The sequence below is a fragment of the Phyllopteryx taeniolatus genome, chromosome 3, assembly GCF_024500385.1.
Source record: "Phyllopteryx taeniolatus isolate TA_2022b chromosome 3, UOR_Ptae_1.2, whole genome shotgun sequence".
Lineage (NCBI taxonomy): Eukaryota > Metazoa > Chordata > Actinopteri > Syngnathiformes > Syngnathidae > Phyllopteryx > Phyllopteryx taeniolatus.
The window spans coordinates 6,825,234-6,897,322 of NC_084504.1; the positions used below are offsets into that span (position 1 = coordinate 6,825,234).

The window sequence follows — 72,089 nt, forward strand, 5'->3', positions numbered from 1 at the left end:
TTTTTTCCAACTTTAACTTTTCCCAAAAGAGGGCAATTAAATATATTAAAAAGTTGAGTGAATGATACATTTGTACTTTTTTAAAAAAAAATCCATGATAATGTCAACACACTGCACTATTTGAGGGGATAATAAAACCCCTGTGGCACGGTGGAAGACTGGTTCACACAACTGCGTCATAGTTCTGAGGACCCGGGTTCAAATCTGGCCTCGCCTGTGTGGCGTTTGCATGTTCTCCCTGTGCCTGCATGGGCTTTCTCCCACATCCCCAAAACATGCATGGTAGGTTAATTGAATACTCTAAATTGCCCATAGGTGTGAATGATTGTTTGTGTATATGTACCCTGCAATTGGGCTGGCAACCAGTTCAGGGTGTACCCCACCTCTCGCCCAGCGTTAGCTGAGATAAGCGCTAGCATGCCCGTGACCCTAGTGAGGATAAGTGGTTCAGAAAATGGATGGATGAAATAAAACATCTACCTGTGTATTTGTGTTTAAAATGTTACCATTCATTCATTGATTTTCCATACTGCTTATACTCACGAGGGTCGCGGGGCGTGCTGAAGCCATTCCCAGCTAACTTCGGGCGAGAGGCGGGGTACACCCTAAACTGGTCGCCAGCCAATGGCAGATAATGTTATCATTCATTCTTTATTTGTATCACATACAGTACATCCGTTTTATAGTCAAAGATTTATTCCTTCCTTTTTTTTTATTTCTCTGTTGTCTGTTGTTATACTTAAAACAAACTTTTCTACCTAATTTATAACTTGAAAAATAAAACAATACATTGGTACAGTGCAATTTAGTAATATATGGATTTGACATACTATCACAATGCATAAGAGCATCATCATCAGCAAATCCAGTAATATACCATAGTCATCGTAGTGCATCAGGGGCTGATTATTATTCAAAGAGAAGAAGAACACGAGTCTGTCCAGAACTGACCAGGTCAAAGACCCAGCAAACAAAAGGCTTTTTTTCCTGGGAAATGCAGCAGAAATACAAAGGCCATAGTCAGCATTCCGATCACCATGTTTTCCCATAATTGTCTAATTGTCATCCATGGGTAGTTGACTGGCATCCGCATGACAGTCTGAGCTCTCTCAAAAACAAAAGAACTGTTTTCCCCTCTAAAAGCCTGCGTTATTCCAAAAACTCCTGCTTTGTCATAGGCTAAAACGTCGAGCTTTACCACTTGTTGACTCAACAACATTTTACCATTGTGGGACACAGTGGTTCACTGTTGAATCAACAGAACAAGTGGGCCTGTTTTAACTTGTTTCATATTTGGGTAAATTCCTCTTTTATCTTGCTTGGTATTGTCTTTGTCATCTTGTTGGGAAATTCTGGGCTTTGACATTATGATATCATGGAGCAGGTCATTTACATAGTTTAAAAGTTTTTTCCCCAAGATCCATAATGAATAGGAACAAAAAAAACATAAATAAAAAATAATAATAATAATAATAAATCACTGTTAAAAAATTGATCAAAGATAGAACATCCAAGCAAAGATGATGATTTTCAGTAAACAATAAGATTTGAATAATCGATCTCAGTTTGCAAATAGATGAGTTCACTGTTTTGGCATGTTGGCAACCAGTTGAGGTGGGCCGGATTTCTTGTACAACAACCTTTTCCACCACATCACTTATTAAAAAAAAAAAAAAAAAAAAAAAAAAAACCTTCCCATACATATGAAAACACCCGTTCTAAAATATGTGGCATAGACAGCCTTTTCTGTGCTCTAAACAAATATGAGGATTTATTAATGATTACAACTCTGGACAGTGAGAAAATATTCCCCTCACATTTCCTTCCCGGTTCCTGGTTGGTCATCTGAGGCTCAGTGATAAGTGTCGTCAGTTGGACTCTGTCTCCATCTTGTGTCTTGTAAAATCTTAACAATAATAACCAGTAGTAATTTAAATCATTTCTTGTACAGAACAAGATAACTTGCTCTTGATTGGTTTGGAATGAATACAATAACTATTAGGCTAAGCATTAATAGCAAATTAGGTTAAGAAAAAAACATACCAGATAGAATTTGACAGCTTTTATACCATTTCCTATTGTTATAAAAGATTAACATACATTTAAAATAGACAGCATGGTTGAGTGCTTAGTCACTGTCTCACATCCTGTAGGTCCTGGGTTCCAATCTCCTGTGTGGAGTTTACATGTTCTCCCTGTGCTTACCTGGATTTCCCCCAGATACTCCCAACTTCCTCCCACATTCCCAAAACATGTTCAGTTAAGTGAAGACTCCAAATTGTCCGGAGATGTGAATGTGAGTGTAAATGGTTGGTTGTCTATATGTGGCCGGCTATTGGCTGGTGACCAGTCCAGGGTGTACGCTGTCTCTCGCCCCAAAGTCAGCTTGGATAGACTTCAGTTTACCCATCTCTCATGAGGACAAGCAATATAGAAAATGGATGGATTAACCTGAATTGTCCATTTGTGAAATTCCAAAATAAATCATAGATGTGATGTAAAAAAGCAGTGAAGGAAAAACCACTGCCTCTGACTGTGAGGAACACGTCATTAACTGCAATGTTTCACAAATTCAAAGTGAGGAACAAACAGTACAAATGTTGCTCTGCTTGGTGATGACGTACAATCACGTTACCTTCCCTGAATGTACTGTACTTACTGTAATAGTAATAACTGCAGAAGTCCCTGACCTGACAGATGTCTCTTGGAGTAACTGCTGAAAGACAATCATTCACAATCCAGAATTGCTATTTTAACAAAAAGGTATTCAATTCGAGTGTGTCCAAATGTTTTCATTATTCTTCTTCTTCTGCTTTATAGCAGTGCTGTTGCTCAACAGATATAAACTCAATTAACCCTCTGTCCACTTCCTTATTCTCACTCACTCTCATTTTGGACAACAGAGCAATTTTATGTAATATTCTTTTCTTCTTTTTCTACTGCACTCCATTGGAGCAAATTAATTATGGAATTTTGTGACCAAATGAGGATAAGCGGTATAGAAAATGGATGAAAATACAAGAAAATCCTTAGTCGGCAATAGTAATCCAGGGGTTATATACTGTACATTGACTTGGCTTTTACCTTACAATCGGCGACACCATTTAAACAGTGACAGTGCTGGGACCGGAGACCATGGAGAGCCAAATTGGTTTACACTAGAGGTGCAACAACAATTACTGAACAACTAATCCACTATCAAACTAATTGATCATTTTTGATAATCAATGAATTCCTTTAGACCTCAACTTAAAATGGTCCAAATCCTCATAATGTCAGCCTCTCAACAGTAAATAATAATTATGCGTAACAAACTAAAGCAGACTGATTATCTTTGTATTCCATCAAAATAAGACAATTGCAAACATCTTTTACTTTGGAAAACAATGATCAACATTTTTGACGATTTTCTGACGGATGTTACGGACCAAACCAGTAACTCAATTATCATCAATTTATGGTTATGCATTTTCTGCACTATCAATTTGAAATGTCCTTTTTTTTTGGGGGGGGGGGGGGGGCGGTAGAAATGCAAAAACTTGTTTTTAATACCCGACTTGATTAATCAAAAATAATTGACAAATAAATCAAGTATTCAAATCGTTATCTGCAGCCCTAGTTTAAATTGAGTTAGAAAATGAACCAGACCTGTACTAGCTGTGAAAATCAGCACTGACTTTGTTTGAATGCAAAAGCAGTAAAAGAGTTTGAGCTGTATTGATTAGCTCCATGTTAGTGGTTGGTTGTAAATGAAAACACAACATCAAAGAGATTACACGAGAAGTAAATTTATTTCATGCAAGAACACTTAAACCCATACACCATACAAGTAATTCTGAGTTGGAAAAAGCTGGATCACAGGTTAGCTGATCAAGGTTCAAGAGGTTATTATGACAGTAAGAGCGCTGTCTCAAGCCTTACACGGTTTGAGGTAAAAATATAATGGAAATACCACAAAATCACAGTAGAACATGTAAAGCGTAAAATATTTTTCTAAAGCATATGAGATTTTTGTTCTCAAAATAAATGTGACGTGTTCCCTAATTGTTTCAGCTCACAATTGATTTAAAATAAAAGCCTACAAACATAATGCATTCAATAGCCCTAAATCACAGAATATCATTAACATAAAGGTAAAAGACAGTCACACTGTACACACATAAATGGGAAAATCTCTATTATATACAGTTAAAGAGAATTAAATTGACCTTCAAGATAACGGTGCAGTGGTGTGTCAGGCTTCAATCGCTACACTTGCACATTCATGTAATACCTCTAGCAAATCATCTTATTATAAGCAGTTAAGATAAAGGGATATTGGCTTAACATAAGAAGAGCAAGAGGAGCCACAAAATCTTAATGCTCGACCCTGCTGGTTCACCTATTGACACACTGAACCAAGTTTGGGGTTCTTATGCCTCGCAATGGTGAAGTTTGCATCTGTTAGTGAAAAGACGCTGCTTTGCTGTGGTTACAAGGCAAAAAAAAAACAAAGCAGAAATGCTGCTGTGAGGGGAGAGGTGGAGTGCAAAAGCAACAAGAATGAGGACACAAAAAGGCTGGTGACACTGCAAAGCGTCAAAACGCAAGCTACGATTCTGTGTACACTAAAATGAATACATTCTTTCAGAAAAGTAACAAGTTAAGACAGTTAAACACTGATGTGATTTTTCAATCACAAACTTGTTACACCATGAAGTTAGTTTTGAAATAAAAACATTGTTATATGCTCTATTATATTTGTTAGACAACTCGAATGGATGTGTAAATGTAATTACTACCTTGTCTGGCTTCAAAACCAAGACAAATGATAACATTTTGGTGACACCTAAAATACATTTCAGCCTGTCTTTACAGTGACCTGTAGTAAAATGAGATCCATACATTCAACGTAACGTAACATCCCTTAGGACAGCAAAGGACTACACATTGATATTTCTATCTATACACATAATGAGTGAAGCTCATTCAGGCCTGAATAATTTGGATGCTAAACCTGTTTAACCCCATCCATCATCCTTTGACAACAGTGCAAGGGTTACATGAGCTGAACAGTCAACAAAGTTACCAACACCAAATCATGAAAAAACAACTAAATCTGAAAGTCACTGTTATGGACTCAACAGACAACAGCAATTTGCTTAACATGTCCTATTTTTTAACCGTGCAACAGGAATGTTCTCAATGATCAAATTAAGTCTATGTACAATTACTTCATGTTTGTGTTTTCATGGGCTAGGGCCCGTTGTGGGTGAGACAATGGGAGGCACAGGGGCACTGACGGGGATGACACCAGTGGCCAGTAGGATAATAATGAGCACGATGATGAGGACGATGACCACGATGACCACAATGAGCTTGACATTCTTCCACCAGTATGTGCGAGCCACTTTATGGGATGTTTGCTTGAAGTGCTTAGCCTGGGCAGAGGAGGAGAGGACACGCGTCAGCCGAAGGAACGTCTTATGCTGTGACACTGTCACCGAACTAGGGTAGACAATTGATGATGGTAAGTTTAACCGGTAGCATTGTGGATCAACACACCCATAATCACCTTTGAAGGGCAATGGGCATTATTTGGATGTCATGAAAGAAGAAGCACAAAGCTACAAGTTCATAAAACAATGGACTGGGCGTGGGCACATAGCATGCGTAGCACCGTAGCAGCATTTTCACATTAGTGGGGGAATTACTGGACAATGTTTAGAAATCACTTCCTGCATTCTCATTTGGATGTCAAAACAGTCAATTTGTTGTCTTTAGAAAATAGATGAATGGATGAGTATTGCTAATAAACAGCCTGTTGGAAGTCTAACAAGTCTAATTACTCAATCCCTACACCGCTGTCCGGTGCCTCAAGTCAGCTGATCACCTGCTTCTTGAGGGACCAAGGTCAGGCTTAAACTCAGAGGGGATACGGACGGCCTTTTCCGCTGCTGGTCCCGCACTGTGGAATGACCTCTCTCTGCACCAGACCCTGGCTGTTCATTTTTAAGACCCCACTTAAAACCTTTTTTTATTCTTTGGTTTTCAACTCGGCTTAAGACTCAGCACCTGTTTTAGAGTTTTAATTGTATTTTTTGTTTTTGTGTTTTAAATTGTTTAACTTAAATAGTTTTTATTTCTTTATTTTGATTCTTACCTGTGTACATCACTTTGTTTTCAGCTGTGGTTGTATTTAAAATGCTTTATAAATTGAGGTGTTTAATTACTTCAAATTGATCTACATATTTTACATACAAGTATGGCTACATAGTTTGTGTAATTGAATTGTCTTTGCTACATCAGAGTTCTCAAACCTAACTCGTTCAGAATCTCTGTTCGTGAACCGAAGCAACGTTGACCACTGAAATGAATGGAAATACATTTAAAATAATCTATTCCAACCCAAGAACAAAGGTATGATTACCTTGTTTTTTATCAATGTATAGTGGGGGGAAAAATAAACAATATAAAAATAAGTGAAAACACGCTTTATTATTATAAAAAAAAATAACTTGCTGCTGCTGTGTTTGCCAGCAAACCACCACAGAAAAATGTTAGTCTTCGAATTACAGATGATATGTAAAGAGAGCGAACAAATTTTGGGGGGGAGGCTGGAACGGATTAATGGCATTTTCATACATTTCAATAGGAAACGACTATTTCAGATACGAGTGTTTTGAGTTACGTGTTTGGTCACAGAACAAACTTAACACTTACCTCAAGGCACCACTGTTCATGTTTTGATACGTTCTATTAGGTACTGTCATTTTACTTGTGTTCCCCCAGTTTCATTATAGCTGACTAGGTTTCTCATTTGTTCTGTGACTGCCGTGGCACATTTTTTGGCAAGTTTAAAAAAAATTAAAATCTCGCCGGGCAAGGCAACCCACATACTCAGCTCTGCTGCTTATCCAACAAATACATGTTCTGTAAAAAATGGTACCCTCTAAAAGGGAAATAAACAGGCTTTCTAACAGAATAAGACTTGTTAGGAAGCATTGTTACAACAAAGAAATAATCAACCAAACACATATTTCCTTATTTTTTCTGTAATCCTTAGACAGCTATTGTGTAACACCAACACTATCACCATCTAGCTCTTTTTCATTTATCCACACCAACAATCAATTTCCGACATCTTCTATAATATGAAGTCTTTGTCAGAACAGTCACTCCTTTATCCACATCTACTGCCTTTTTTGCCACTTTGCTCCTAACGTTCGTGTAAGAGAGTGAAGAGCCAAAAGGATGGCATAATAGAGGGGAGTGTTGTTGTGTTAATCGGTTGAACGTTGACCCTCATTCTCTAGGCATGACAAGTTATGCTGCATCCATATATATATATATATATATATATATATATATATATAATAAAAGGAGTGTGGTTCTTCACCAGCGTATGTGTAAAATGCCTTGAGATAACTTCTGATGTGAATAGGTGCTAACGAATATAATTGACTTGACCTTATGTTGGCATCATCAATTAACTACGAATAGCTAATACAAATCTGTTGGAAGGTTTCTTTTCTGGTGACAAACCTAATAGAACGAAATTCAGAACTCATCGTTCATCGCATCTTAAACTGTATGAAAACAGACTCAAACTTTGGCATGGTCCAGATGCCAAACTACAATACAGGGGGAGAAAGGTAATCCTAGCCAGATCCGTACATACGGCATCGAAATTAGAGCTTGAATAAAGACACTTTCTATAGTTTTAGTTTGTAAACTGTACATCACCTGCCATAAAACCAAATGTTTACACAAATACAGTTATTTGCAGGACGATTTACTTGTTAGTCAGGTTTTGCTGATGAGAATCATTGACGTCATTGACCTCTGTTTGTGAAAAAACAGTCCACAAACCAAATCACATTTATTTATCAAATAAATAAATCAATTAAATAAAACTGACCCCATCGTGCAGATCCTCCGATTTGCCAATGAGATTATCCAATCTCTCCTCTCGGGCCAGGATTCGTTCCACATTCTGTGTCATGATGTTTCTCACGCCAGCTACATCACTACTTAAGGACTTCATTTTATCCAGGGGCTCTGGTGTTTCAGCTGCACCCCCTCGCTCCTAGAGCAAGCAAGAGAGAGAGAACAAAAAAGACAAAAAAAAATAATAATTGGAATGTTGACCCATCATGTTTTGAGTGAATCCTATAATTACATTCTAATGCTCTAACTATCACCGCAACATTATCGACCAATCAGGTCACAATTACTCTGCTTTATTGTCCAATTTATTGTCCATCACACTAAATTTTCATTTAAGAGAATTATAAAAAAGCAACTCAGAAATTCCAATAGAAATTGATAGAACCTCATACATATAAAACAGGGGCCAATATAGCCACCCTTCTTTTCCATAATGGTGATAAGCCTTCCATCCATGGATTCTGAAACCAGAAACCACAGCCTCCCAGACATGGTTCTGAGAGGTGTACTGTTTTCCTTCACTGTATATCTTCCATTTAAGAACTAGTTCAGGTCAGATGAAGAAGGGGGCCATGTCATCAGTTTTTCATCTTTCAAGCTTTTACTGGCCAGCCGCGCAGACACATGCAAACAGGCAATATGCCAAAATAATATTTTTTTCACCTATGTGATAAATGAGTTCTAGTAACAATATTTGATCGTTACTTCTACTTTCTTTGTTACTGCAAGTGTGTATTTCATTACGTGCACCACACTGCCCCTAAGAGGTTAAGATGTGTACAGCAGGAACAGTGATCCCATGCAAGGCACACAGAGACATTGTCAATAAACTAAACCTCAGTTGCCGCACGTGTGGAGAAGGAAATGCTGTTCCCACCATGTGCTGAATTGTTATTTTGCACTTTAAAAGGTATTTTTGCTACTAATTATTGAGGTTATTTTTCAGGGTTTTCTATTTTATTAAATATATATTTTTGTTATTGTTTGATTTTTCCAGGATTTTCTTATATATTTTTTATTTTACTCAGTTGTGATACATTCTTAAAGTTACTTCATGTAACCGATTGGTTAATAATAAATGGGTCAGTTTTTCTCATACATACTGTTGGTGATTGTTCTCTGAGTGATATCCCTTATCAAGCCTTTTCTAAACATTCCATACTACAGAATAAGTTGCGTATGAATGATTATTGCTGATATCGGATCGGACTGGTATCGGCTAAAGCTCAAGGTTGCAATATCGGTATCGGATCGGAAGTGAAAATGTTGGATCTGGACATCCCTATTTGTACTACATAGAATGATGGGTTACTGGGTTATTTGTTCTCTGTATTATCTATATCTAAATAACGAGAAACAATTAATGGCACAGTTGGACCAAAGAAAACAATATTTTTTGTCCAATATTTGCTATGTGATACATTATTTTGAATTACAAAACAGGTCCACAGGCAATGTGGAACGGATTAGCCTTGACCTTCGAGGGTCATATTTGTCTTTGTAATTCCTACATAACACCAGGCTCGTGTACACAAGTTGTGCTCAAGCAACTACCCTTTTGCCCTTTACAAACATTATTTTTTTTTTTTGCTGGAGCCCATTTTTTCTTCATTCAAATATTAATGTATCTTTTAAATTGCACTCTCTTTCATCAATTCCACCCAATGTGTTTAAATATTTGAGGGACATTTATCAGGGTCCTTGGGAGAATTGTACATATGCTCCCACCTTAATTTACTTGGGGTTAATTAGAGGCACTTTAAATGGTGGCAGGTGTGTGCTGAACCCCATATAACAAGAGTTTGAATGTTTTGCTGCTTAATTCTGAACACATCCAAATCCCCATTTATGAGGGTGTGTGCATTTGTGAAACCATGTTATCTCAGTTTTTTATTTTTACTTCGCCTCTCAAATTGTTTTTTTACATCTCGTTACATCTGCGTAGCCTAGCCTTCCCGCGATGCAGGAGCCAATCTTGTTGAAGCGGGGCGGGTCTTGCCGAGAAAGGGCGTGGGATTTCTAAGAATGTCTGTGAAATGGGACGTTTGCTTTCCAGGTTTTCTCAATTGTAATTTATTGCGTCTTTTGTAAATGTGTTTTCTGAAATGTAAAAGTGTTTAGGCTTTTGTTCATTCGTTTTCCGAACTGTAAAAGTGTTTTGGCTTTTGTTAATTTGTTTTTTGGCTTTGCACGATCAGGATTTTTAGGGCCGATCACCGATCAGCAAGTTTAAAAAAAACGATAACTGATCACCAATCTGATCACAAGAAGGAGCAATGTATCTATTTACATGACATGTTCATTTATTGTATATACTTGTGTACTGTATAGTGTATTCATCCATCCATCCATTTTCTGTCCAGGTTATCCTCACAAGGGTTGCGGGCGTGCTGGAGCTCGTACCAGCTCAAATTATTCTCTAGCACTTTCGACAAAAGTTAAAAACACCAATGACCTCTAGGTGGCATTCAAGGATTGGCCACTGACATAAGTTCAGTTCAAATCAACATTACATGACAGAAATAATGGGTGCTAACTTACTGTAATTAAATTACTTTAATAAACACTGTTAATGACATGCTTACGCTAACTTTCTCACTGTCCCAGCTATATGGACGGGTGTTGTCCCGAGTTGGAGTCCGTTTGACTCCCACCATGCTGCTTTGCTTGAACGCGGCATGCTCCTTGTGTATATTCTTCAGATGCTCAATCAAATTTGCTGTGTTGAAGCATTTACATGACGTTCCCCACAAGATTGAAAAAAATGTATTGGCCGTCAGATAGTTACAGTACTTTGCAACAAGACACGTGACAAGGCTAAAAATACACTAGCTTTTGGATTCATACGCGACGAAGATGCCGAGTTAAATGTATCGTGCGGAGCCGATCGATGACGTCGTTGATCGGATCGGCGATTTATGACATGAAAGACAGCATAAAATGCTAATTATTGCCCGATACCGATGACGCCGATGATATCGGCGTAAAGTCTAATATATACTGCTGTTTATTCTTAATAGTATAAAAGATTTTGGCGATGGGTGCCATTTTTTTTTTTTTTTTTAGCTTGAGCACATGCCCCTCAAAATGTAATTTATGCATGTCTTCACATTTTATTGGGCATGTTTATTTCTTGTTTTGACTGTGTCTGTTTGACATAAATAAATAAATAAAGCCTTCAAAATTAACTATCTGGCATATAGACAACATGCGTTTTATCATCTGTTGTCTCAGAGGAATTTCAGTAAGTAAGTACAGTGACCTCACACAGAGTATACATACTAGTATCAAGTCTCATGTTTCTCCACTAGACTGTAAACATATCTGTCAGAAACAGGTTTTGCTGCATCATTTAGGGTCCTCTATAGCTTCCCCCCCTCCTTTTCAATGATTCTATCACTTGCATTGTTTTCTCATCCTTTCATTTATTAGTCGGGGAAGCAACATCTTTTTCCTCTATAATCTTAACTGAGAACCATTCTCTACGTTCACAAGTTCCTCATTATGTGATACTGGACATTGACTGTAACTGATTTCCACTGAAGCGTCAAAGGAGAAGAACAAATCTTTTATTTGTCTATGAAAAATTTCGTCTAACATCGGCTACACCCCTTACAAAAGGTTAGGGATATTCATCTTCCAGGTGAAATTTCAGGATGAATGGCAACATTCACAACAGGTTTGATCTATGAATCGACCAATAAATTTCAAAGAACATCCACTTCTATGCCTTCAAGTGACTCTACCAGTCAATCTGTATAGTGAGCATAAAATGTCTACACAGCCCTGTTCAAATTTCAGATTATCGTGATATTAAAAAACGAGACGAAGATCAAAAATCAATCATATTTATATAGCACTTTTCATATATACAAAAATGCAACCCAGCAGATAATTCCATCCATCATTAAATTTTCTTCCACTTGTCCGAGGTCGGGTTGCAGGGGCAGTAGCTTTAGCAGGGAGTCCCAGACTTCCCTCTCCCCAGCCACTTCCTCCAGCTCTTCCGAGGGGATCCCGAGGCGTTTCCAGGCCAGCCGAGAGACGTAGTCTCTCCAGCGTGTCCTGGGTCCCCTCTCGGTGGGACGTGCCCGGAACACCTCATCAGGGAGGCGTCCAGGAGGCATCCCAATCAGATGCCCAAGCCACCTCATTTGGCTACTCTCAAAGTGGAGGAGAAGGGCCTCTACTCTTGAGTCGTTCCTGGATGACCGAGCTTCTCACCCTATCTTTAAGGGAGAGCCCGGACACCCTCCGGAGGAAACTCATTTGGGCCGCTTGTATCCGGGATCTTGTTCTTTTGGTCACGACCCACAGCTTGTGACCATAAGTGAGGGTAGGAACATAGATTAACCGGTAAATTGAGAGCTTTGCCTTTCGGCTTAGCTGCTCCATCACCACAACGGACCGATACAAAGTCTGCATCACTGCAGATGCTGCACCGATCCGCCTGTCGATCTCCCGTTCCATTCTTCCCTCACTCGTGAGCAAGACCCCAAGATACTTGAACTCCTCCACTTGGGGCAGGATCTCATCTCTGACCCGGAGAGGGACTCCACCCTTTTCTGACTGAGGACCATGGTCTCAGATTTGGAGGTGGTGATTCTCATCCCAGCCGCTTCACACTCTGCTGTGAACCGCTCCAGTGAGAGTTGGCGATCACGGCTTGATGAAGCCAACAGAACTACCCTCCCGGCCTTTGGTCTTCATCAGCACATGAGCAGCTGAGTTCTGAAGTACAACTCCAATTCCAATAAATATATATACAATATCACGAATGTGTGTTTGAATGTATAAAAATTGTACAACTACATACAGTATATGTCATACATATACAGTCATTAACGAATCATCCTTGTGTCGTCACTTTCGTGTTTATTTTAATGCCTGGTCCCACTAAATGGATTTTACCTGAACAATACATATGCTTATTTGTATTATTAAATAATTGGTTATCAAGAAAACCATTGAAAATTGCTAGAGCTTGATATCAGCTCTTTTATTAAACTCTTATGACCTATTTTCATTGTCATCATCATATTTGTAAAAAAAAAAAAATGAAGAAACTAACAATGGGTCTAATATTTTTCCATGACGTTATTATTTGTATTACATTTAATTTAATTTACTCATACGTAATACTGTATAAGGCTTTAGTGCGCAGTATTCTTGTATTTGACTGCATTTGATTTCTCCCATTATAAACAATACATATGCACTTGGCTTTACACGATCAGGATTTTTGGGACCGATCACCGATCAGCAAGTTTAAAAAAAATTATAACCGATCGCTGATCCGATCACAAGCTGGAGCAATGTGTCTATTTACATCACTTGTTCATTTATTGTATATACTTCCATCCATTTTCTGTCCAGCTTATCCTCACAAGGGTTGCGGGCGTGCTGGAGCCCATCTCAAATTATTCTCTAGCATTTTAGACATAAGTTAAAGCACCAATGACCTCTAAGGGGCATTCAAGGATTGGCCACTGACATAAGTTTAGGTCAAATCACCATTACAATATGACAGAAATAATGGCCGCTAACTTACTGTAATTAAATTATTTTATTGCAATTAAATTACTTTTATAAATACTGTTAATGACATGCTTACTCTAACTTTCTCACTGTCCCAGCTGTATGGACGGGTGTTGTCCAGAGTTTGAGTCAGTTTGACTCCCCCCACGCTGCGTTGCTTGAATGCGGCATGCTCCCCGTGTACATTCTTCAGGTGCTCGGTCAAATTTGTGTTGAAGCATTTAGATGACGTTCCCAACGACGTACTTCAGTTGTGCACAGACTGCAAATAACTTACGTGTTGCTTGTCTGAGCCGCCGCAAAATAGTCCCACACCGACGACGTGTTTTTTCCCCAACAAGATTGAAAAAACTTTACTGGCCGTCAGATAGTTACAGTACCGCGCAACAAGGCACTTGACAAGGCTAAAAATAAACTAGCTTTTGGATTCATACACGATGAAGACGCGGAGTTAAATATCTTTTGCGGAGCCGATTGATGACGTCATTGATCGGATCAGCGAATTATGAGATGAAAGCTGATCAGCATAAAATGCTAATTATCAGCAGATACCGATAACGTAAAGTCTAATATGCACCCACTGAGGAGCCAGCCAGTGTTGTTTTTCATTGCGTTCGGGCCTCAACACTCGAAAAGTGGACCTTTTGGTTCTACTTGGATAGTAAGGGGTTTTCCTTTTGCATTCGGGTGGATTTGTATTCTTCTCGAACTCCCCTATTTCCGGACGGTATAGCCTGTATCCAGTTTGGAGTGCTCCAAACTGGGCTTCCGTGGGGGGCGCACCCATGCTAAGCCGTTCCAGGCTATCGATCTCCTGCTGGTAACAACCGAGAGTGACTGTGTGCATCGAATGCTGAGTTTCCTTAACAACACAGGAAAATCCACTGCTTATAACACAGACTTTGCTCACAGAGCCTCATGAGGTGCAGATTCTGAGGTTACGTCCCAGTGGCTAACACGTCCGCAAGAGGAAGGAGCCAGTCGGCAGTTTGAAGCCATTTCATTCTCCCACACAGTCGCGCACGCACACACACAATCCTCGTCCCTCACCCCACACTTAAAGGCCTTTTCAAACTTTTCAGGAGACAGGAAGTCATTGGCTGAATCTTGGCTTTTTGTGTACTATCCTTTAAGACACTGAGTTTTTTTCCTTTTTTTTTTTTTTTTTTTTACCGGTACCGGCGAACAAAAGTGTCTCTTAACTTTGTTAAAATTAATGACCAGTTATATTGTGCAAAGGAAGCTTTCATGATGTGTAGCATCGGACGCATTCCAAGCCTCAGCCTATACCGCGCGGAGCTTCAGTGAAGATAACTCTCAGTGAATTGGGTGAGTGAAACAATAAAATAGGTCAATGCCAACATTGAAACAGCTAAACGGTTGGTTGCACTTTTGCACTGATGGTTTTTAGCGTTTCTTTTAGTCTTCAAACCAAGATAAGAGCCGATTACAGGAAAAAAAGCTTAACATTGAGCTAAAACTTCACTGCAGCAACTTTACATCACAATCAATTGGGACAAAACTCACATAAACGTCTCACAGTATCAAAAACACTAACCTTGTGCCTCATCGGTGGGTAAGGAACGGAATCAACGTTTTATAGCATTTTGTTCCATCGATAAAAACAAAACAATAAATTCAAATTTTAAAAATATCCACCGGTGCCATGTCAAGTTACTTTTCGTGCCAAAAATGGTGCGTACCCTTCAAAATAAAAGGCTACAAGCTTAAAACAGAATGTTCAAACTTGCACATATAAACCATTTGACATGATAAAACAGTTCCAAATGACTAATAATGCTATATTTAACTTTTATCTGAAACAATTAATAAATACTAAGTCAATTGGGTTAGTTACACACACTTTGCCTTTTAGGTCATAGGTTTGCTATTGATACTGGTTAAAGAACCCCGAGTCAAATGTTCATTTTAGTCTATGCTGTAGGCTGCTAAGAAAATGGATGGTCATATTTGGACACCCTTTATTTAAACCATGTAAACTTTTTTGACCCAGCCCCCTAGAAGAAGCAGAATTGAGAATCGTTTTGAACTGGAATCGAAATGAGGAACCGGGATACCAATATACAACAAAATGCTAAATATCGGCCCGTTTGATAATTGGTCTATCACTATAGGTGACTGAGGTGAGTCAATTGATATGAAAGCAATTGTCTTTTCATGCATCCAATCAATAAAAAAATTAAATAAAATAAACAAATCTGCAAAAGGAAACAAAACAATACATACACAATAGCACATACTCTACACAGGACAGTGCCATTCCACATCTTGTCTTGCTTAGTCGGTCTTTTCCTGACAGTGCTATTATAATCTGAAGGATTATTTCAGATTTTGTGAATCTGAACGGAATGTGTTCGTGTAGCAATGACATATACACAAGTTGGTAAAGGCAGTTTAAATTTAAAAATACATCATATTTCTCTGTGAATGTATATCTCTGTGCTCCAGTGTCCAACATGATACTCATTTTTGTCATGGGACACATTGTAGCTACGCCATCCCTCAGAGGGTTGTTTTAACTGTGAAACCATATAAATGTTTGATCGCCTCATCATATTACATATAAACAACAAATTGATGGATAACTAGTTTTGAAATCATAAGTAAAGGATACAATACTATGTTAGTTAGTTTGCTGTCAAATGACAGCATTAACTATGTTTCATCATGATTAGTGATCCCCATTGGCCAAATGCAACAAAACAAAACGTTGACAGAGTGACCACTTTAAAGGGATGGAAAAATTATTTGATCTCCCTTGTTCCTTCAAATTTTTGTTCATTTTAAAGTATGGTACCACACTAAAGGTATATTACCCGAAGAATACAATGAACACAACAAAAATGCAACTGCTTCCATAATACTTTACAACCTATTTCACATGCGTAAGCTTAATTATATTTCCAATGATTTTGGTTATTATAAAGAACCATGGAAAACGGCTAGCTCTCTTATGAGCCGTTTTTGTTGTCATCATTACATTTGTCCAAACTCGTGTATCTTTAGTTGTACCACGCATTAAAAATGTAAAAGGAATTGAAACAAGCTTGGTGTAATATGTTTTCCCCCATGAACGTACGTATATATTTTGTAGTTTATTAGTTTAACTGATAGAAAACAATGCGACAACGCGTTGGTAGTGAAGCGACCTGAGGCCCACCTGCATATGTACAGTACGGGCCACAAACAAATGATTCAAAACGACAAACCACAATGAAATATAACCACGTTATATGTCACAATCATTAATGAAGATGAGAAATTAAGCCCAGGATACAGTGCTTGGTACTTACAACAGTCCAGAACACGAATGTCGTGTCAGTTTAGCAAGATAAGATGGCTTGTTTCAACACAAGGAAATGAAGCCATAACGTTCAACAGGCGCTACCGGAGTTATTTTGTTGAGCTTTCTCTTGAACGTAAAAGACCACATCTGACCCTTGTAACATGTTTTAAACAAACCATAAAACATGATTAGCCCGCAGAAAACTCATTTTATTTGTTGATACACACACCGAATTGACGTGAAAGCACCAAAAGTCAACTTATTAGCGTCCAACTATTATTTCTTACCGGGTCGTAGTCCATCTTGTGAGAAACACAGCCGGCAGTTTTAACAAAACCCAACCAGTCGACTTTCTTCAAAGTTGACACCGTTCGTCCTAGTCTAAATTCTTAACCAGGATAACTTGATACTAAGCGAAAGACCAATACGCGTCGTCTTTGTTCTACTTCCTGGTTGTGCCCGCCCGCCTCAAACTTCATTCCTTCTTTCCGGGCGTGAAGTCAACTACATTCGTCATTGACTGACACGCGGTGCTTGTGTGTTCGCTGTTCGTAAAGGAACATAAGCATCAAAGTCCGCTTTAATGTAAGTGCTCCCCAATCAAAGAAATCATCAATATAGTGATTGTTCATCTGGTTGTAAAATGCAGTTTTTTCTTGGTATTTACTAAGTAGCTCCTTCCTGTCATCGGACAAAAAACACATTTCTAAGATCTGATTGATTACTTTTACATAACAAGGGTTTTCGATTTTTTAAATACATTTACCCAACCCACATTTAAGTACAACGATTTTATTATTATTATTTATTTTGAAGGCCTTGTTTTTCCTTTTTGACATCGGTCGAACAATGACGTCACACACAAGCGTTTTCCAAAAGTCTCGCACGCACACACGTACACACAGAAACAGTTCACAATTGTATTTAATTTTGCTTACAGCTAAAGAAAACCCCAAAATCTCCGTCACATTTTGAAAAAATATTGGAGAAAAACTATATATATATATATATATATATATATATATATATATATATATAAATATCTTAAATATAGAAAATAGGAAGGAATTAGCCTTTTGAAAAGTATTTTCCTTTGTTCAGCAAATCTGGATAATATACCATGTTTCACTTTTTGAATTGAACTACTGAACTAATTTTACTTTTCTTCAATGCAACGTACCTGCATTCTAATTAATTGAGAGGAACATGTATTTTCCTTATTTTGACATTAGAACAAATAAAAGCAGAGAATCAGCCAGATGGGTCAGTGGTTGAAGGGCAAAATGCAAAACCCCATCACATCACGCATAAAATAGCATAAAACTGCTAACAGTGAGTGACCTAATAAAAACCTTTCATGAACTTTGAGTGTAGATTTTATTGTTGAAACATTTGCCAAACCAGATTACACCAACATATTCCGTGACATTCTTTTGAGGGGTCAAATAATGTGTGTGAGGTCTTCGGTCACATTATTCTCGGCAGTTGTTAAGACCTTGACTGCCGCTTTATGGCCCTAAAGGTTATGATTTGTTCCTGTGTCTTTTTAACCGAAAACAACTTCAAGTGGTACACGTTTTGACTCGGAAGTAGCAAATTTTAATCAAATAAAAAAATTACCCAACACCAGGTTCTGTTGTCCCCCACAATATTTTTGTCTTGTTGAATGTTTGACATTCATTAAAGGCAAAGATTGCTTCTTGGGACTTACTGTAAATGTACAAACATGACGTAATTCACCTGCCCAGACAAACCGGTTCCACCTATTTGGGAAGGTGCAGGTGGAGCTTCAATACTGATAAATTGCTTTACTGGCTGCTACAGGCTGCCCTGCAATGCAAGAACCTAAAAGCAGCCATAATTATAGACGACAAAAAAACTTGTTTTCATCATTTTCCACTAGGTACAAATATTTTCTGTTGACGAACCACCTAGTTCTGATGATGGTGTTAAAGATGACATGTAATGCTTTCGGCCCATAATTAAAAACAGTATTCAGATGTTTGTTGACACGCTTTGTCAAAATACCCAAAGGAGCAAAACTTTAAGTACACTTTTAACACCCTGGTTGAAATTACTCACTTTTGAGGGTGGGGTCCATCTCATGCAAATGTGCCACTGCTCCCCCTGCTCCCACAGCAGGGCCAATGAAGATTCATTACTATGACAACTGATGATAATCTGTGCATCCAACAAAACACACCGCAGCTCTGCTTACCTTTTAGCGCTGACAGTTTGCCAGACACTGTAATTCACAATTGCTTGGAAGTGGCAGCTTCACCCAGTCTAGCTAACAAGTTGTGTGGAGAAACTCAGTGTGATGCAATATGTAAATTAGACCCACAACTACTTACAACCTGGCAAAAATCACAATTGGTTGCTCACAGACACGTTTTTGGAAATAGGCAGTTCACAAATCAAAAGTGTGTCCGAGCGGATCTGCACGCGCGTATATGTATGCTTGTCAATGTACCTATGCAACTACTGTACATATTGAGTCATACTTTTGTGTTCCAATCATCCATTTTCTATACTGCTTATTCTCACTAGGGTCGCGGGTATGTTGGAGCCTATGTTCTCATCTAGAATATTACAAGTGCTAGGATTCCTTTAGAACTTGCCGTACAAATGATCCTGGAAGAGGAAGAGCCTATCATGGGGTTTGGCATCGCAGATGAAGAGGACCCAATAGAGGATGCAGACTATTGTCCATCTACTCAGGCAATCTAGAAATGCAGGCTCACATAGAAATCACCCCCCCGATAAACAATATCAGTTGGACACAGAAGAATCTTCTGATGAGGCCTCCAAAGAGGAATAGGAAATGGAAGATGAGGAAGAGGATAAGCCTTTTGTATCCAACTGAATGACCTCCAGGAACAACAAGCCACAATATTGTTAGAAGCTGGTCAGGCCCAGCACCCAGGCATACCACTGAGCGTGTCACCAATAGATCCATGGAGGCTGTTTATTACTGATAACAGACATGCAAACACCAAAGGCATGAAAAAGGTGACAGACCAAAAAAACATTGTAGGGGTTTCTGGGGGGGATCCCCGGGCTACCGCAGAGAATTCTTTTGGATTTTAACATAAATTAAGTAATCTGGAACACTTCAAGCAGAAAAAACATTTATTTAAACAGCTCAAGTACATGTTGATATACATATTTAAGATTCAAATTAAATTTGCCTAATTTCTTTGCTTTTTTTTGTTTTGGCCTCCAACTTGAGCCAGGCCCATCTCCACCTACACCTGATGCCTGCTTCAAGCTGTGCCACATGAATAGCATCCTTGTCTTTAAGTACTCTCATTCTGGAAAAGAATTGACTAAAATCATTGTCTGTTTCACGTCATTTTTCACTATTACCAACTTCAAAGGGTAATCCCAAATGCAGCCTCCAGGAAAATATTAATTAAAGTATTTTTTGTTTTTTGGGGCCATTTCTGAATTTGAAGTTAGTTCATTCTGTGTTGGGACATCACCCCTAACATCGCTCTGTCGCTTAAGACATTTAAGATTAACATCCGTAAACTAATTAGATAATTGTAGGCACGTTTCCTAATTAATACAAAATGTACGAGTGAATCAGCTTTTGTCGCCGATGTTACGTGTGCTTTGCGGTTCCACTGGGACCACAACCTCAACACGAAAATACAAAAGACCAGTGCAACAAATACGACACTGGCTGATCTGATGAGCAAAAATGTTGCTTAAACGTAAGAGTAGCAATAGAGGATGTCCGCTGCAGAGGTGGGTAGAGTATCCAAATATTGTACTCAAGTAAGAGTACTGTTACATACATACAATACACCTATTTTGGTATTTTCACAAGAAACATGAAGTTGACATACATACATGATTTGCTTTCACGGGCCACATAAAATGATGTAGCTGGCCGGATCTGGCCCCTGGGCCACCAGTTTGACACCTGTGATCTAAGGAGCACTAAAAGAGTGAAGCTTTTTAAAATAACATGGAATTTTTTTTTTGCCACAACGGTCTTAAAATTAAATACATTTTTCATAGTCTACTCTGTAAGGTAACTAAAGAGTTAATTTAAGGGGTGTTGTACCTCTTCTGACTGCATGTCATACTCAGTTGTTTGCAATGCTTCAAGTACTGTAAATCAGGCACTTTCAAAACTTTGATTGTCTGGGGACGTGGAGACTGTGTGCAATCGTGGCTGCTTGGCTGTTTCATTGATGAACAGTAGTAAAATGTCAATAGTGGTTATGGTGGATTGGTGAAACAGTCATTAAACAGCGCCACAGGCAGAGGTCTGTCTTACGAATCAAAACAAACCGATCATGCAAGCAACAGATGTCAGTGTGTGGAATATAGTTCAATGTAACAGAGTAAAAGTAGCTTTTCTTCTTAACAAAAATACTCAAGTAAAAAGTATGTTGCATTAAAACTACTCTGACACGTGCAATTGAATTAAAAATATTTCAAAAAACCGTAGTAAAATAAATAAATAAATACTGCTCTGACGCAGTACAGTATAAGTGGTATAGAAAATGGATGGGGGTGCAGCTGTGCTTCCAATGGTCCACAATAAAAGGCCACTTTTAGAAATAGCACATTAAGATTAAGAAACACCATTACACAGCTGCATAAAAATGCAGGAACTTCCACGTTAAAGCCAAAGTATTTAATACTGTACATAATCAGTAGGTGACATGTCATATGAAGGTACAAGCCATGTTAGAATGTAAATGTTTTTAGCTTCCGCAAATTGTTTGGATCCTTGCAACATGGAATGATGTTGGCGGTTAAATGGCAGTAAATTGGCTTGGTATGCAATCCATAGCTAATGCCTGCCCTTATCATAACAAACTAAACAACGCAGTAGGTATACCATTCAATCCAGTCAATAGTGTAACCCAGGTTTTGTCTGAAGAAAACAAAAGTGCAACATGCCATCCAATCTGATTACATATTTGTCTGTAATCTACAGAAACCAACAACACTGCTGCCGAAAGACATTATATACACATTAAACAGAGATACTCAAATTAAATTTATTTATAGGGCACTTGAAAATAACCACTGCTGCACACAAAGTGCTGTACATTACATAAGAATAGAACATAAAAACAGTTCAACATAGGGAAAAATTAAAACAAAAGATTAAAAGCTATGTTAAAAACAATACAAGCAATACAACACTAAAACAGCAGTCTCATGCTGAGTTGAAAGTAAAAGAACAAAAGTGGGTTTTAAGACGAGTTATAAAAGAAGATCATATACAAATGCCATACTCTAATTCTCTTTCTATACGTTAATACTTTTCTCCTCAATGGCCTTGCCTGATGATGATGTCTGACATGTCATCAATATTCACCAACTCCAAATTCTATAAAGACAGAACATAGCGAAAAAGATGAATATTTTTGCAACATGGGAGCACTATAGAAAAGTCACAACAAAACAGGCTAGTAGCATTATTCATGAGAAAGTGGCTTTGTGGACTGAGAAAAGCACTGTCCAACTTTTTTGAACCGTTTTTGGATTGGATTTATAAAACAAACATTTCTGACAGAAAAGCACCATCAGATAGATATACACTCTCTACATATTAAGGGGGTAAAATAACCATCTTGAAATAGCTCAAAACATCTGAAAACTGTTGAAACCTTCTGAAGACTAGCCCATTAGTATCTGTGTATTGTTGAGACCATTATTATTTTTATACTGTAGACAAGGGGACTGGACGATATTTTGTTTGCGCATCGTCACCATAAAGTACATATGCGCAACCCTGCGATGTTGGTGCACTGTAATATACAGACCCTTTCCAAAATATTTGAATATCATGGAAAAGTTTATTTATTTCCATAATTCCATTGAAAAAGTAAAACTTTCATAGATTATAGATTCAGGGCCCACAATTTAAACAATTTCAAGTATTGATTTGTTTATTTTTACAGCTGGGATAGGCTGCAGCAGCCCGCGACCCTAGTGAGGATAAGCGGTAAAAAAAAAAAAAAAAAGATGGATGGATAATTTGGGCTTCCAGCTCATAAAACCCAAGAAATCAGGAATTTAAAAAATTTGAATACTGTGAAGCAATCACCATTTACTTCTAATTAATGGGAGTTACAGAAGCCCGGATTTCCTTGATGCTTGCTGTCAGTTCTTCTTTGTTTTTGGGTCTGGTGCCCCTCATTTTCCTCTTGATAATAGCCCATAGATTCTCAATCATCATCCCCACTATACACGGTGTTGATAGTGCACTGCTTCCCCCTCCTGAGACGCTGGATGATGGAACAGAATTTCATCGAAGTTGTCCTGAAGTCATTCTCCATGGCCTCAACGAACTCCTCCCACGCCTGACTTTTTACCTCAGTGACCACCAAAGCTATATCCCGCTTGGCCAGCCGGTACCCATCAGCTGCCCCAGGAGTCCCACAGACCAAAAAGGCCTGATAGGACTCCTTATTCAGATTGACGGCATCTCTCACTGCTGGTTGCTGCCACGACAGGCACAGACCACCTTACGGCCACTGCTCCGGTCAGCCGCCTCAGCAATGGAGGCGCAGAACATGGTCCACTTGGACTCAATGTCCCCCGACTCCCACAGGATGTGGGTGAAGTTCTTCCGGAGGTGGGAGTTAAAACTCCTTCTGACAGGGGATTCTGCCAGACGTTCCCAGCAGACACTCACAATTTGGGCCTGCCGGGTCGGACCAGCACCTTCCCCTGCCATTGGCGCCAACACACCAAAAGGTGGTGATCAGTTGACAGCTCCACCCCTCTCTTCACCCAAGGCACGAGGCCACAAGTCCGATGACACGACCACAAAGTCGATCATCGAACTGCGGCCGAGAGTGTCTTGGTGCCAAGTGCACGTATGGACACCCTTATGCTTGAACATGGTGTTTGTTATGGACAATCCATGATAAGCACAGAAGTTCAATAACAGAACACCGCTCGGGTTCTGACCAGGGGGGCAGTTCCTCCCAATCACGCCCTTCCAGGTCCCACTGTTATTGCCCACATGAGCATTGAACTCCCCCAGGACAATGATGGAGTCTCCAGTGGGAACGCACTGAACTGCTGTTTGATGCATAGGCACAAACTGTTTGATGCATAGGCACAAACAACAGTCAGGGCCCGTCCCCCCCACCCGAAGGCAGAGGGAGGCTACCCTCTCGTCCACTGGGGTGAACCCCAGTGCCGAGCCGTGCGGCAATAAGTATGCCCAAACTTGCTCGGCATCTCTCACTGTGGGCAACTCCAGTGTGGAAGAGAGTCCAAGCTGTGTGTGGAGGTGAGCCCGGCTATATCTAGTCCAAACTTCTCGACCTCACACACCAGCTCAGGGTACTTCCCTCCAAGAGAGGTGACGTTCCATGTCCCTAGAGCCAGCTTCTCTAGGCGGCGATTCGATCGCAAAGGTCCCTAACTTTGGCCACCGCCCAGCTCACACTGCACCCAACCCCTATGGCCCCTCCCACAGGTGGTGAGCCCACGGGAAGGGGGTTCAATGTTACCCTTTCAGGCTGTGCGCGGCCCAAGGTCCCATGGGTGCAGGCCTGGCCACCATACACTCGCCTTCGAGCCCCACCTCCAGGCGTGGGTCCAGAGGGGGGGCCCGGTGAGCCATGTCCGGGCAAGGGAAAACGTCCTCCAATATTTGTATACGTCATAGGGGTCTTTTAAGCCGTGCTTTGTCTGGTCCCTCACCTAGGAAGCAGTTTGCCATGGTTGACCCTGCCCAGGGAATCTTTAAAGCCCCAGACAACTTAGCTCCTAGGATCAAATGGAACACACAAACCCTTCCACCACGATAAGGTGACGACTTAATTACAAAAAAAAAGCCCCTCCGGCTTTTGTAATACAGTACATAATTGAAAAAATGTATTACTAGGAGAATTCTTATTTTATCAGAAAAATTAACAGAATGGTTTAGTTAAAACACTGTACGATCAGACTGTGATAATATGTATTTTATTTTGTTTTGTAATATAAGAATAGATAAATTATTTTGTTAATATAGTCAGCCAGAGCTGTGAGGAATGCAAAGTTATCAATGTCCTTTACCATCGTTCCTGTCATACTCTGTTGCGTATTTTGTTTCTTCTTTTAATTCCTCATTTAAAAAAAAAACGTTTTTCCTCATGTTTTTGCGATAGCTGGCTACTAGTGTGGACTGAATGGGTGGTAACAATGAGGAAATTAAATGCCAGTATTTTGAGGGTAATAGCCCGGAAGCAACATATTGAGGGTGGGGTGGGGAGATGAACTAGTTAGTTTTTGGACCGGTGAACTTAGTTCAAAATTTTAAATTATCAACCATGAACTGAACTAGCAAATTTTTGGAACAATGAACTGAACTTCGAAGTAGTTGATGTAGAAAATGAACTTTCCTAACACTGATCCTATATTATTTCACATCACATATATTGCAAGTAAATAAATAATAATTAAAAAAATAAAATAAAATAACATCGCAATGTAATTTTTCACCCAAATATTGTGCAGCCCTACTGTAGACTATGGGGAAAAGTGTCATGAGACAATCCTTTTTCTGAGGCATGGAAAAAAATACCGTGCGGGAAACGGGACATGTGGTCTTTAATGCAGCAACATGATTGTCTCCCCACAAAGTACAGCAAAAGGGTCTCAGGAATGATACAAAATTAAGAGCATATCAGTAAAACAGAAGTCATGGCGAGGTTATAGTTTCATTAAGTAACTCACCTTTTCATTTGCAAGATGAAGCAGAGCAACAAACGCCAAAGGTACTGAAAGGTTCTGAGCCATTGTGTTGGGAAGTCTAGAAGAGCAGAGTTTCAATATGGAGTATTTAAATTTTGCCAATATAAGTTTAACAAGGGCAGACTGCTTATCAGTGTGTCATGTGTATCATTGTCTATTCTTCAATACAATACAAAAAATAAACAAAGAAAATAACAGTTTGTGAAGTGCTAGTCAGTTATTATTGTTCTCTAAGGCAGGTAAGCTTTGTAATATTGTAGGTCTGTTACCTTTGAAGTAATGTCTTCGTGGTCTGGCTAAAGACTTTGTCACCACAAACCTCAGGTTTTTCTGTAACCTCCACCTCCTAGAATGAAAATTATTTAAACAATCAGTTACACAGACATGCAAAACATTAATGAAAAGCATTTTCCATTACAAATCCAAGGTTGTGTACACACACACACACACACACACTGTGGGTACGGGAAGTATTCAGACCCACTTAAATTTTTCATTTTGTTATATTGCGGCCATTTTCTAAAATAATTTAAGTTCATTTCCCCCCTCATTAATGTACACACAGCACCCCATATTGACAGAAAAAAATTAATGATTGAAATTTTTGCAGATTTATTAAAAGAGAAAAACTGAAATATCACAGTCATAAGTATTCAGACCTTTTGCTCAGTATTGAGTAGAAACACCCTTTTGAGCTAATACAGCCATGAGTCTTTTTTGGGACTGATGCAACAAGTTAGGGTCATTGTCTTGTTGGAAGGTGAACCTTCGGCCCAGTCTGAGGTCCTGAGCACTGGAGAAGCTTTTCACCCAGGATATCCCTGTACTTGGCCGGATTCATCTTTCCTTCGATTGCAACCAGTCGTCCTGTCCCTGCAGCTGAAAAACGCCCCCACAGCATGAAGCTGCCACCACCATGCTTCACTGTTAGGACTGTAGTGGACAGGTGATGAGCAGTGCCTGTTTTCGCCACACACACCGCTTCGAATTAAGGGCAAAAGTTCTTTCTTGGTTTCATCAGACCAGAGAATCTTATTTCTCACTATCTTGGAGTCCTTCAGATGTTTTTTTTGTTTTAGCAAACTAGATGCAGGCTTTCATGTGTCTTGCATTGAGGAGAGGCTTCTGTCGGGCCACTCTGCCATAAAGCCCCAACTGGTGGAGGGCTGCAGTGATAGTTGACTTTCTAGAACTTTCTCCCATCTCCGACTGCATCTCTGGAGCTCAGCCACAGTGAACTTTGGGGTCTTCTTTAGCTCTCTCACCAAGGCTCTTCTCCCCCATTGCTCAGTTTGGCCGGACGGTCAGCTCTAGGAAGGGTTATGGTGGTCCCAAATGTCTTCCATTTAAGGATTATGGAGGCCAATGTGCTCTTAGGAACCCTAGGTCCAGCATAATGTTTTTTTTGGTATCCTTGGCCAGATCTGTGCCTCGCCACAATTCTGTCTCTGAGCTCTTCAGGCAGTTCCTTTGACCTCATGATTTTCATTTGCTGTGACATGCACTGTGAGCTGTAAGGTTTTATATAGACAGGTGTGTGCCTTTCCTAATCAAGTCCAATCAGTATAATGAAACACAGCTGGACTCCAATGAAGGTATAGGACCATCTCAAGCATGATCAGAAGAAATCGACAGCACTTGAGTTAAATATGAGTGTCACACCAAAGGGTCTGAATACTTATGGCTGTGTGATATTTCAGCTTTTCTTTTTTAATAAATCTGCAAAAATTTCAACAATTCTGATTTTTTCGGTCAATATGGGGTGCTGCGTTGCGTGTACATTAATGAGGAAAAAAATGAACTTAAATGATTTTAGCAAATGGCTGCAATATAAAAAAGAGTGAAAAATGTAAGGGGGTCTGAATACTTTCCATACCTACTGTATATAAAAATATAAAATGAATGAAGACAAATTCTACATAAAAAGGTGAACAATAGGCAATCTGTCGGAATAAGTTACCCGTGTAGGTTTTTCTGGGCTTTCCATTAGAAGAGTCCACATGCTGCTCTTGAGTCTCTTCATGTCCATTTTCTTGGCCGTCTTAGCATAGTTGATCTCTATCTTATTGACCTTCATACACATGTAAAACAAATGATTAACATACTGTGTGTTGTTACAGTGTCATTATTTTCACCTGACAGTTGCCTATCATTGTCTATTGGAAAAAACATTGTAAGCAGTTGCCAATTTAGACTGATTCATGCATCTTCACAGGTACGTCTCATTAAATTAGAATATTGTAGAAAAGTGAATTTATTTTAGTGGTTCAAATAAAAAAAGTGAAACTCATTTACAGCAGCTGAAATTAGTATTGAACACGTCACAATTTTTCTCACTAAATATATTTTCAAAGGTGCTATTGACATGCAAATTTCACCCGATGTTGGGAACAACAAAAAGGCATGGATAGCCAAGACAACACCTAAATTCTATCAATAATCAAACAGCAATCCAGCCCCTTGTTAGTGCAAATAAATATCAGCTGCTTCAGTCCTAATTGATGGCCTACAAAAAGGTCTCATTGCCAAGGTGTGAGTCAAGACACATCTTATGATCGGTAATGCAAAAAGCTGCCTCAAGACCATCACAAAGTAATTGTTGCAAAACATAACGATGGAATTGGTTACAGGCGCATATCTAAGTTTCTGAACGTTCCAGTGAGCACGGTTGGGGCCATAATACGTAAGTGGAAAGCCAATCATACCACCATAGTTTTGCCTCCATCAGGTGCTCCTCGCATGATTTCTGACAGAGGAGTGCATAATCAGAAGAGTTGTCCAAGACCCAAGGACCACCTGTGGAGAGCTTCAAGAAAGACCTGGAAGTAGCAGGTACTGTTGTCACAAGGAAAACAGTGAGTAATGTACTCCGCCGCCATGGCCTGCATGCACGCTCACCACGCAAGACCCCATTGCTGCCAAAGTTTGCTGAACACCATTTGGACAAGCCAGTTAAATACTGGGAGAATATAGTCTAGTCTGATGAGAGCAAAATTGAACTCTTTGGATGCCATAATGCACACCACGTTTGGAGGAAAAATGGCAGTGTATGTCATCCTAAAAACACCATACCAACAGTGAAGTTCGGAGGTGGGAACAAGATGGTGTGGAGCTGCTTCTCAGAAAATGTTACTGCTAAATTTCACATTATTGAAAGAAGGATGAATGCGCAAATGTACAGAGACATTCTTGACAAAAATCTGCTGCAATCTACGAGGATGATGAAAATGTTACGAGGGTGGACATTTCAGCAGGATAATGATCCAAAACATACTGCCAAGGAAACTCTCAATTGGTTTCAAAGAAAAAAAATAAAGCTACGAGAATGGCCCAGCCAATCACCTGACTTGAATCCAATTGAAAATCTATGGAAAGAACTGAAACTCGAGGTCCTTAAAAGAATCCCATGATACCTTCAAGATTTGAAGACTGCTTGTGTGGAGGAATGGGCCAAAGTCACACCAGAGCAATGCATGCGACTTTTCCATAAAGGAGGCAGGCGTCTTGAGCCTATCATTGCAAACTAAGGCTTTTGGACAAAGTATTAAATAAATACCAGTTGGAGTGTTCAATACTTTTTCCCTGTGTCATTTCATATTATTACACATAACTTAATTTCTGATTTTATTTGTTCTACGGCGGCCGACTGGTTAGAGCGTCAGCCTCACAGTTCTGAGGACCCGGGTTCAATCCCCGGCCCCGCCTGTGTGGAGTTTGCATGTTCTCCCCGTGCCTGCGTGGGTTTTCTCCGGGCACTCCGGTTTCCTCCCACATCCCAAAAACATGCATTAATTGGAGACTCTAAATTGCCCGTAGGCATGACTGTGAGCGTGAATGGTTGTTTGTTTCTATGTGCCCTGCGATTGGCTGGCAACCAGTTCATGGTGTACCCCACCTCCTGCCCGATGACAGCTGGGATAGGCTCCAGCACGCCCGCGACCCTAGTGAGGAGAAGCGGCTCAGAAAATGGATGGATGGATATTTGTTCTACTTTCTTTGTATGTATGGATGACTTGGGTTGTTCCCAACATCTGGTGAAATGTCAATAGGACCTTTGGAAATATATTTAGTGAGAAAAATGGTGACGTGTTAAAAACTTATTTCAGCTGCTGTAGATTCATTAACATTGCACCCAAGTCATTTATGTGTGTTGTTTCTAAATACATTAAATACGTTTGACGGTAAGAGCTGAAACTGTGTGCAAAGACAGAACAATTTAGTACTGAATTGTTGAGATATAAAGTGCTGTGAAAAAGTATTGGGCCCCCTTCTCAATTTCTTTTATTTTTGCATAGTTCCCCCAATTTAATGTTGAAGATCATCAAACAAATGTAAATATCAGGGAACTTTAACCCAAGTGAAGTTAAAATGCTGTTTTTAAATGGTAAATTCCTTTATTAAGGAAAAAACAACAACTATTCAGTTACCTGGCCTTGTGTGAAAAATAATAACCCCCCTTGTTAAATCATAAATTAATTGTGGCTTCACACAATTTTTGGTAGATTTTCACTAATCACACCCAAGCATGATTACACCCCAGACCTGTTCAATCAAAAAATCACTTAAACTGAATTTTTCCCAACAAAAGCAAGTAGGACAAAAGATACAAAAAAGGTGCAACAAAATGACACGATCCAAACAAACTCAAGAACAGTCAAGAAATAAAGTAATTGACTAAACTTAATCTATCAGTCTGGAAAAGGGTTACAAAAGCCATTTGTAAATCTTTAGAATTCCAGTGTGCCATAGGGAGGGCCATTAACCTCAAATGGAAAAATTATGGAACAGGGAAGAACCTTCCCAGGAGTGGCCGGTCTACAAAGATTACCCCAAGAGAACAGAGGCTACAAAGGAACTCAGGTCAACTTTTAAACTGCAGGCCTCCCTTGCCTCAGTTAAGGTCAGTGTTCATGACAAAACAATAAAGAAGAGACTGGACAAAAATGGCATCCATGCCAGACTTCCAAGGCAAAAACCATTGCTGACCCAAACGAAAATATAAAGGCTCGTCTTACTTTTGGAAAAAAAAAAAAAACATCTGAATGATTCCCAAGACCTTTGGGAGAATATTATATGGGCTGACGAGATTAAATTAGAACTTTTTAGAAGGTATGCGTCTCATTATATCTGGCGTAAATGTAGCATGGCATTGTCATCAAGTATTGGTACTTGGTATCGGAAAGTGACGAGCTGCAAGTACTATTATTTGTACCCGGTCTGAAAAAAAGTGGGATAAGTCCATCCCTAATGTAGCGGACACGCCATGAAAAGATGACACCCAGCACCCCTGTCTCTGGCGAGACTTGCTCTTCCCACCGAGATAGACGGCCACGGAGTGGCGAGACGTAACTTCAAATACAGACGCTAAATGAATCAACAGCCATAATCAACAGAAGCAAGACAGACATTTGCTTTGGCATGCCGACGATAAGTGAATTACTAGCACCCGGTGTTTCAAAGCGGAGACGAAACATAGCAAGTTAATTAACTTAGCTCCCGCCAGCCCGGAGGATTTCACCAACAAAGGCGCCTCCACTCTGCTGGGTACCGCGCCACCTGGGAGTTTGAACAGGCAACAGTGACACCCACAGGCGACGGAATGGAACTATCGACACGGGTTCAGGAAACAGTCTGTACCGGACTTGGCTGGGAGTTAATATTTTAAGAATTTTACATGAATGCCACTAGTGACTGTATTGCTGCAAACTTGAAAGTCTGATGTCGAATCTGTTGTCAACAGAACCAGATGAAATGTTTCACTCCACACCACACAAATGCCACATTGAAAATAGTAGTGTTCTCAACAACCACATAACATTTGGAACATTGATTACAGGTATTAAAGAGGATGAGCGTGGGACAATGCAAAGCAGGAAAATGGTCTCGTTATCTTAAATCCAATCATTAATATTTTATTCCACTGGTTTTAAACCACAAAATAATACCATAATGGGAAATTAACACTCAAGAGGCGGTCCAGCTCCCCTTCTGGCTCGCTCCGGCCATAAAAAGGCCGGAGCTATGCTCTCTGGGCAGTTATTTTCTCACCCGACCGACTTGCCGACGACTGGCCCAGGCAGGACGCCCACCTCACCACGAGGTGACAAAGACACATCGGATCATCCCCGGCTGCAGAGCATCCCTTTTTGGGTGCCTGAGCTTATACCGAGGGAACGGAAGCGGGAACAACGCGCCCGTTCCGAATGTCTTGCGAGCCGAGACACACCGCCGTCCTGCCTGGAAACTTTTTTTGGGGCTCCTTTCCCCCCCCCTTTTCTAATTCCTTTGTGCCAAATCCACCTGTTCCGGTGCGGACCAAATCCACCTGTTCCTGGTGCGGACCGGGCCGGCCGAACACTTGGAAGCTTGACCCGCCTACCTCAAATGTGTTCAAGACACATAAGTCCAACATTGCACACATTGGTTTACTAAAAGTACAGATTAGTGCATATTTGGGTTTAAATTAACAAGGACAGGAATCCCCAGCTATATGCTTTCACTACACGCTCATTCTACCAATCTCACATCACAAGTCAGTTTCCTTTGCCAATGTTCATCTGTACTTTGTTTGTTTTGTGTTTTTCTGTGTTCTGTAGATCCCCCATGTTAGGCCATTAAATTTTCCATAAAATTCACTACCTGCATTGTTGTGTGTGTTTGGATTCGAGAAAAAAAAACTCTGGACGTCTAGAACTCTTATCAGAGTTTTCTAAAGTGTCGCAACCTTCAGATTATGAGACTGATAAAAAAGGTTTCTCGTCGTTTTTCCCAAATTTATCCACATAAAAAGCGACGTGGTGCCCCTCCTATGCATAAAATAGCTTGATTAATAACGCTATAATTTAAAATTACGATAAACCGGAAGTGACGCAGGCGTCCCTTCCAACCCCTTCTTTTCTCCCAAATTAATTACATTTTTATTTAACCCATATACGCTACACTAATTTCTACTAAACGTATGCAAAAATTTTTTTTTGTTCCCTATGCCATATCCAAATGCTGCATATCGCTCCATCTATACAGATAAGCTTGTGTTCTCAAAAGGAAGGCACAAACAGAACGAGTGCACCCAAAATTGTACACCAAATGATAGTCTTAGTAATTTTAGGTACATTTTGTGGGGTCTTGTAGAGATAAACATTTATTTTGGTTCTGGAAAAAAAAAGTGCACAGAATTGCTGATTTTATACTTTTTTGTATTCAAAATAAAGATGTATTTTTGGTGGAGATATCATGATACTGATAACAGATAATGTTGTTTCCTATAATCTCGATATAAACCTTTAATACCGTTTCATCTCTATAAAGACAAACTTTAGGTCAAAAAAGAAACCTTGGTGGTAAAGGCTACTGTGAGAAAACAATTGACAACATACCCTGTGTGGTTCAGGTACAAGATCTTCATCGCCGTAGGTCGAGACGCCTTCTTGTGAGGGTGGTGGAAAATTCTTGCCTGAAGGTTGCGTATCGTCAGAGTAAGGAAACACTTCCACGTCATCGTCACTGTCAGCAGCCTGAAGAGGATGATGGGTAAAGACTGTAAACACTGGGGTTCATTTGTTGTAATAAGTCAAACTGTGTGTACAAAATGGTATCTTGCTCGTGGGGGGGAGTTTTTGAAGCCGATCTATAAAGTACATTTATATACAGTAGTACAGCTCCATAATCTGGGATTGGAAGGACAGTCATTTTCATGAGAAGAAATCTAGCACAATGTGTTAAGGATTTATTTTGGTAGAGAACCTAATCTGCTTTTAACTTTCGAGAGAAGAGTGTTGATTTGTGTTTCAAATGTAAATTAACTGTCAAGTCAGATACCCAGGTATTTGTAGCAAATGACACAATAAACAGCAGATCCATTACGAAACAGAACATTGCTGGGGTGCTTGATTCGTGGGAGTTTTCTGTTGAAGATCATAAATTTAATTATGCTTATTTTCAGTGATAACTAGACAGGAAAGATCATTTTGAATGTTAGTAAAACTCCTCTGAAGAATAGACACGAGACAGGAAGTGCGGAGGAAGGAGCGAGAAGTATAAATGTGTTGTCTGTGTACAGATGGGCAAGAGAGTTACCAAGAGCATGGGTTATATTGTTAATGTAAATATGGAAAAGTGTTAGACCAAGTATAGAACCCTGCCAGACACCTTTGAGAAGTGGTAACGGTTCTGAGAGAGAAGTTGCATCTTACAGTCCTATCTTTAGAGAGAAGCAGCAGCTAACTCAAAATGGGACTTCATACCTGAAGACTTGGACAAAAGTTGGCCGTATCATTGGCATTGTTGTAGTCATAGTCGCCAATCCCTTCTCCAAGCTCTCCAGACAGCCTCTTCTGCGCTTCTTGACATAACTGGAGCACAAAAAAAAAAAAATAATAATAATAATATTTTCAGGTACATCTATTAATGATTAAATTCCATGACAGAGATGGTTTGAATACGGTTGAATAATGCTCATAATGAATTAGAATGATATTATGCCTGGCAAAAGACTACCGGTAGTTTTTTTTGTAATGTGATTCCTGAGTCAAACAGTAAGACGTCAGAATAAAAATAAAGGAATCTGACGTAAAAATCCACACAGTACACGCACTCATTGAATGTAATCAGATGTCTGTGTTGGCTGACACAGGCTGTGTGGCCTCACCAACATGGAAGGTTTAAGGCTGAGCTGGGATAGCGTCTCTGGTGGAAACTGGAAGTCTGCAGGGAGAGTTGTTTTCTTATTACTGGAACTGAGGGCAGACTTGCTGATAGTGGTGGCAGCCTACAAAGTGAAGATGACATTCACTTAATACTACCCACAACAAAAACAATTTGCAATATTAACGTGTTGCGAAAGCCAGGTACACAATGACATCTGCGCCAAATTTGAACATTTAATTCTCTTGCAATTAAAGTCAGCAAAGGCCTGATTGTCAGCTGCGTCTGAAAGATTATCTTGACCGATTATCCCGTGGTGTGAGTTATGCTAAAAGTGATTATTCCTCCCAGATCTTCTCCGAAAACAGTCAGGACCGACAATGTATTTGCATGACTATTGCGAATACCCTTAATGCACTTCCATGCGACGCTTTTGGAATTACCAGGATTACTGAATTAATTTGCCATAAAATGTTATCTGATCTTCATCTAGGTCACAAATATAGACAACAAACACAGTCCGCTTAAAAATCACACTCTTGTAAAAACTATACACTAATTGATAAAAAACACAATTTGTTACCATATCAAACAAGTTTCATATGACATAATTTAGTTTGAACCAGTTACACACTGCTGTTGCTAAATTAAAACACTTTTCGCAATTCTCCTTCTCAGTGATTAGAGTACTGTTAATTAAGTACAAAGATTAGACGAGACAAATGCTGCAGACGGATGAAAATACTTATTTCTCTCTCGTCAACATGGAGAATCACAACAAAACATGTCCCACAATATGTCAAGCTACTACATTAGTGTGCATAACGCTGCAAGCTCAGCAAATAAACAAAAATAAAATACTGTATCGAGCACAGGTTACAATTACAGTAAAAAGAAAACAAAATCTGAAAAAAATCCCTGAAAATACAGTGCAGAAAACAGACATTATGTGTTCGCCAAGCTGGATCTGGCCAGAAAATGTAAATCTTTATCATATTTATGATTAGGGTTGGGCTTCATTTGAATGTGAGCGATTCCTCATTTTGATTCCAGTTCAAAAAGATTATTTTAGGGGGCTGGGTCAAAAAAGGTTGCATGGTTTAAATAAAGGTGTCCAAATTATGAACATCCATTTTCTTAGCAGCCCGCAGCATAGACTAAAATGAACATTTGACTCGGGGTCCTTTATAACCAGCATCAATATCAAACCTATGAACTAAAAGGCAACGTGTGTAGAACTAACCCAATTGACTTAATATTCATTAATTAATGTTTCAGCCCAAAGTTAAATATAACATCGTTAACCCTCTGGTGCATAGTGATCCTTTGGTCCTGTAGCCTACTGGTTTGGACATGTCTGTAACTTCATGAAAAAAAAAAATCATATTTTGGGGAGAAGAATTAAAAACACTTCAGAAAAAAAGTCTTGACCAAGGCTTTCATAATTCATAATCAAATTGTTATTTGGGACTGTTTTATCACATCAAATGGTTTATATGGGAGGCACAGTGACGACTGGTTAGCAGTTCTGAGGACCGGGGTACAAATCCCGCTCTCACCTGTGTGGAGTTTGCATGTTCTCCCCATGCATGCGTGGGTCTTCTCCTGGTACTCCGTTTTCCTCCCACATCCCAAAAACATGCCTGGTAGGTTGATTGAATACTCTAAATTGCCCATAGGTGTGAATGTGAGCGTGAATAGTTGTTTGTTTTATAGGTGCCCTGCGATTGGCTGGCGACCACTTCAGGGTGTACCCTCTCGCCCGAAGATAGCTGCCAATCAGCGCCTTCGTTTTTTATCACGTGACAGGGAGTCTCCGGGAAGTCAAATCTTCTAACCTGCGACAGTATTTTAACCTTTATACCACCTTTCCTTAACCTTTGTGGAATGCATCATACGGTCAGAAAGAGAAAAAGGTGTTTCCTTTCGAACATAGGAAACGACATATCACACCGAAGTGACTAAGTCATTTTTCCGGTTCTTTTCCAACACTAAGTCGTCCAGGCATTGCTTAGGCTTAACTGACACCTAAGGGTAGAAACAGCACATCTTGATGCAGACAGCACTGTTTCAAATGAATTTAGGGGTTTACGTGAATGAATTGGAGTCCACCCCTTATGCAGCAGTTGTCCATTTTTTTTGGACACTTTTGGACTTTGATGTATTCCACTAAAGACAAAACAGTTAAAAGTCAAAGGTCAGAGGGGTGAAATTTGGCCTTACTTAAACTTAAAAAACCACGACGCATTTTCCAAGTTATTAGAAATAGGAGATAAACATTGACAATACACTATTATTTAATTCTATGGCACTATTAATTCCCATTATAAATCAGATTTTTTCAATGTACTGTAAACATGATGTGTTATCATGCTTTTCATATAAATACTGGATGAATCCAAGCATTGGGGTGTGTTTGGCGTGTATTTCCACCTCTAAACCACCCAATAGAACCGGAGACCAAAGCATTATTTTTTTTTGCAAATCCAAGCTGCTTATTTCCTGCTAATGTCCAAAAGAAAATGGACAACGGCTGCAAAATGGCTGGACTCCAATTTATTCATGTAATCCCCTAAACTCATTTGAAACAGTGCTGTCTGTATTGAGATGTGCTGTGTGCTGTTTCTACCTCTAGGTGTCAGTAAAGCATAATGCATGGTGTTCAATGCCTGGATGACGTTATGTTGGAAAAGAACCGGAAAGACAAATTAGTCACGTCGGTGTGATGTCTCGCTTTCTTACCGTATGATGCATTTCACAAAGGTTAAGGAAAGATGGTATAAAGCTTAAAATACTGTCGGCGGTTAGAAAATTTGACTTCCCGGAGAATCCCTATGTCACGTGATTAAAAAAAAAAGACGCTGATTGGCCAAAGAACAGATCTGTGTATTGCCAATCGATTGCTATTCCTTACAGTTCCTGGGTATCTGTCACAGCTAATTTGAAACTGAATTTGTCGAACTGAATCTGAAATGATCAAACTGAATGTGAAAATATATAATTAGAATTTTCATTGCGGATAAAAAAAAAATTCTTACATTCAACTTTCAGCGTTATTGGACTTCAGTTAATACAAATTAAAATTCCATGTTTTTCCATATATTTTCCTGCTACCATGCAAATAATTACCTTCCCATTTACATATACGTAATATTTGCGTAGGATTAGAAAACTGTGTCTATTGAGGAAGTTAAAATCAGATTTTATGACAAATTTATGCAGAAATCCAGGACATGCCATTGGGTTCACACGTCATACTTCTTACATTATGTGATCAGCTCAGCAATGTAATTTGCATTTTATAAATGATAATAGGGTTAACTTAATCCATAGCATTTGAGCATATGGCATTTTTTTTGTTAACTACTGGTTGGAAGAGATAAATAGTAACTTTTGACAGTAAATGTAATGAATACATATAAGATATAGATATATATATATATATATATATATATATATATATATAAAAGATATCTTATATAAGATATATATATATCTTATATATATAAATAAGATATATATAAGATATATATATATATATATATAAGAAGATATGTAAATTGCAATGACGATATATAATGTAAATTGTAATGAAGATATAAAAAAAAGTTACTCTTGTGGTACGGAAGTAGGTGTCAAAGTCGACATCAGCATTGAAGTCTATTTCAAAGGTCTTTTTGGGCTTCTTTTTTCGTGTCTCCTTGTCAGCCAAATGGTCCACTGATGGGAAGAATAAAATAAAGAAGCACTGTAATCAAAACTTGGCATTCCTAAAAATAAACTTTTAACTCATAATAATGAGATGATCATGGAAATTATGAACATCATACAATCTTGTTGACAAGCATGCAAAAATAAGATGGTTTTATATTGTCATTCTATTATTTATCGATGCTTGGTATGACATTTGCGCAAATGTACAGTTGCAATCCACCAGTATGAACAGATTGCAGTCAACCACGCCATTCTATCTTCCAGCCATCCATTTTCTACAACACTTATCCTCACAAGGGTCAAAGGCGTACTGGCGCCTATACCAGCTGAGTGGCAAGAGGCAGGGATACACACTGAACTGGTCGCCAGTCAATCGTAGGGCACATAAACAAACAACCATTCTCACTCACATTCACAACTACAGACAATTTAGAGTTTTCAATCAACCTACTATGCATGTTTTTGGAATGTGGGAGGAAACCGGAGTACCTGGCGAAAACCCAGGCAGACACGGGGAGAACATGCAAACTCCACACAGGAAGGCCGGCAATCTGGGATCTCAGAACTATGAGGTGGATGTGCTAACCAGTTGGCCACCATGCTGCCCCGATTCTATCTTAAAGGACAAATTTACAACAATACCCCAACAAGCAAATTTTACACCAAAGATAGATTTTTTTTAATTTTATTTTTTAAATCAGAGATTTATTAAGTGTGTGCATGTCGGAGATTATGTGGAGAATTTTTTTCCATTTCAATTTACTTACACTTGTGCTTTGGCTTGAACTGCCAGTAGCCTGGTCCGGCCCACGTAGCCATCGTCCTTGGGCTAAAGTATGAATACTCTCTGGGCTGAGAGGACAGCTGCAGACACATAGTGGCGATATCTCCCTCTCCAATGGGTATCACATCACTAGCAAATCATAGAAAGCGCAAGAGAACTTTTTGTTAGAGGCAAATTGTGTGGTGAAATTATCTTTTTACAGCTGGTGGCATATACTCCGGAAACATTAATATTACTTTGAGTAGAAGACAAAAATGTAGGGCTGCGGAAAAAAAAAATAAAAATCTCGGATAAGTCTACTTCAAAAATAGGTCGACACATATCTCTGCCTTGAAGCTCCGCCGGCACCACCCATGCCACCTACCATACAGACATCTACATCTAACTCCATTCTACTGTATTCAAATTCCTAAGTCCCAAGGTACTCGTACCCTAGAATTGCTAGTTGCAATGTACCGGTACTTTAAAATGTGGAAAGTTGGAAATAAAATGTGTTAAAATGCAAGAATAACATCAACAACATCAGCTGCCCGAGATGCGCGCTCTGGCAAGTGATGGATGTATTGCTTTTATTGTGGGCCGTCGGCTCACTCATACCCGCCAGAGGTGCACTCTTTGTGGGTGATGCCCACAACAGACCGAGTCTTCGACTTAGGTCTCGTGGATCTTCTTTTCCCCTCGGTTAGTTGACAAAATATCTACAGGACAATCGATTCTAAAAAAATTCGACAGTGACAGCCCTACAAAAATGTTTCCATTTGTTTGTCTCACCGTCCTTTTCCAGAGCTCGAGGCCTCACACCCGTCTCGATGTTCCTTTAGCCCCTCCTGACAGTCACCCAGACCCTCCTCGTAGTCTGCATCAAATTCAGGGTAATCCTCTTCTTCACCATCGGGTTCAGGTTCAGCATTGACGTCAAAAACATGTTCACCCTGCTTCATTTTCTCCAAAAGTTGGTTCATTGTCTGAAAGAGGACGTATGCCAGTGGCACATCAAGAATCAAGTCTACAGGTTGGATGTGTAAACTTGTACGAGTACCAGTAGTGGTACACAGGCTCCCTCTAGTTGTACGTGAAGGAATCACTGAATTAAATGTTCAAACTGGGCATAATTTTACACTGGCTTAAATGTTTTTTGAATTTTTTTCGTTTTTTTTTTTTACATTTGTTAATTACAGTTCAGTTGTATGTAACATTTAAGTTTAATACATTGCGATTGAATCTTTTAGACGTTTGTTTAAAAAAATGTATTTAACACTTGTGTACTACATTTTAATTGAATCCTAATTTAAGCAGTTTTATTCTCCTATTTTTAAGCCCAGTATTAATGCTAAAACTAAACTATAAATAATATTACAATGGCTTACAATATTAAATATACTTTTTAGGAATAAAACATCTGCCTCATTTTTGATTAACCCTACTACTCTACTGTATTTTAATGTTGATAATCATGGTGGTACTTAGAGAGCCAAGTCCTTTTACTTTTTTTGGTACCTTATGTAAAAGGTTTGAGCACGACTGAGAAAGTTCTCCAAAAGAGAATATTAATTTGAGCACTGTGAGCATTGCTACCTACTACAGGTGTACGACTGTGTACACAGTAAAACTGTAGTCCTAAAGCAGCAGCGGTAGCATTTTGTTTATACGGTACATGACCCACTCAATGCAATGCTTGTGTGTATGTTAATGTGTATGTCAATGTGTAGGCTTGCGACACACAATTTTAACTTGATTTCTGTTTTAAACTATACTAACCATAAAAATAACCATGTGAAATGTCAGTGATTATTAGGGTTCCATCAGGGAATCAAGGAACATAGGGACAAGATGTGTGACTGACTTGCGGTCTTGCTATATGTCTTTCCTCTATACAAACAAAATTCTCGGGTCGGATCGGGTAGACTGGTAGCCAAATGTGTGTTTAATTTAAAAAAAAGTGTGTTTGATTAAAAAAAAGAAAAGAAAAGCAGCCTCTCCGGGGCTCATGTGATGGAGCAGATGCACACTGTTCAAACTTACTGCTGCATTTGTCAGCATCCTTCATTGCCCAAAAAAGTCAAACTATTTATGTTACACTTTCGTAAAATGAAAATATTTAAGATGGTGATGCTTCATTTTAAATGCCATTAAAATCTGCCCATTTACACAGAAGATACACAGTTTGTTTTCCATTTTGTTCCCTAACTGTACAGAATGTAAACCGAACCACCATGAACTTAATCAAGGTACATACCAAACTGTGATTTTTGGCATACAGTTATATCCCTAACGATTATACATTTATGTGGTTTTGTTATAACTGCCACCTGAGGGCAACCATACCTATGATGTGGCCTACGACGAAAACAAATTTGACACACTTGATATAGAATAAGAGTGGCACATCTTGACTTGGCAACATATCCCCACTTTTCATTGAAAATTGTGTGAGAATCATGTATACAACTCTCTTTCAGGTGACCCAAAATTTTTTATAATAATAATAAAAAAATTAAAAAAAACACCTCCTCCATCCATTTTCTGAGCCGCTTATCCTCACAAGGGTCGGAGTGCTGGAGCCTATCCAAGCTATCATCGGGCAGGAGGTGGGATACACCCTGAACTGGTTACCAGCCAATCGCAGGGCACATACAAACAAACCACCATTCGCACTCACATTCACACCTACGGGCAATTTAGAGTCTTCAATTAACCTGTGGGAGGAAACCGGAGTGCCCGGAGAAAACCCACGCAGGAACGGGGAGAACATGCAAACTCCACACAGGCGGGGCCGGGGATTAAACGCCGGTCCTCAGAACTGTGAGGCAGACGCTCTAACCAGTGTGCACCGAATTCCAAAATCTGTAAATGTGTGAGTTTAATGAGCGCTCCGCTTAACTGACTGGGATCGGATTTCCTGTCGATAAGTTGCTTATATAGAGGAAGGCGGACGTGACTGAGGACAGCATTTGGGCGAAGGGTGCGCGTGACAGAGGACGCTAAAGACACGCCCCCAGTCAGTATTTAGTTGCGGTATGTGCATCGGTTTGGCGAAGGACCCCCGAAAATGGCACCTACGAAGAGACACACTTATGAAGCACAGTTTAAACTGCAAGCTATTAGTTACGCGGAGGAACATGGGAATCGAGCAGTCGCTAGAGAAGATCAACGAATTCATGGTTCGCAAGTGGAGGAAGCAAGAAAACGAGCTTCGCCAAGTCAAGAAGACAAAGCTGAGTTTCCGCGGAAACAAGGCGAGGTGGCCTGAGTTGGAAGACCAACTCGAGCAATGGATTAATGATCAAAGAACAGCCGGGAGAAGCGTCTCTACAGTCACCATTCGACTGAGTGCAATAACTCGGAGCTTGCCATCATTCCGGGAGGCTTGAAGAAGGAACTCCAACCACTGGACATCAGTGTAAACAGGGCGTTCAAAGTGAAGTTGCGAGCGGCGTGGGAGCGATGGATGACAGATGGCAAACACAGCTTTACTAATACTAGGAGGCAGCGCCGGGCGAGTTACGCCACAATTTGTGAATCGATTGTGGATGCTTGGGCTAACATGTCTGCTTGCACTGTTGTTCGAGCTTTCTTAAAAGCCGCCATCATTTCTGAGGAGCCGCACGGCAACGAGACTGACTCCGACAATGACGAGAGGGAACCTGCCGTGTTTGATGGAGAACTTGCCCAGCTGTTCATTTCGGATACAGAAGATGAGGACTTTGATGGATTTTGGATGAGGATTGATCAAAAAATAACGGGAGTACATTGTTAAATACTTCAATAAAGTACAACTGAACTCAGTTTTGCTCCCGCTGCCTTTTTAAAAACATTGTTTTAGCGTGCATGCACGCTACCGTATGTTTTAAGCTAGCGAATCATGAGGTTCTTAATAATGCCCAGCCCTATTCTATTGTCAAGTAGAAAGGTAAAATTACTCATCTTTCGAGAATATACTATTATAGTGAGAGTGACACTCATTAGTTAGGTTTTCTATTTTTACCTGTCCAAAATGAGGGAATTGCACAATTCAGCCTAATATTTTGAATCAAATCCAATCCAGTTCACGGGAATTGTACATATGTATATTTGATGTTATTTATTATTGTGGTTATAGTTGTCACTAGGGTTGAATTTCACTGTAAACTACAACGACAATGATATCATATCAAATGCTTACTTATCCAACCAAACTATTCTGACCTGCTCAGGGTTCCAGCTTGTGAAGGAGAAGTTGTGCAGAGAGGGGCAGATGTCACTTTTCTCCTGAGACTGCTGCAGTCCAGCTATCAGAATCACAACACAGACATATGGTGTGAACCACAGGGTGTTCAACATTTTAAATACACGAATGAACAGCAAAGACATGCTGTACACCGAGTGACACGGCCGAAACCGACTAAACTATCACACAGTGTGTGGGGTATGTGGCAACTATGTAGTTTTCATGAGTGGTGAGTAGTTTTGCTGCAATTCAAAATTTGAATTGCTGGTGAACACAACGTTTGAGATGTAATAGCCAATCAAAAATGCATGAGGTATTCCCCCCAAAAGAAAAAAGTAGAGTTTTAAGTGCAAGAGGGACAGGCCATATCATTACAGTATACTTATGATACTTCAGTCATTTGAGGGACTGCATTTGCAATATCATATCTCAGCACAGCATAAGCCATACAATGCGAACCACACGCAAAGCACCAGGAGGTGAATCGATTTAGAGGATTTGCTGAATCGATTTGAATTGCGGGGCAGAGAATTGCAATGCAATGATGAATCGATATTTTTACCCACCCGTACGAGTTAATTATTTTTCTTACCCATGAACGGGGCTGCAGGGACCACCGTTGCAGGTGGAGGAGAGTAGGAGGACGCTGACTGCAGAAGGATCATTTGCGATGGAAAGAGCAGCTCGCAGCGACTGTTTTCACTGAAGAGAACCGACAGGAAAACCCCAGCTGTGCTACTTTCATCAAAGGATGATGCCATGCGATGAAACATGGGGTCTATCTGGAGGGGAAAGAACAGCCAAGCAGTCAGATATTTACAGTACCTCAAAAGACACGCAACAAGGCTAAAAATAAACTAGCTTTTGGATTCAAATATACTGTGCACGATGGCGACGCGGAATAATGTCTTTTGCGGAGGCGATCAATGATGTCATTGATCGGATCAGCGAATTATGACATTAAAGGCGATCAGCATAAGACGCTAAATATCGGCCGACACTGATCAGGCCGATCAGATCGGTGTAAAGTCTAGTTTTAATACCTATGACCGGGAAGCCCAATAGAAGACATTGTGTGAGGTCATGTGACTTTCTTGTGTCGTTTGATTGGTGAACTAGACTTAAACGTCACTAGCGCTTAAAATACATTAGGGCAAACACCGCCCAAAGCGCAAGTCGAAATCGTAGTCTCGCGCACGAAATAGTTGATAAATAACAATAATTGATAAATAAAAGTACCAAGCGACATTTAGATCATTGTAACGGAGTAAAAGCAGAAGGGGCGGAAGTGTTTTTTCTAGTCTCGTCAACTCCTGACTTATCCAAAACAGGTCCCGGGCGTACAGGCGGAACCTCAGGCCAATGCGTTGCATATTAGTACGCCAAGGAGTAATATTCACATTCACATCATCTGTGTGTGGATGGTGGATGTGTGGAATTGATCTAGCTGCCAGCGTTCAAGGAGTACGAAGGCTTCGCTCTGTGAAGTAATTTAATTACAATAAAGTAATTTAATTACAGTAAGTTCGCACCCATTATTTCTGTCATGTAACGTTGGTTTGACCTGAATGATTAGAATACATGACCTGCCTTGAGAATACTTTTGAAGATACTCAGTATACAGTACACAAGTATATACTGTAAATGAACAAGTCATTTAAATACGCACGTAGCTCCATGTTGTGATCGGCTCGGTGATCGGTTATCGTTTTTTTAATCTCGCTGATCGGCCCTAAAATCCTGATCGTGTAAAGCCTAATATTAATACATTAGGTTGATGGCTGTGCATTTATAAGCTTAGACCAGCTGACTAGGAATAAGACAAATACTCTTTGTACTACTACAGGTTTTAAAAGTGTTCAATTTGTTCAAACTAAAATGAATTATTTCCTTTATTTGACTTCACCAAAACCCTCCTCTGTTTGGGTACATGACCCATTTCACTCTTATTCCTCCCTGGCCACATTTGCCACATTTTTCAGCTACTTGACTAAAGGTTTTCCCACTTACAGATCATCAGATGGTAGTATACTGGCCATACTTGTTTGTCACACAGTGAGTACACTGAGCGAAAGCACCTGCAAGTAATGTTATGGTTGCTATATGGTTGCGTCACCTTCTGTTCCAAATATGTTCAGATTTCAACATTTTGAACTGTTCACTGTTCCAAAAATGAACTACAGTAGGTCATAGTTTGTTCAACCTAAAATCACAAAAACATGAGGTAAAACTTGAATGCTGGTTTTTGTTTTAATGAGGACTTAAAACCCAAAACAGGACTTTTGTCCTAAATTTGCAAACAAAAACACGCAAAACAGTATGATAGGAATGATGATGAAAGGACATTGATAACTTTGCATTCCTAGCAGCTCTGGCTCACTATATTAACAAAATATTTTATCGTATCTGGTCTTATATTACAAAACAAAATGAATTCCATATTATGACACTGTGATTGTACAGTGTTTTTAACTAAAGCATTCTGATACAAATAATAATTTTAGAAAAACAAAGAACACATTCGCTCCCATTTACGGAGTATTACTGAATGCACCTCGCGCATGTAAACATGAATGGTGGCCGCACTGAAATGGTTGCCAAATGGCAATGGCGTTTCTCCCCCGTCATATGAAGGCTCATATATAATGTGTTCAGACGGTCTTTGTCCTGGAAGTCCCTAACAAAACCTGGCGCTCTTGAATGAAAATGAACTTCCGTTCAAAAACTGCTCTCGGCGGCTAGAACGAGTGTGTTCTCAATATTCATTAGGCAGAAATGAAGTTCAGTTCACGTACGCCCTAAATACAGTCTGAACTAGTCATGAACTTGCGTTCGAAGGTACTCAAAATTAAAAGAAATGCTCCACAGGGCGAATGTTACTGTCTGTGAGTACTAACATTAATCTCACTGGTTTGCGCTATGTTAATGACATTTGCTTTTCAATGTGTTTTTTGAGGTGCAAAATGCAAATTTGAACTCGCAACCTGTGATGCGAGACCGCTTAATTCAAGCCTTCGGAGTTTTTCCATGCCTTCATTGCCAAGTACTTGCTCTTGTGTGATTCAGTGAGTTTTCCTTAATGTACATGAGTAGTGTAGTTCTTTACCTGCTAAATGTGTAAAGTACCTTGAGAACTTACAGTATGTTGTGAGATGGCACGATACAAATAATATTGACTTGACTCTACTTTGGAACTCTAGTGGGGAAAAAAATCTAACAAAAGACTGTTTTGGCAGGATTAAACGTTATTTTGGATTTAATTTACTTTTACACAAAAAATAAAGTCAAGTCAAATCTTTAGTTATGAATGACATCATAAACTGTTAGTGGATTCAGAAAAAATTACAGTACCTCACATTTCCTCTCGGACTCAGTACTATTTATGTTACTCAGGTTCTGCTCCACAGTCTTCTTTGGGGGTCTCTTTTTCTTTGGTTGCTTGGTAGTCACCTCGGCATCTTCAATTTGCTCTTCCTCCATTATTCCATGGTCTACAGTAGCACACATACACCGTCTAAGTGTTATATTTTAACATATGAGTAAAATCATAAGCAGGCAGTTATGGGAGTAGTTACTTAAAAATAATTCACAATGCCTGCAATGAGGCTCCCTCTGACCTTCTCCGGGTTTGGTTTCTGCCCCCAGGCCACCAAGTACTCTGTAGGCATCAGCATGAACTGCATCAACCCTGACAGCATAGATCTTAGTACTGGCATCCAGTGTCCCAGCTGCCACCTGTAAGCGAAGACACACACAGACTGACAAGAGTGCTATTGTGTCATACATTTACAAGGGATGGGCATAATACAATTTATAAATTTAATAAAAAACTGAATTCTGTCAAATATGTGTAATTGATTAATCGCTTCTTGAAAAATGAAATTAAAGGGCACTAGAGAACTTGACTTGCAACCAGCAGTAACACTGTTGATTCAACTAGTTAGGTCTCAAAAACAACATAAGCAGCAACCCTAAGTCTAGCTAAACGCTATGGCACAACTCCTCTAGTAGCATGATTCGGGTCAATACAATGAAACAGTATTCCAGAACATTCAAGATGCCAAATCTCGAACATAGTGTACCTTGAAGTTTGTGAGCTCGGAATCTTTCTGTTTAAGAATATCAGCCATGTAATCAATGAGATGTAGACCAAAGGCATTTTTTGTTGTAATTTTCTGTCAAAAAAGAAAAACTGTGTTAGTGACAATAACAAGAATGCTCATTAGTTTGTACCTTTTACAGTGTGCACTAAAAACATACTCACATTCTCAGTGGAAAGTTTGATGCAAGTGGAGTAATGTTCTGAGATTTGAGCATTGGACAACTTGGGCACAGCAGCCGGTGTCTCTGCGGAACTGGAGACAATTTTGAGCTTACCAGTTAGCATCCAGTCAAACACCTTTTTCTACAACCCTGATGTGACAGTGACTAAATATTCAAACAAGACCAAAGCATGTTATGATCTACAGTAATTAAAAAGGCCTCTGTTTAAAACACAAATAATGTGCATCGTATTTAGTAGGATTCTTCTGATGATTACTTTGTTGCATCATAAAAGCATGTAAAAGCTATGGTCTTAATTATTAGGAAAAACAAAAGGAACTGCACATTGCTTACGATGTGGACAGCCACCTCCCATATGCTTTGTGAAATAAGATGGCAGCATGACTGGGGTATCCAAACCACTTATCCTGATTAGGGTGTGCTGGAGCCTATCCCAGCTGACTTCGGCCAGAAACTGGGCAGACCCTGGACCGGTCACCAGCCAATAGAGCACATACAGTATAATCAAACAACCATCCATCCATTTTACGTACTACTTATCCTCACTCGGGTCGCGGGTTGTTATGTTGACAGCGCTGGCTCGGGAGCGAAGAGGTAGGTGGAGAGCTTCGTGAATGACATAGATAGGCTCGAGAAATTCGAATGATCTGATTTCAGGCCTCTCGGCAGAAAAACGTCTGGAGCTCAGGAATTCGTAGACGATTTTAATTCATATTTCAAGTATTTACTGAGGCAGCACAGAGCCAATATCACACCCCAAATACTAACCCTGGTTGGGTAAGAGATGGCACATTAAAAACAACAACCCAAAAAAGAAATTAGTAAAATAATATGAAAAAAATAGAAAAAAAAAACAAAAAAAAGATTGCTGCATGCTCTGAAAACCCCGACTCCCCAGAACTTTCAGCTGTCAATCAAATACAGTGGCCCAACACATGGCGGTTTGGCCCCCATGGATTCACCTATTAGCAGATTTGTATTAAATGAAAATTATTTTTCTTTTTTTGGAGGGAACCAATCCCGAAAACACTTGATGGGGTTTATCCACGCTTATTCAAGAATTTGGGGGTTAAACAAACAAACAAATAAATAAAATTCCCAAAACAATTGTAATGGTCGTCATTTATACACGTATTTTCACTATTCGGGGGCCAGGCCTGTCAGTATCCCCCGCAAATTTGTTCACGGCTCCCAAGTGGGGAGAGAATTCCCAGCGAGGGACATTGCAGACGCTCACACAAGCTCCAGGGAAGCAGGCTATGAGCCGGCCGGCATAGTGACCATGACAGAGGTGCCGCCGGGACAATTTTCCCTCCTTTGAGATTCAGCGGGACAACACACTTCTGTGGCCGCCTAAGGGTGGACCATAAGCAGCCAAAGTAACGCGACGCGCATGCGAACGAATATCCGTTCGTAAAGACTAGAGATACGACTGTATAGGTAGCGGACTCCTTTATCGATACAAAATCGTTTGTAGGGCTGTGCACCGGATATCGTGAGACCAGGAATCGGTTTCCTGAGACTTTATTGTTTTGATCTTGTAATACCAGCATACCAAATGTTAGCATGTGGGTAACAGTCAATTTTTACAATAAAGAATAATATGTTCCACCAAGCGGCACGGTGGCCCGACTGGTTAGAGCGTCAGCCTCACAGTTCTGAGGACCCGGGTTCAATCCCCGGCCCCGCCTGTGTGGAGTTTGCATGTTCTCCCCGTGCCTGCGTGGGTTTTCTCCGGGCACTCCGGTTTCCTCCCACATCCCAAAAACATGCATTAATTGGAGACTCTAAATTGGCCGTAGGCATGAGTGTGAGTGCGAATGGTTGTTTGTTTCTATGTGCCCTGCGATTGGCTGGCAACCAGTTCAGAGTGTACCCCGCCTCCTCCCCGATGACAGCTGGGATAGGCTCCAGCACGCCCGCGACCCGAGTGAGGAGAAGCGGCTCAGAAAATTGATGGATGGATGGATGTTCCACCAAGGCACGGTGGGCGACTGGTTAGAGCGTCTGTCTCACAGTTCTGAGGACCAGGGTTCAATCCAGCCTGTGTGGAGTTAGCATATTCTCCCCGTGCCTGCGTGGGTTTTCTTAGGGCACTCCGGTTTCCTCCCACATCCCAAAAACATGCGTGGTAGGTTGATTGAAGACTCTAAATTGCCCATAGGTGTGAGTGCGAATGGTTGTTTTTTTAAATGTGCCCTGCGCTTGGCCGGCAACCAGTTCAGGGTGTACCCCACCTCCTGCCCGTTGACAGCTGGGATAGGCTCCAGCACTCCCGCGACCCGAGTGAGGATAAGCGGCTCAAATAAATGGATGGATGGATGGATGTTCCACCAAATTCTTTGACCGATTTAAAGCATTTTAGCTTCAAACGGATCAACTCTTTCAAGCGATCTTGTGAACTAATCCTTTATCAAAAATTTTGCCATGAAGCTTTCACAAATGTGGCTCTCGGACATGCAAGAGTCAGCAGGCCCATTCAAAATTTCTGAGGGAATTTACTAGTTGTTATATGGAGTCGGATACCTATGGGGTGCAGACTCATTTAAAGAAGATTCCGTAGCAGTTTGAAGGTCAATTACTCTTGACCGTCTGCGCTGACGTCGCTCCTTCTCATCATCGTTACCAGGGAAGGCTGCAAGCAACGGTGTGCTACAGGCTGCTGGTGATAGGCACTTGTTCTTCATTGATGAGGATGTCCAACCCTGGCGTACCCGGGAGACAGGCGTGGTGGCCGTACTCATCTTGACTGAAAACAAAGCATATTAGAATCTGTGCTTTCAAATTCAAATATGAGAGGCTCAAATTAATGCTACTCATTCTCAGAGCACTGAATCGATCGCAACTGAACTGCTCTAGTTCTCCTCGAAGACATTTAGCCTCTCATTCGAACAGGCTTTATCGGTTTATGCCCTAGTTTGGACAGCACTGCAAACGTCCAGTTGCGATCGATTCAATGCCCTGGATGAATGAAAATATTCACAAGCATCCATTACTCATTTTGTTTAGCATACGTTTAAAAAAAATAAAAAGTCACAGTACATGCTGCACATCAATTGTGAATATATTATTTAGTAACATGTTTCCATTATACACTCAGGTCAGATACAATTCTAAAGGAAGTGAAATATTGCCGTTTGAGTAAGAGATGAACCAATAAATACAATTGATTTGGAGTTAGTATGAATGAACCTACCTACGTGAACAATAACATTGTGATGCATGATATAAAATTTAATGTTGCAATTCCACTTTCTAACACAAACTATAGCAGTTGAATGCGTTTTTCCATTGACAACACAAGTCAGGTCGTTGAAAGGGACGTGAACTTTGTCAAATGGGATAATAAATGGTATTTAAGGTGTTATTTTAACTTGGCAAAACAGGAAACCACGACAAAGTAACTGTGATCTAACAATACGTAGTAATGGTGACTTAAGAGACACTCCAATAAACGTGAGCATTGGAAACACGAACGCATTGTTCAAATATTGCTGGAGGGTTAGCGGACTTAGGTTTATGCGTAAACCTTACCATAAAGTGAATTATTCTCGCTCAAAGTATGATGAAATGTGTCAAATCCAGTAAAGGTTTATAAAAAGGTAACAAAAGACGTTAACTTTTCTTGCTGCCGAGCTTTTGAATTTTGCGCCGAACCCGTGACGACGTCACATCCGTATACTATGGGTACGTTCGGAAAGTGCGCTCGCTACTCTCCGGAACATCCGGAAACTCAGAGCGATGTTGGAGTGTGCCCGTTCGGTTATTCAGAGCGCCACACTGCGACTGCCGAAGCACACTGCCCCCGCTCTGACTGACGAGACATAGCGGCCGGAGAGTCAGGAAGGACGAGATGTTTGCAGGTAGAAGTGACACATTCAATATGGCGGACGCACCGGCGTATCAGTCAGTGCCAATGAAAAACACGCTCGTTCGTGAATTCATAGAAAATGGGGCGCGCCTGGCCTCTCTGAACACTGCACTCCAGAGCGCAGTGAGAGCGTCAGATTAAATTTCCGAACGTACCCAAGTAATTGTACGGCGTTATGCACAACCGTACGCAGCAAAAAAATGCGTTCATTCTAATGTTTGATTGTATTTCATATTTTAAATGTACATTTTAATTGTATTTAATTCAGGGATTCCTTCGCATACCACACTGTGTGAATCACAGTAATGTAAATGTAAAAAAAAGAAAAGCCATTTTCAACTACATGGCAGCTCTATCATGTCAAAGCCAAAAAAGGTAAGCGCGGTTGTAGTGTTAACATTGATTAGTGTTAGCTGATAGTCATAAGTGTCAGCTCTGGATAATGGACACATACTGTACAAATATAATACAAATTTTCAGCTAAGTTCCATGCCACACCGCTACACAGGGGTGGACTGGGACAAAAAAAAAATCAGCCCTGGCATTTTTGGGTTCGATCAGCCCCTCATAATTAGCAGCACACACCCGACTAGTAATGTTCATGTATATGTTCCCCGAAGGGATGTATTTTTTACTATTATCCCAAACCTAAGTCTAATTATTGTGTTGAGGTGTATACTGTATATGTTAAGCAGGATGTAAATGTAATCTCTCTTCCCTCTCCTCAACTACAATGTGGAAAATTAATGTTTCATGTACAGTGGGGCAAAAAAAGTTATTTAGTCAGCCACCAATTGTGCAAGTTCTTCCACCTAAAAAGATGAGAGAGGCCTGTAATTTTCATCATAGTATACCTCACCTATGACACACAAAATGAGGACAAAAAAAAAATCCAGAAAATCACATTGTATGATTTTCAAATAATTTATTAGCAAATTATGCTGGAAAATAAATATATGGTCAACAACAAAAATTCATGTCAATACTTTGTTGACAATGACAGAGGTCAAATGTTTTCTGTAAGTCTTCACAAGGTTTTCACACGCTGTTGCTGGAATTGTGGCCCATTCCTCCATGCAGATCTCCTCTAGAGCGGTGATGTTTTGGAGCTGTCGCTGGGCAACACAGACTTTCAACTCCCTCCAAAGATTTTCTATGGGGTTGAGATCTGGAGACTGGTTAGGCCACTCCAGGACCTTGAAATGCTTCTTATGAAACCACTCCTTCGTTGCCCGGGCGGTGTCTTTGGTATCATTGTCATGCTGAAAGACCCAGCCACGTTTCATCTTCAATGCCCTTGCTGATGGAAGGATGTTTTCACTCAAAATCTCACGATACATGGCCCCTATCCATTCTTCCCTTTACACGGATCAGTCGTCCTGATGCCTTTGCAGAAAAACAGCCCCAAGCATGATGTTTCCACCCCCATGCGTCACAGTAGGTATGGTGTTCTTTGGATGCAACTCAGCATTCTTTCTCCTCCAAACACGACAAGTTGAGGTTTTACCAAAATGTTCTATTATGCTTTTATCTGACCATATGACATTCAGTGAATGTCCTGTGGCTGTCATCGAAACCTCAATTCTGGCCCCTGCAACGCTGTAGGGTCCGACATCGTGTCCGTCCGCCTGAATAGCCCGATAAAGGCGCTTGTGCTTACCATCCTGGCTGACCTCTTGATCGGCCCAGCCAAGTACCTCATATCTGTCATCCTGGACACCCACCATACTGACCCTGAGGGTTGCCCAACGTGTTGCATCATCATCCAATCCCTTCAAATGACTGTACTTTTAAAAATATTTAAAGAGACCAGCTCCCTTTGGCCCAATTTTTCCTGCAACAGATTCCATATTGCAGGAGCTACATAGCTAAAACTAATTTTCCCCATTTTGACTAAAGCATGCCACAGACATGTTATTAAGACACCTGGGGAGAGTTTCAAACAAACTTTCACTCCAGGCTTGCGGCTGGTTTCTTCTGCTTATCAAAGCTTGTTTAACAATGGACTGAGTGTCTAAAAGATAGTAATATCTAAGTTGTCTTCAAATGATAACCAACACAGTCTAGCGGGTGTTGTGTGTCAGGAGTTTAAATGTAGTTACACATATCTATACTGTTATGCACAAAAAATATCTCCATATTTTCTTTCGTAAACAACGATCTGCTTTACGATCACAGTTTTCATACGTCTCGGAAAAGTTCAAAGCAGCGCAGCTTTATCAGAATTGTGAGACAAATGTGCTTACGTTAACACAGGTAACCCTGAAACCCATTGTGTATGCATGTATCACTTTACACTTGAAACTATGTGAGTCCCAGGATGCGCATGTCTGCAAACAATGAGTCCCAGCCCTGGAACAATGAGTCCCTGCAACTTACTGTCATGGAGCACAGATACAATAATCCTCCGCTATATGACCGTTGTTACTTTGCGGTCCTGCTATTTTTCAGATTTTTATTCGTACAATTGGTGCCATATTTTTGTGTTATCCATTGCTGTTGCTCTCTCTCAACATATTATGTTTCAGCCAGCCATGGTAGCAAATTTTTTAGGACCATATATTTTCCCAAAAACTATCATATTGTTGATATTGTTGATGTTTTTTTTATGCCACTGATATAATGATATTATAGAGCATAATAATTCAAGTCCATCCTTTTTAAGAACAATTAACTTTCACTTCTAAAAAACATTGAACATTGGCATTGTAATGTAGAACAATAAATACAATATCTTAATAAATAAAAAATATAAATAAATCAGACTCAGGTTCTGTTCGCAAAAACTGCACTTAAACAAATATTAAACATTTGGCAGATAGGTATAGAGTCATTAACCCTCTAAAGAGGTCCTAAGCCTGCCAAATTTGAATGAATAAGAAAAAAACACCATTATGTACTCGAAAGCATTTGGGCTTTGTCACTGTTTTTAAATCTGATGCCATACATTATAATATCACTTATTTTTTTGTCTTTATTTTTATTTATTGCATGAGTGTTATTTACTGTATTTCTGCTACCTCTTGGGTCTTGAGAGATTTGAGATTTCAATACGCTTTTACCTGGTTTTCTGCCAGGTCTTCCTTATTACCTAAACCCTTACACAAAAAGTAATGTGACAAATTAAGCATGCTAACATGCAATTAAGCGCTTTTACATGACATGTGTCTAATTTCTGCATTACAAAGAGAAATGTGGTTCAACTGAAGAGGAGGAAAGATATATTACCTTACAGTATAACCTGTACAAGTCCACTGCTTTTAATTAAATTCCACATTGAAGGAGTGTTTTATGAGGAAAGGTTGTTAATCAGGGCCAGAGACAAGAGAAAAAGAACAGGTTGTTTGCAATTAGTCTTGCAAAGAAATTTATGTGTTGAGAGTGAAGAGAATGGATGACTACATAGCCATCTGTCCATCCATGAATCCATTTCTTTTCTTTTTTTGTCCTGTTCGGGGTCACCCGAAAGGCAAGGTGCATCCTGAACCAATTACCAGTCAATCACAGGGTGATTGTGAATGGGGAATTGCACGAAAGGCAGCTATGTGAACCACAATGCTACCAATGATTGACCCTTGCATACAATATGTCAAATGTTAATGCAACATATATTGTTAGTATTTTACAGTAAATGCAACTTATTAGAACTATCACAGTTATATTTATTCATAGTTCTGGGCACTTGGAGACAAGTGAAGGAGGTTTAAAATATGACAAACTATCTTGTGGAGGTACATGAAAAATATGTGGCCTATGCCTTTGAGACCATGTTTCTTCCTTCTTGATGAATGTGGAGTCAATATTTACTCAATAGAGAGCTCCCTATTGATCTCCTCAAAGAAATATTACTCTCTTTACCTACTCAATAAGGACACATCCATCCATCCATTTTCTGTAACGTGTATCCTCACTAGGGTCGCAGACTAGACTCTTTAATTAACCTACCATGCATGTTTTTGGGATGTGGGAGGAAACCGGAGCACCCGGACAAAACCCACGCAGGGACAGGGAGAACATGCAAACTCCACACAGGTGAGGCCGGCTTTGAACCCGGGTCTTCAGAACTGTGAGGCAGATGTGCGAACCAGTCGGCCAGTGCCGCCCCTGATTTATTATTCTGCTCAAAATTTGTGTATCTTAGCTGTTATTGTAGTAGAACTTTTTGATAATATGCTATTAAGTTGTTGTTTAGCATTATAAAGTGGGTCTGTTGGATTTATTGGATATTTTTCTGTGAGTTGTTTGATTTTCATTTCCAATTTGCTTTCTAATTTTTGTTCCTGTTTTTTCTTGTAGAAAGAGTATGAAATGATTTTGCCTCATAATTATTCATTTTAATTAACAATATATTAAGAATATATTGAACAAATTCGACGTAATGCCCCCATGCCGTTCAGTCACCCCTATCTTAATAACCCCAGTGATCCCATGAATACGGATGGATTATATCCATAAAACAGGTGGCGGATTTCCAAATATTGATTTGATTCCTTGATCTACTGTTTAGAGGAAAATAATTTTTTATTTTTAAGACAAATGTAAAATTATTTCCTATCCGAGCCTGATCCGTTTCTTTTAAGTATGCGCCTAGCTTAGATCATTGGGACACCAGTTGTAAAGATTTATAAATTTTTATGTTTGCCATGCTGTTGGAATTAATTATGTATCTGTCTGCACTGTATAGCTTATACTACCAGCAGCTTATTGACGATTAGTTGGGTTATGTTTTGGAAATGCACCAGCCAGCTCATTATGCTGTTAACTGTTCTTCTTATGTTGTTCTGATAATACTGTATTTCAAAGGATAATACATTTCTATGTATACATTAGACCTCCTCAGGAGGTCGCAGTGCCACAAAAGAAGAATAAAAAATCGGATATACCAGCAAGAAGAGAAAAGAAGAAATACTATAACAAAGCCCTTTGGTCATGTCTTTGATGTAATGATTTAGAAACGGGGAGACAGAACATTATAACAGTTTTTATGTGCAGACTTTCACCACAGGGAACTGTTATAATCTTATTCAGGGCCCAAACTATAATTGTCTACTTCACAGTTTGCCCACAAGGAGTGAAGTACCCAGCAATGTAGTCCCATTTGTGGAAGGATAACACATCAACAAAGTGTCCACAGATTTAGACACACATCTGCTATTGTGTTGGTCAGTAAATGAAACTAGATGAGACCTGCGATGGATTTAAATATGACTCACGATCATGCAGTCCATCTGAGATTTCTCATCCAGTAAACTCAACACACTGATTCCTGAAATGTGACTTGCCATAGTGTCCATTTCCATAAAGTCATTATCATGTCTTTACAAATGTGTGTGTGTTCACTTTGATTCCAGGGGCTTCGTGCATTTTAGTCAAGGCTGGCAAGGACTGTGGACTGGTGAGACATTCATTCAAGTGTGATCTCCTTCACTGGGGCAGTCATTGGTTTATACACATGATCTAAAACAGATGTTCACTTGAAAAAGACAGGTTGCTTTTTTAACTTGTCAGAAATGCTGTGTAAGTTAACATTCACCTGTGGGACAGAGCGCATTTTGATACTTTCTTTATTTGTAAAAATCACAACATGGTTATTGTTCCTGCTTAATCACATTCAATCCAGATCGTCGATATCCGTGTGCCCCTGTTTGAAAGCGGAAGGATTAGTGCATGCACCAGGGAATGTCCTATCATAACACTTTTATGCTGTTGTATAACACCACCTGTTAACCGACCATCATTTCCAATCTGCTACAATTTGGAAGTGTGTGGTTGTAATGTGGTCTGACAAAATAAATATAAATACAAGTGTTACTGCATAGTATGTTTATCAAGTCTTAGCCAAACTGCACTCAAAATGGGCATAATGCTGAGAGGGGAAGAAGGTGTTTAGGATATGAAGTGGGTGTGGGCAGTTATATGGATAACTGCATCAGAGAAAGGAGAATGATGCAGTTAACCTTTTACACAATCTTCTGGCCTCTCCATACGGTGTATCCTCCCCCATTTACAACAGTATGTAGACCAGAATACATTTGACAACGAAGGTAGTAAACCTCCTCTCCTCTTCCTTCCGCTGATCACATCATCAGCCAGTATGTTGTAAACAACATCAGACAAATGAGGTAGACCATCGTCATACACCTGGCGCACCTCTACTTGATTTAAAACAGTAATTGTGTACGCATTACTGTACATCCATCTTCATGGGGTAGTGGTGGGAGGGAACCAACTCCCAAAACTATTTGAATAAATTCAAGCTAATGCCAAACATATCATGTCTGGTCCTGTGGTCACGATAAGCTCATGCCATCTAAAACGGACACAAAGAAGCCCTACTTTAAAGTCTAAGAAATATTAATAATCGACTACCATTTACTGTACAATTAACATGGTAAATTTGGGTTCACTATTTGTCATGCCAGAAGTTAGTCTTGTTTTTCTTTACTTTGTATACACTTAATATACTGTACTTAGTACATAAAATACTTTTGGGATTAAAACTTTTTCTGTAGGTTTACTTTACTACAAAATAGGGTGTATACAGTGGGTAGGTAAAATATTCATCCATCCATCTGAGCCGCTTCTCCTCACTACAGTCGCGGGTGTGCTGGAGCCTATCCCAGCTATCATCGGGCAGGAGGCGGGGTACACCCTGAACTGGTTGCCAGCCAATCGCAGGGCACATGCAAACAAACAACTATTCGCACGTACATTCACACCTACGGGCAATTTAGAGTTGTCAATTAACCTACCACGCATGTTTTTGGGATGTGGGAGGAAACCGGAGTGGCCGGAAAAAACCCACACAGGCATGGGGAGAACATGCAAACTCCACACAGGCGGGGCTGGGGATTGAACCCCGGTCCTACGAATTGTGAGGCACTAACCAGTCGCACACCGTGCCGCCGGAAAATATTCAGACCCCCTTATATTTTTCACTCTTTGTTATATAGTAGCCATTGCTAAAATCATTTAAGTTCATTTTTTCCACATTAATGTACACGCAGCATCCTGTATTGACAGAAGAAAAATATGGAATTGTTGAAATTTTTGCAGATTTATTGAAAAAGAAAAACTGAAACATCACACAGCCATAAGTATTCAGACCCTTTGCTCAGCATTTAGTAGAAGCACCGTTTTGAGCTAATACAGCCATGAATCTCTTTGGATTCACACCTGGATTTGGGGATAATCTGCCATTCCTCCTTGCAGATCCTCTCCAGTTTTGTCAGGTTGGATGGTGAACTTTGGTGGGAAGCCATTCTAAGGTCTTTCCAGAGATGCTCAATTGTGTTTAAGTCAGGGCTCTGGCTGGGCCATTCAAAAACAGTCACGGAGTTGTTCTGAAGCCATTCCTTCGGTATTTTAGCTGTGTGCTTAGGGTCATTGACTTTTTTGAAGGTGAACCTTTGGCCCAGTCTGAGGTCCTGAGCACTCTGGGGAAGGTTTTCGTCCAGGATATCCCTGTACTTGGCCACATTCATCTTTTCTTCGATTGCAACCAGTCTCCCAGTTTTTCCTCAGCTGAAAAACACCCACAGCATGATGCTTCCACCACCATGCTTCACTGTTGGGACTGTATTGGACAGGTGATGAGCAGTGCCTGGTTTTCTCCACACATGCCACTTAGAATTAAGGCCATCAATTTCTATTTTACACGGTGGCCGACTGGTTAGAGCGTCAGCCTCACAGTTCTGAGGTGCGGGGTTCAATCCCCGTCCCCGCCTGTGTGGAGTTTGCATGTTCTCCCCGTGCCTGCGTGGGTTTTCTCCGGGCACTCCGGTTTCCTCCCACATCCCAAAAACATGCATTCATTGGAGACTCTAAATTGCCCGTAGGCATGACTGTGAGTGCGAATGGTTGTTTGTTTCGATGTGCCCTGCGATTGGCTGGCAACCAGTTCAGGGTGTACCCCGCCTCCTGCCCGATGACAGCTGGGATAGGCTCCAGCACGCCCGCGACCCTAGTGAGGAGAAGCGGCTCAGAAAATGGATGGATGGAATTTCTATTTTGGTCTCATCACACCAGAGAATCTTATTTCTTGCCATCTTGGAGTCCTTCAGGTGTTTTTTTTTTTAGCAAACCCCATGCGGGCTTTCACGTGTCTGGCACTGAGGAGAGGCTTCCGTCGGGCCACTCTGTCATAAAGCACCGACTGGTGGAGGGCTGCAGTGATGGTTGACTTTCTAGAACTTTCTCCCATCTCCAGACTGCATCTCTGGAGCTCAGCCACAGTGATCTTTGGGTACTTCTTTACCTTTCTCACCAAGGCTCTTCTCCCCCGATTGCTCAGTTTGGCCGGACGGCCAGCTCTAGGAAGGGTTCTGATCGTCCAAAACGTCTTCAATTTAAGGAATATGGAGGCCACTGTGCTCTAAGGAACCTTAAGTGCAGCACAATTTTTTTGTAACCTTGGCCAGTTCTGTGCCTTGCCACAATTCTGTCTCTGAGCTCTTCAGGCAGTTCCTTTGACCTCATGATTCTCATTTGCTCTGACATCCACTGTGAGCTGTAAGGTCTTATATAGACAGGTCTGTGGCTTTTCTAATCAAGTCCAATCAGTATAATCAAACACAGCTGGACTCCAATGAAGGTGTAGAACCATCTCAAGGATGATCAGAAGAAATGGACAGCACCCGAGTTAAATATATGAGTGTCACAGCAAAGGGTCTGAATACTTATGGCTGTGTGATATTTCAGTTTTTCTTTTTTAATAAATCAGCAATTTTAACAATTAAGGTTTTTTTTCTGTCAACATAGAGTGGTGTGTGTACATTATCCATCCATCCATCCATTTTCTGAGCCGAAAAACATGCATGATAGGTTAATTGAAGACTCTCAATTGCCCGTAGATGTGAATGGTTGTTTGTTTGTGTGTGCCCTGCGATTGGCTGGCAACCAGTTCAGGGTGTACCCCGCCTCCTGCCCGATCATAGCTGGGTTAGGCTCCAGGACTCCCACGAGCCTTGTGAGCGGCTCAGATAATGGATGGATGGCACTAGTCTGTGTCTCTGTTGAATCAAGTAAATCCTCAGTCAAATTCAAAGAATCCGCCTTTTTTCTCTTCAACTGCAACTCAACGCGGGGGCTGGGATCCTCCATGACAGACGAGTTGGCGTTGACGTAGCTGCAAGAATCTCAAGTGGCTCTCTGTGAGTTACCGCTGTTCGCGAAGCTGGTGGAGGAAAAGAGAAAAGAACGAAGCGACAATCCGCTGCTGAAAAAGGAAAAAGACAATGAAAAGAGAAATTTTGTCTTGTAGTATCTGCTTTTCCAGGTCTATGCAAAGGGCGCCGCCACATTTTTCGTCTTCGGAAATCACGCAATCTCTCGCATTGTCACTGCATGCTGACAGCCCTATTATATTCTTCTAATATCTTCAATATTCTTCTTCTTCCATGTCGGCATTGCAAATGAGAATCTGTTCTCTTTTGCCCTACCTGGATGAGTAAAGAATGAATAAATAAATAAATAAATACATAAATAATCTTTGACATTGGTGTTTTTATTAACGTGTGCTGCTTGAACAACATTGTAACAAGTGTAAAATTCAGCTCCAATATCATTCGACTTACATGATTCCCCTTTTCTTCGCTTCGCCATTGTTTTTATTTGTCCATTTCAGCAAATGCACATGATTGCCTATCATGGCTAGGGGATGTAGTGCCCAGATATTTTTGGTGTGTCTTGCCTTGGCTTTTTTTTTTTTTTTTAATCGGTGGTGTGAAAAAGTGGTTTGACTAATATTGAAAAATACAGTATATCACAAAATGTATTGCACATTACACCGTACAAAAACTAAGAGCCCGAATACTCATCAGTGTTTAATAAGCGCAATGTCCTCCTGTTCGCACAATCCATATAGACTCACCAAGCTTCCTCTCATTAAGCAGAGACAAAGCAATTAACTTCAGAATGCTGACTAATAACTGTCAGCACTATGGAGGATACAGTATGTGCATGTAGGTTATTCCTCTTCTTCATTATATACCAACTATCAGCCCCTCTTGGGAATAACTACTGTGTAGTTAATGCTAAATGTCATGATCATATTATAGGTGGTGATAGTTATTTTTTGTGTCATGCCACGGTGGTTTAATTCAACACTGGAGAGAAACACAGAGAAAAGGGGATGATTTACCCTCAAGATCTATTTAGGCATGAATTTAATTGTGTGTGACCTGTCCCAATGTGACCTGCCATGTTTAGAGGGAATGTTTTAGACCAAATAGCCAGCTCATATTCAGATAGTATTTTTAGACTACAGATTTTGTGATATCTTTATTATGCACGCTTGTGTTTTTGTAATTATTAATGCCATGTCTGTGTCTTATGCTATTTACTGTACAGTATGCTTGACAATTGGGCATTCTTGCCCACATTTAGATACCCGAAAGAAAACCAAACTGTTGCATTACATTGATTTAAATGAAACTTTTAACATCAATGTAAACACATGATCTTACAGTGTTTGACTTTTGAAAGTTGGATTATCACACCCACACTATTCGACTGGAAGCCCAATTCCTCTCACGTGTATACGCTTCTATCGATCAAATATCAGAGCTGCCTTACGGTGCATGCTCCTGTCTCCGTGTCTGACTGTAACAGGAAGAGGCGTGCTTGGCCCAACAAGGAAATTAATTCATGTTACATGAGTTTAAATAAGACAATAAGTATACTGATGGTAAAACAATATCTGTTTAAAAAGTGGCAAAAATTCTATATAACATTGTTTTTAACTGTGACACAATGACTAGGCGACTCAGTGTATCCACATATTGAAGAGGTTTGACATAGTGTCATAGACTGTATGTGTTTTGTTAGTCCATGACAATGAATACATAACACAGGTAAACATATAGCATGTAATAGTCTTCAACTGGCCGGCACGGTGTTCGACTGGTTAGCACATCTGCCTCACAGTTCTGGGGACCGGGGTTCAAATCTCGGTCCCGCCTGTGTGGAGTTCGCATGTTCTCCCCGTGCCTGGGTGGGTTTTCTCCGGGCACTCTGGTTTCCTCCCACATCACACAAACATGCGTGGTAGGTTGATTGAGGACTCTAAATTGCCCGTAGGTGTGAATGTGAGACCTTCAAGTTCCTGGGAATTACAATCTCTCAGGACCTGAAGTGGGCGATCAACATCAACGCCGTCCTCAAAAAGGCCCAGCAGAGGATGTACTTCCTGCGGCTTTTGAGAAAGCACAGCCTGCCACAGGAGCTGCTGAGGCAGTTCTACACAGCGGTCATCGAATCAGTCCTGTGTTCTTCCATCACAGTCTGGTTTGGTGCTGCTACAAAGAAGGACAAACTCCGACTGCAACGGACAATCAAAACTGTTGAAAGGATTGTCGATACCCCTCTACCCACCCTTGAGGACTTACACGCTGCCAGAACTAAGACAAGAGCGTGCAAAATCCTCTCGGATCCTCCACATCCCGGTCACCAGCTCTTCCAGCTCCTTCCCTCAGGTAGGCGCTACCGATCTATGCAAACTAGAACTAGCAGACATTCCAACAGCTTCTTCCCTCTTGCAATCAACTGGGCAAGTTCTCCATCAAACACGCCAGGTTCCCTCTCATCATTGTCGGAGTCAGTCTCGTTGCCGTGCGGCTCCTTAGAAATGATGCTGGCTTTTACGATAGCTCGAACAACACTGCATGCAGACACGTTAGCCCAAGCATCCAGAATCCATTCACAAATTGTGGCGTAACTTGCCCGGCGCTGCCTCCTAGTCTTAGAAAAGCTGTGTTCGCCATCTGTCATCCATCGCCCCCACGCCACTTGTAACTTTTTACCCAATTGCATAACTTCACTTCTCTCGGCTGTTCTTTGCTCATTAATCCATTGCTCGAGTTGGTCTTCCAACTTGGGCCACCTCGCCTTGTTTCCGTGGAAACTCAGCTTCGTCTTCTTGACTTTTCCTGCTTCCTCCACTAGCAAACCATGGATTCGTTGAGCTTGAATTATCTCGCGGCTGCTCGATTCCCATGTTCCTTCGCGTAACTGATAGCTTACAGTTTAAACAGTGCTTCGTAAGCGTGTCTCTTCGTAGGTGCCATTTTCGGGGGTCCTTAGCCAAACCGATGTTGTTTTGCACAATGCACATACTATATACCTACTGTGGGCGTGCCTTTAGCGTCCCCTTTAATGTCCGCATGCTGTCATCAGTCATGTCCGCCTTTCCTCTATATAAGCAGCGTGTCGGCAGGAAATGGTCCCAGTCAGTCAAGCGGAGCGCTCATCAAAGTCACGCAACAACATTTACAGATTTTGGAACTCGGTGCACACATAAGGCGCGTCGCGTTATAAGACGGGGGCCCCGTCCATTTTGAAGAAAATGTAAGACTTTTAAGTGCGCCTTATGGTCGTGAAAATACGGTAGTTAGTGTTGGCCACGAGCTGAAAGTAGCCTGACTTGAGCGAACAGCACATGGCTGATCAGCTGGTCATGGCTAGATGCTCAGCATACTGTAAGTGCCAAACTAAAGATAAAGAGTAATTTGCAATATAACGTGTGTATTTTAAAAAATGAGAGTATACCTGTATATTTAATAGTGAGTCAAAAATGTAATACAGTGACTAATAGGAAAGTATTAATTAGTGTATTACTGGTTGTGGAGTAGTGACATGCACACCAGTGTCCCAGGACGTGCATTGCATTTGTTTCAAAATCCAATGAGCAGCAAAGCTATGGGGAGAGATATGTCTCAAAATTATTTGCACTTTTTTCAAATCCACAAATATTCAAACGTGTTTTTCAAATCCACAAATTATTTGCATGTTTTTCAAATCCACAAATGTATCCGCGATTCACACGTCTGTTTTTCAAATCCACAAATTATTTGCATGTGTTTTTCAAACCCACAAATATGTATATTTTTAATGTTGTGTGTGCATTTATCATGACTTATCATTTGTAAATATTAAATTTTGCTTGTGAATTTTTGCGGGCATGTGCATTTATTTTTTAGACAAACGTAATGCAGTTTTAAGATTCACACGTGTTTGAGGGCCCTCCCTCTTTCCGCTAGACTGCAAGTCATTTTTATAGGAATCCAACAGTCTATGGTCTGACCCTGCTGAATCCCCAGTAAATTCACCATGGCTGAACAAGGTAGACAACCAGCACCGCCATCATTAGTAAGTAAAATATAAAGAAATCACCTTGGACGTCTCTCAACAAGCTACAAAAATAACAGCTTATTGTTACAGTGTTTAAATAATAACAGTGACTCGCTCTCAAACATCTCAACAACACTGCCACCTTGCGGATGGAGGGAGGACCTTCCCACACGTGTGATTTTTTTTATTTTTCAACTTGAAAACTGCGTTACGTTTGTAATGTAATGTGGTAATGGCGGTCCAATTAAAATTTTTTTTTTTTTTTTTTACCATTGTGCAAAAGATGCAGAGGCCTCTAGCAATTTAGTGCAGTTTGAAATGACTACTAGAGCAATAATCTGTTACAGTGACCATTGTGCAAATGGCGCAGAAACTTTAATTTAAGCAGTTGAAAGTGATTAATATTGCAATAATATGAAACAGTGTCAATTGTGAAAATGGTGCATATACTTCACAAGCACATGAGAGGCCATTATTGGTAAACAACAGATATGCAAATAGTGCAGAGTGGAGAGACAGTGAGTGCACGAATAATGTATAATTTGTCATGATCTGTGCCCTGCAGTTCCTCTGCAAGGAGTGGGTTGGCGCCTTGTGCATTTTTTCCCTCTCTCTTTCCAGCACTAATCACCTCCTCGCCTGCCCACCTTTCAATCAGCACTGCATCAACAGCCTGCATTTAAGCCTGGTAGTTCCAATGTTCCAGCGCCAGAGTATTCTTGCTCCTGTGTCGCCTGTCACGATGCTCGCTCCAGCCGCATTGCCAAGTTCACTCACCTGCTCACGCTCCAGTCTCCCGTATGCTCCTACGGTCCACCATCACGCTTTTAAATTCGTGACCTCGCGCTTCTTCCAAATAGACCCCTTCCAACTGCTTCCTCAGTCTCAGTCTGCTTTTGGGTCCAGTCCAATACCATTTGGTACAAACCGTGACAGAATACTCTGGCCACTATGGACCCAGCAATTCCGGAAGCATTAAGAGAGGCGCTCCTCCACCAAGGCGCCCACATCGGCTGACAGGATAAGATTCTTCAGCAAATCATGCACTCTATTAACACCCTCACACAGCAAGTATCCCTCCTTTACGCTCAGATGCACTCTGGCAACCCCCGCCTCGCAGAATCCCCCGTGAGTATTTCTCCCGAACCGTTCTCTGGTGAGTTAGTTTCCTGTGGCCAATTTTTATTGAACTGCTTGTTAGTCTTTGACCTGCAGCCTCAGAGTTACCCCACAGATAAAGCTAAAATTCTCCTGCGCGGAATTCCTCACCAGTGCTAGTCTCCTTTGAAGTATTCTCTGCCTAGTTGAAAAAAGTTTTTGACCACCCTGTTAAGGGCAGGGAGGCCTCTCAGCGGCTCAGTAGTGTGGCGCTGCATTTTCACCACATACAGTTGTGTTCATGTGTATCATTCATTCATATTCCGAACCGCTTATCCTCACGAGGGTCGCTGGCATGCTGGAGCCAATCCCAGGTATCTTTGGGGGAGAGGCGGGGTACACCGTGAACTGGTTGACAGCCAATCGCAGGGCACATATAGACAAACAACCATCTGCACTCACATTCACACCTATGGGCAATTTAGTCTTCAATCAACCAACCACGCATGTTTTCGGGATGTGGGAGGAAACTGGAGTGCCCGGAGAAAACCCACGCAGGCACGGGGAAAACAAGCAAACTCCACAAAGGTGAGGCCGGACGGATTTGAATCAGTGTCCTCAGAACTGTGAGGTAGATGTGCTAACCAGTCGTCCACCGTGCCGCCAATGCGTATTATATTTGTATAAATAATTATATATATACATGTACATATACATTTATTTAACTTTTGTCTGAAGACACCAGTCATAAAAGAAAATTATTTAGCAAGTGGAGCTTCAAACAATCATGTAATCAATCCTTGCTATGATCGTTAGCAAAGCTTACACAAGAAGTCATCTTTTCCTGGTTCTGCGTTGGTCACGTGATGTTCCACATATAGCGGATTGCGTAGGTTAGATTTTAACATATAGATACTGAACAGTAAAAGGCAGAGTACCCATCTCTGTACTCGACACGTACCATTTCAATACTCAGAGGTCACATTGCCATGAATTAGACAATGTCCTCTCTGAGTGATAAGATCAACATGAGTAAGGTGCTAAGCCAATTCACGTTTCAAGGCGATCTAGTAGTACATTATGATCGACGGTATCATAGGTAGTCCTTAGGTCAAGTAGCCATACTATTTATGAGGTGTCTATAGCTAGTAAAAGAACATTAACCACTTTTATGAGGGTCATCTCATTAGAGTGTGACTGGACTGAAATGAAATAGTTCAGATCGATTGCAAGAGGCCATGTGATCATGAATCAGTTGTGGTATGATTTATTATTATTATTTTTTTAAGAACTATGGAGATAAAGGGGAGTTTTGACAGTGGTCTACAACTCAGATTCTCAGGGTTGAGGTTTTTTTTTTTTTTTTAAGTAAGGTCTACATGGCTGCTGTCTTAAAGCTGTAGGTGCAGACCCTGACTAGAAAGATAAATGAACAATGTTAGAAATATTGGGTCCTAGGATTGGAAACAGCTCTTTGATTTTCCTAGGCAGAGGGTCGAGCAAACCTGTTTTCTGTTTTGCTCCGCGAGCGACTTGTGCATTTACTGATGTGGGCATTTAGCTAGTTTCCACAGTCAAAGGGAGTTGCTGAAGCAATGAAGTCGGACATGATGGATTAGAGCAGCGATAGGGTCATTCTATTCTGAATTAGGTTACTACACTTTCAGGGATAAAGATAGACAGATCCTTTACTTCCTTCTTTACAGAAATAAAACTGAAGGCAGGATTTCAATTAAAGCTGGCCTTATGGAGGGGCATAACAACAGGGATGGCGATCTATACAGTGCTTAGGGCTTAGGGTTGTATAATGAAAACTGATTGATGGGATAATAACTTGTGAGAACTTGTGAACAGCATGTCTTTGGCGAAGAGATGAGCACACAAGCTGGCTTTTTAAGAGGTGGTTTTGCAGAACATGTAAAACTTAAACACACACACACATCCAATGCTAGCATGCTAGTGTAACAAATGCCGCAACCACCAGTCAAGTCATTATATTGTCTTAGTGTCGAAAACCCTCTCTCTGAGAGTAACTTCATAAAAGAGAGTTCTACTGATGTCATAGGAATAATATGTACAGAGAAAATACAGTAATTATGTTAGCTGAGGGTTGATGATAGCTTTTACAGAGTTGCTTGCTATGACAAGTCTGAACAACAATAGCAGCCAAGTGAGTTATGTGACTCACAGTATATATAGATTAGTGCAAACAACCTAAATACGGTTTAAAATACAATGCTCACAAAAAGTTACAGATATTCGGCTTTTTGGGTGAACTTAAATTGATATTGTCTAAATTTTTGAATGCACGTCCAACTGTTTTCATTAATTTGTGTATAACTTGCCGTTCTCTAACAAGACTGAACAGAAACATTAACAACAGGTGTTTGAGCCAGGAACATTTCCAAGAATGTCCACTTCAGTCCCTTTCTGTGACTCTTGAGTCTCTCTATCTCTGTTGCAACCTGCTGATGACTGCTGAGCTTGAAGCTTCACACTGGTACTGTTGATCACTTGTTAGGCATCTTCTTGGTTTCATACTATAGAAATGTGAACAGCATGATGAAGACGACTGTTTCAGTACCAATTCCAATTAAACCAGGAAATGTATTAGTCAATTTATGGATCAAATGTGTTGTGAATTTATATATATATATATACATGTGTGTGTATGTGCCCAGCGATTGGCTCGCGACCAGTTGAGGGTGTACCACGCTTCTTGCCCATAGTCAGCTGGGATAGGCTCCAGCACCCCCGTGACCATAGTCAGGATAAGTGGTACGGAAAATGGATGGGTGTAGAGTATATCCTGTGAGATAGGAAACTCTGAGTATCTGGTTCCAGACCAGCTGATCTGAATAAGTTCAATTAACTCTGAGGTAAAAGGCGTGTACAGCCACAACAAAAAGACATCATTGGAGCCCCGATTTCTTGATTCACCATGACAAATAATGCATCTTGAATGTTCTCCACTGAAAGCTTTTTATTAATGACAATAATGACATTTTGATACTTAACACTAGTATGAATATGCTGTATGTAATGTTTATTAAGAGCTTAAATATGGATGGTATAATGTATCCTGCAGTGTCTTTGCATACTGCATGTATGGTTGTTTGTGTGGCACGGTGACGACTGGTTAGCACATCTGCCTCACAGTTCTGAGGACCCGGGTTCAAATCGGGACTTGCCTGCATGGAGTTTGCATGTTCTCCCAGTGCCTGCGTGGGTTTTCTCCGGGTACTCCGGTTTCCTCCCACATCCCAAAAACATGCATGGTGGGTTGATTGAAGACTCTAAATTGCCCGTAGGTGTGAATGTGAGTGCGAATGGTTGTTTGTTTATATGTGCCCTGCGATTGGCTGGGGACCTGTTCAGGCTGTACCCCGCCTCTCGCCCAAAGATAGCTTGGATAGGCTCCAGCACGCCCGTGACCCTAGTGAGGATAAGCGGTGTAGAAAATGGATCGATGGATGGTTGTTTGTGTTAATTTTCAAAATAAGATGTACAGCATATGAAGTATTGGTTAGCAGATCACTTAGTAACACAGTGGCCATAAAAAAACAAAACAGCATGTACCTCATGATTGATTGCATGCACTAATGTCCATGTGAGGTAAATTGAAAACAGTTTATTTTGCCCAAGCTTTATGTTGGAAGTTTTCACTATTTGTGGTCTGACCATATTAATAACGGATTCAGCAGTGCCCCTGAGTGTGTGGCAGTTTGTCTTCCTGACATTTAGCTGTGTCCTCTATTAGCCCCTCAATTTCTCTAGGGGAATCGACTCACTTAATAGTCATGACTAGGCAAACTCCACAAATCAATTTTCAAAGCTCTGCCAGCAGAGTTTTCAGACTCAAACAAGTGGTTTTTATTGTTGCACTTTGTGCTTCAGAATGAAAGAACTGGACAGGAGGCAGAGGGGCCAGGAAAATGTAGACTTTGAGATTGACTATGACTGTTTTTTGGGGAGGCCTCGTGTGGCGTAAGCGCTGTAGTGGCAGTATTAATATTGCTCCAACTTATTAGGGGTGATATGCCCCGTCTATGGGTGTCCAGGACATAATATGAAACGAGGTTCACAGCTCCCTCAAGTCCCAGTCATTTACTGAGTCACTTAACTTTGTGTAACAAAAATAATTTATTAACACTTTGTTTTACCGTCAATCTCAAATCTAACAAAAATGATTTAAGGATGAACCGATGGCAAAACAACAAACATTTCTCACGAGGAAAAGTAATCACAACTTAACAAATAGTGCAACCAAAATGCAATTTGCTTACGAACACAAACAGGAGAAAACGACCAAAAAATGTGGCAGTTCGTCCCTGCTTGATACTGCAAGTACTTGATTGTTAAACAGTTTCACTAAGCATGGCCGGTTGTAATTACGAAGAGAGAGATGGGGGTTCCTCTTTGTCATGCTGTAATCACAGGTCTCTTCTGAAATGGGTTGGTCCTCTGATCAATCCTAATCACCACAACAACAAAAAAAACACCTCCTCAGACCTTGGAGCAGACAATAATACATAAACAATAAAACCACACGCCCCCCTACCAACACCTTACAGTCGGTAACCTCCTTCAGATTACATCGTCTGCACAAAATGTAATTCACCTGTGTGCTTCCACCTCCACTCTTTAGGTCACCCTATGTACCTGCCTCATCTGGAAGAAAGTCTTCACTGCAGTCATTTCCATCCTTTTTGCAAAGTCTACCACCATCTGTCCCTCCAAGTTCCTTTCTTGGATGCTGAACTTACCCATCACTTCTTCATCACCCCTGTTTCCTTCACCAACATGTCCATTAAAATCTGCACCAATCACAACTCTCTCTTTGTCTGGGATGTTCAGAACTACTTCATCTAGCTCCTTCGAGAATTTCTCTTTCACCTCTAGGTTACATCCAACCTGTAGGGCATAGCCACTAATTAAATTATACATAACACCCTCAATTTCAAGTTTGGCCTCATCAGTCGGTCTGACACTTTTTTCACCTCCAAGACATTCTGAGCTAACTCCTCCTTTAAAATAACCCCTATTTAATTTCTCTTCCCATCTACAGTGGGTACAGAAAGTATTCAGACCCCCTTACACATTTCACTCTTTGTTATATTGCAGCCATTTGCTAAAATCATTTAAGTTCATTTTTTCCTCATTGATGTACACACAGCACCCCATGTTGACAGAAAAAATGGAATTGTGGAAATTTTTGCAGATTTATTAACAAAGAAAAACTGAAATATCACACAGCCATAAGTATTCAAACCCTTTGCTCAGAATTTAGTAGAAGCACTCTTTTGAGCTAATCCAGTCATGAGTCATTTTGGGAATGATGCAACAAGTTCACACCTGGATTTGGGGCTCCTCTCCCATTCCTCCTTGCAGATCCTCTCCAGTTCTGTCAGGTTGGATGGTGAACGTTGGTGGACAGCCATTTTCAGATCTCTCCGGAGATGCTCAATTGGGTTTAAGTAAGGGCTCTGGCTGGGCCATTCAAGAACAGTCACGGAGTGGTTCTGAAGCCACTCCTTCGTTATTTTAGCTATGTGCTTATCTAAAATATCCAACAAGACAATATGTGCATTGTCTTGTTGGAAGTCTGAAGTCCTGAGCACTCTGGAAAAGGTTTTCATCCAAGATATCCCTGTACTTGGCCACATCCAGCTTTCCTTCGATTACAACCAGTCGTCCTGTCCCTCCAGCTGAAGAACACCCCCACAACATACTTATGGCTTTGTGATATTTCAGTTTTTCTTTTTTAATAAATTGCAAAAATTTCAACAATTCCGTTTTTTTCTGTCAATATGGGGTGCTGTGTGTACATTAATGAGGAAAAAAAGGAACAAAGGATTTTAGCAAATGGCTGGAATATAACAAAGAGTGAACTATTTAACAGGGTCTGAATACTTTCCGTACCCACTGTACACCATAGTAAAATAATTTAAACCCTGCCCCTAAATGTATACCCTTACTGCCGTTCCACCTGGTCTCCTGGACACACAATATATCAACCTTTCTCCTAATCACATGTCAACCAACTCCCGAGCTTTTCCTGTCATAGTCCCAACATTCAAAGTGTGTGTGTGTGTCTGTGTGTGTGTGCGTGTGTGTGCGTGGGTTTCCTCCCACATCCCCAAAACATGCATGGTAGGTTGATTGAAGACTCTAAATTACCCGTAGGTGTGAATGTGAGTGCGAATGGTTGTTTGTTGATGTGTGCCCTGTGATTGGCTGGCGACCAGATCAGGGTGTACACCCCCTCTCGCCTGAAGATAGCTGGGATAGGCTCCAGCACACCCGCAACCCTAGCGAGGATAAGCGGTACAGAAAATGGATGGATATATATTATAAACAGTTTAATCACCCATTTCTCACAGAATCTCAGTAAGATTTTAATTTGGGTCTGATGGGTAAATTCACTTTGATATTCCTGATTCCTGTTTAAAACGGTAACACGTGGAGAGCTCACTGAAATGGAAAGTTTCAGCATTGTTGGACGGATCATTACGGATCATCACGACAGGTGGTCTAACAAGTTTGTTGAGCACTATATGTGGGAAATAGAAATAATTCGCCAAGCTGTACTGTCATTATAAAACAGTAACTGTGCAGTCAGTTTTGTTAATAAAAATGGACCATTCTTAACAGTCATACAAGTCTAAAAATAATGTATCCATTCATTTTATGTAACGCTTATCCTCACTGGACCCTATCCCAGCTGGCTTTGGACGAGAGGGGGGTACACCTTCAGCTCGTCTCCACCCAATCGCAGGGCTCTAAAAATAATGTAACTTCTGCTATTAGTAAAATAGAAAAACAGTAAAACATTCAAGTTGTAATGTGAATGACAAAT

General features: G+C 40.4%; 2 protein-coding genes across 2 annotated transcripts; both read right to left on the reverse strand.

The window, feature by feature from the left end:
* Positions 1 to 3,772: 3,772 nt before the first annotated feature.
* vamp8 (vesicle-associated membrane protein 8 (endobrevin)) lies at positions 3,773 to 17,264 on the reverse strand. The gene is made up of 3 exons (XM_061766714.1): positions 17,062 to 17,264; positions 7,901 to 8,068; positions 3,773 to 5,420 (listed from the first exon to the last, which is right to left on the reverse strand). The coding sequence occupies exons 1-3, from the start codon at positions 17,074 to 17,076 to the stop codon at positions 5,229 to 5,231; spliced, it is 375 nt and encodes a 124-aa protein (XP_061622698.1). The 5' UTR covers positions 17,077 to 17,264; the 3' UTR covers positions 3,773 to 5,228.
* Positions 17,265 to 21,784: 4,520 nt separating this feature from the next.
* ncaph (non-SMC condensin I complex, subunit H) lies at positions 21,785 to 50,902 on the reverse strand. Its single transcript, XM_061766715.1, has 18 exons — positions 50,668 to 50,902; positions 49,660 to 49,882; positions 47,114 to 47,204; positions 46,932 to 47,024; positions 46,467 to 46,584; positions 46,201 to 46,340; positions 43,442 to 43,631; positions 42,828 to 42,910; positions 39,414 to 39,607; positions 38,626 to 38,771; positions 37,758 to 37,864; positions 34,149 to 34,268; positions 33,745 to 33,852; positions 32,878 to 33,015; positions 27,462 to 27,572; positions 25,771 to 25,847; positions 25,484 to 25,559; positions 21,785 to 22,133 (listed from the first exon to the last, which is right to left on the reverse strand). Exons 2-18 carry the CDS (start codon positions 49,875 to 49,877, stop codon positions 22,074 to 22,076), a joined length of 2,070 nt encoding a protein of 689 aa, XP_061622699.1. The 5' UTR covers positions 49,878 to 49,882; positions 50,668 to 50,902; the 3' UTR covers positions 21,785 to 22,073.
* Between the last annotated feature and the right edge of the window lie 21,187 nt (positions 50,903 to 72,089).

Excerpts from the sequence above, each read along its gene's own strand:
- vamp8 (XM_061766714.1), bottom strand. Across the intron at positions 5,421-7,900 it reads CGGAGGATCTGCACGATGGG|GCTAAGCACTTCAAGCAAAC; the intron begins GTCAGTTTTATT and ends TCCTCTGCCCAG.
- ncaph (XM_061766715.1), bottom strand. The coding sequence starts at position 49,877 with ATGAGTACGGCCACCACGCCTGTCTCCCGGGTACGCCAGGGTTGGACA. Across the intron at positions 47,205-49,659 it reads AATGAGTCTGCACCCCATAG|TTCCGCAGAGACACCGGCTG; the intron begins GTATCCGACTCC and ends AATTGTCTCCAG. Across the intron at positions 25,560-25,770 it reads ACGAAGACATTACTTCAAAG|ACTTCCCAACACAATGGCTC; the intron begins GTAACAGACCTA and ends CTGCTCTTCTAG.